Source organism: Sinohyriopsis cumingii, chromosome 17, assembly GCF_028554795.1.
Source record: "Sinohyriopsis cumingii isolate HCF-2022 chromosome 17, ASM2855479v2, whole genome shotgun sequence".
Taxonomy (NCBI): Eukaryota; Metazoa; Mollusca; class Bivalvia; order Unionida; family Unionidae; genus Sinohyriopsis; species Sinohyriopsis cumingii.
This window is the reverse complement of record NC_142977.1, coordinates 93,284,147-93,335,243: the sequence shown is the minus strand read 5'-3', so window position 1 is coordinate 93,335,243 and position 51,097 is coordinate 93,284,147. Positions and strand designations below refer to the sequence as shown.

Below are 51,097 nucleotides of genomic sequence, written 5' to 3'. Positions count from 1 at the left end.
ATAATAAAAAACTACTGTAATACATACCATTTTTAGTTTTAAGAAATAAGCTACATAATGTGTCACCTAGTTTTTGTTATTTAATTTCTGAAAAATGTATATAAAAATAACATTAATATTGTGTTAGCCACCTTTGGTGGATCAATCAGGTTTTATATCCATTGTCTATACTCTTGTTTCAGTTAGGGAATGTGCGCTTGTCTATACGTGCAGAAGCATTGTTAGTCTTTCCATTGGATGTATATCTTAAATATTACATGCTATGCTGTCCAATAAATTTTAATATTATTTCACATATTTATACAACTATAGTGAAAGAAAATGAAAGAGACTCTATTATATTTTGTTGTGAACGTGTGCACAAGGCTCTCTCTCTCTCTCTCATATATATATATATATATATATATATATATATATATATATATATATATATATATATATATATATATATATATATATATATATATATATATACAGAAAGAAGAGAGAGATTACCTATTAAATTAATTAATAATTACAATACTGAAGTAATTAATAGATCCGACTCTAGATAGCCATGAGTATCAATACTTTATGAACTTACACTCCATCGCAAGATTTCTTTTCGTGTTATGGGGCTGTAAACACCAGTCTTAGCATCATAATTTTCTACCACGTGAATTGTTGCATGACTGCAACGGTAGTAGAGCATGCAGAAGAATCGGCACAATTCCTTTTTAGCTTGATATTTATTGTGTGTCTGTGTGTGTGTGTGTGTGTGTGTGTGTGTGTGTGTGTGGTGGAGGTGGTTACAAAGGGTGTGTTTATGTGTGCATGTTCGCAAGAATTTTTAAAAATATTTAAAAAAAGTTGGATGGTTAAAAGTCTATAAATTCACAATTAGCAAAACAGTTCGATCGTGTTTTATATTTAATGAAATTCATTTTTCTCTCCACTTGACGCTTTCTTTGGATTAACACCAATATGCGTATTTGTGAGTGCAATGCTATTTTTATATTATGTTAATACTTGAGCGATAAGAGGATTGCCACATGAATACAGTTTTATTTAGGTTCATAAAGATCTATCATAGTTTTCCTATTAGGTTAATCCATTATGTGTATGTGTGTGCGTGCGTGCATGTGTGTGTGTACTCGAACGTAATTCATGACACTTTAATGTGGTTTACTGTGTTTTCCAATCTCATAAATGGAATATTACATTTGTGTTCATAGGGTCGCGGGTGGCCAAGTGGTCTGAAGCGTTCGCTTTACCATTCACTGCCATCTTACCTGTCTGCGTGGGTTAGAGTCTCGGGCTGGGCCAATGTGGTTATGTGAGAACGTTGCCAGTAGCTTCACGTAGGTCGGTGGTTTTGCCAGTCCTCTTCCACCAATTGAGAAATGGCGATAACTCCCAAAACAACAACAGTTGTGCTCATTTCAAACACAATTGTTGAAGCTCCTCAAATAATTTATGTCGCTCTCATAGATATCATTTACAATGAGTACAAATGTAAGATCATCGCTATTGACTTGCTCACCTGTTCCCAAGAACTGGAAGCTTTTCGTGCATGCGCTACACCCGGTCTTAATTTTTCCGTTGGCGAGAAGAGTAGCATGGTTTACTTTCTCCCCACAACCATCGTCTACGAAACTAAAGCAGGAATAACAGCTGATAGCGAAGGCTGTGATAATAATAATAATAATAACAATTTAGGGACGATAATTATGATTTAATAAAATTATGGGCTGTTATGGTGTTACGAACATAACAATAAGCAAGATCGAGAACTAAAAATAGCTAATAACACGTATTCTCTGTATATTCAAATCTTCATGGTGTTAGTTCTAGGCATAGCGTACGGTAATAACAGATATTTCATAATGCCATCTGAGGAAACAATACAGTTGAAACGGCTCTATTAACGTGCATTCGTTTAAATATTTTCTCTCTGTTATAAATGACATTTTTTGTTGTAGCTCTGGTTGCTGCTATTTTTATGATAGTGTAAATGCTATCGGCGGTTTACATGTTGGTGCAGACAATACGGGAGAACCCAGAAGAAATCGGAGACCTGATACTTAGCTGAGCAGATGCATAACACTTCAGGTGTCTAAGCCATGCAAGGGTTTCGTTGAGTTTCCTCTGATATGTCACAACCTGTTTTTGATAATTGTCCAAATATACAAAATGGGGTGGGACATGTCCGAGGAAACTCGGATTATGCAAGGTTATGTTGTAAACTATCCATGGTCTATGGTTTCCTCCGTTTTAAACCGCTCCGGTGGCCTAGTGGTTAGAGCGTCCCCCTCGGATGCGGGAGGTCGTGGGTTCAATCCCCGGCCGAGTCATAACAAAGACTTACAAAAATGGTACTAACAGCTGCCTCGCTTGGCGCTCAGCATTAAGAGGTTAGTGTTAGGACTGGTCGGCCTTGTGTCAGGATAATGTGACTGGGTGGGACATCATGCTACATGTCTGCGGCATGATGCCCCAGTTCTAGACATCACTATAAACTGTCACAATGCAGACATCGTAGCGATATGACTGAAAAATTGTTAAAGCTACGTTAAAAATCCAAATCACACACACACACACTCCTCCGTTTTATTCTGTTTCATTCATTGATTATATTTACCCGTTAATAGAAATGTAAAAAGACGCAAAAGTTTAATGGAAATATATACTCAAGAAATATAAATACACAAAGAATCTTATGTGACTCACCTGTATTTATCCATATCACAATAAAAAGCGTTGCAGTCAATAGTCTAGACATTGGATTCATATTTGAGTGTCTTCGTCCGCGGCTAATGTCGACAGTCTTATGCTGTACTAAAAATGAAACTTTTAACTTTACGTTGGCACAATTCGAAATAATAGCCTCTTTCCAATCCTGCTTTAATTGTAAGTGTGACATGTTGCCATGGCGCATGTTTATAATACACAGTTGATTTTCTTCAATATCTTTGTCCTTACATATATGCATGCAGTTTCTTTGGACTAGAAAATATACGTTTTTTTGTGTGCAAGAACTCAGTCACCGGCTGAGAATGTAAACTACAGTTTTTATTTCTTTTCTTTTTCTCAAAATAGTATCCTCCTAGTTTCTATTTCAACTTAGTGAAATACTGCTTTAATAATATGCTGTGATCATTTTATCAAATCCAGTGTGAGCATTGACAAGTATGTTCTTGTTGTTGTTGTTGACAGTTGTTATTGTTATGAGTTTAACTCTATTTTTCAGCATATGATTAATGACTGCCACATTAAAAGGTGGAGGAAGAACCCGGGAAAACACCGCGAAGAAGCACCGACCTATGGAAGCAAAATGGAAGCTTTCTTACGTACCTACATAGGCCATAATCGAGACTCTACCCAGGGCAGGATTAAGGCCTTTGGGAGACCTGGGCACAGCCAACATAAGGGCCCATAGCTTTCCTCTCTTATCCATATATATGCAGGGCCGGCGCCAGACCCGGCCAGACTATCTGGCGCCCTAGGCAAGGTTAGATTCTGGCGCCCCCCCCCCCCCATATCAATTTCAAAATTTATAAACAATACAATTTTTTTTAAAATTCGCCCCCTTGAAATCAGCGCCCTAGGCGGCTGCCTAGTTTGCCTATATGGTAGCGCCGGCCCTGTATATATGGTTACAATACTATTAACAACACTGCATGTGAAATCATACGATAATAAGGGCAGGTAATATCAATAGCGCAGCTACTGGGCATGGAACGGAGAGAATACAACACAGTCAACATAATATCTTAAATTATAATGCAAAGATTTTTTGCATCAAACGCAACAGTTGTTAGAGAGGTGGTTGAAATATTTCACGAGTTTAACATAAAAGTGACAATGTTGGTATCTGTCGGAAGGTGATGATGTGAGATCCTCACTCCTTTTTTGTGTGTGTGACGGTTACCGCTATCTAGGAGATGATCGACCGCGGTGTTCTTGCTCGGATTGAGTAAACAATACAATAAAATATGAAATTAATTGACGGAATAACAAAGATCTGAGCAGAGATGAGTCATATAACATATTAGACGAAAGCATGCAAACCCTTAGCTTCAGAACTGAGTGAAAAATTGATGCATGAATTTAAAACAAAAAATTCAACAAATACTTACAAACTTACTTCAGTGAACATATTGTATGCAAATGAGACAATGCATGAGTGTTTTCCCTACCCCCCGCTCGCTTCTCAGAGAATTCCCTCTGTCTCTTCTCTGGTTTCGGGCGGATTTCTCAAATTTCCAGACCTCCTTGGACGGTTTATTTAACGAGGGAAATTGCTTATTAATTTTCCTGGGAGTTAAATTCTGGCTTCTCTCAGAACTTAGACTGACTCCTTTCGCGAGGGGGAATTTCTTTAAACCTTAAATTTCGCATGGGAACACATCCCCCTCCTTTAGCTTAGCCAATCCCTTCGAAGTTAGAATAATTCTCTCTAGACCGCCTTTATTGATAACTATTCTGGAAAATATCATTCTGTGACACCTGTTTCAAATGGCTCAAGAAAAAAGTTTGCCTCTGGCTGGTCTCAACTCTGTCATGTTCCGGTATCTGACTTTACGTTAACACTGACCTCTTCCATCTGCCTGACCGTTATCAAACATACTCTAATTAAAATTAAATTCATGCCGCAATCATTGCATACCTCATCTCTCGCAGTCATCAATTTATTGCGATCCCAGCCCATACCTCAAACCCAATGTGTAGTTATCTACAAAACTTTGCACCCTTAAAGATAATAATTAAATGTTTACAAATTTGGATGAAAAATAAGATTAAAGGTAACAAAAGTCTCATTTTTTAAAACTGCAAACATAAAACAAGGATTCGATTTTTTTCACAATGGATGCCGAATTATGGGCTATTTTCAATGATGGCAATATGGAAATAATTAGTCAATGCTGAAAACATCATGATAACAACTGTGCAACATTAATTACATGTGTGAGGTGGCTAAAAACACAAACTTGTCTTCTGCTAAATTTACTGTAAAACTTGGAGATCTCAACTTTAGAAGGTCAATTTATAAAGATTTAATAAAAACATATATAATTTATGAGGTCAAAGTTTGATTTAAACGAAAGTATCTTATTTCAGTACAGGAAGTAACTGAAGCAGAGTCAATCATAGGAATGGCAATAATATAAGGCAAAACTTTTCATCATGCATCGGTTTGAAAGGATTTAAAAGATGTTATGAACTGTCGAAAATAAAAGCTTCTCTTATAGATGTACTGGGCTTTTAATAACACCACAGACAATTGAGTTTTTAATGAATGATAAACCACAGTATTCAAGACATCTTTACTGTGATATTGAAAACCAAGCTGCTTACACAAATAACAATTAAATATGGCAACAGATATCAAAAGAAACTAAATATAGAGAATTGAAAGAAATGATGAACAGAACATTCAACTTCACTTCACAAAAGTATATAATAAAGAAAGCAATGGTGACAGCCACACTAATTTTACTTTGTTATGAAAACTCAAGACAAACATAGGAGATGACGTCATGATGTATTTGGAGAAATTTTTAAAAAGCGACAAAGTGAAGAAAGAAAATAGTCGGATGAAGGAAAATGTTTCGTAACAAACAAGAAAGCTAATGATTTGTTGTAAAAAAGTTTTATAACAAGAAAGATAATGATTTGATGGAAAAAAGTTTTATAACAAGAAAGATAATGATTTGATGGGAAATAAAAGAAAACAGTTAATACTTCTCAACTTATAAAGATACAAATATCTCTTGTGGAAGATTTAACAGAACGGACTGTATTAAGAAAGTATTTTACACAACATAAAAGCAGAAAATGGGTTTATGTTTGGCATATGCTAATCGATGCTTAAAATTACACTAATTATATAGTAACCCCTGTTGATACCCCACTACAATACTATCCATTCATCTACCTGGTTTTGTCAAAGTTTTAATACAAACGAGACAAACACAATGGATGTATAGGAATGGTAATTAAAGGAAATGGACATTGAAATGTGTAGATGCAAAACGACATTTAACTATGGTATATTGCTAAAAGATACACATACAAAAACCTCTTTTAAAAACAGTGATAAGTAGATGACAAAAAGGGAGCAAACACGTGCAGTACCATATGCAATAAGCCTTTTCTCGCCAACATAACGAATTTTATTAGTTTTAGAAAAGACTAATGTGACACCAAAGGACAACAGATAAGAGTTTCTAAAGAATCTTGTGGAGCAAATGCCTCTGTTAACAGTGCCGATTGTTGTAGACGCACTGTATAAAAGTTACAAACTCACGAGTTTTCAGCAGGTCAGTATGGGGAAAATACTTGTCCAATCATTTATAATTCCATGAATACAAAACTAAAAACCTCCTGAGTGAAGAACTCCTTTACGGCAAAACACGAGTTACTGTAAACACAAGTTACTGCACACACAAATTTGCTGGGAAAGATGATTGCCTAAAAAATTGGAGCAACATAAAAAAATCCATTGCAATACATAATATTTCGTTTCTTTAACAAAGGTAAATAACGAATCACCTATTGTTTGCTATTTAGTTGTTTATTATGTAATAATTTCTATTTTTAGGATTAAGTTTACGTCAGCCTAGGTGGCTGCTAGGTGCAGGTTTTATTTCCATGGTCTCTCTTCTTGTTTTAAGACTTACAAAAATAGTACTAACAGCTGCCTCGCTATGCGCTCAGCATTAAGAGGTTAGTGTCAGGACTGGTCGGCCTGGTGTCAGGATAATGTGACTGGGTGGGACATCATACTACATGTCTGCAGCATGATGCTCCAGTGCTAGACATCACCATAAACTGCCACACTGCAGACATCATAGCGATATGAACGAAAAATTGTTAAAGCTACGTTAAAAATCAAAATCACACACACACTCCTCTTGTTACAGTTAGGCAATGTGTATGCATGCAAATGTGCAATAGCATTGTTTCTCTTACTACTGGCTGTACTCTCCAATACATTTTTTAACACAAGACCGTGCAGAAAATAGAAATGTCAACGGAAGGCTGTGTTTATACTGTAGAAGCAATAAAAACGATTATGTATAAACAATTATTCCGGTAAGTTGGTGCATTTATCTTCAGCTATTTTTAGAAGATGAAAAATAGATACACAGTCACAAAGTTAAATTTAGCTTGAAAGTAAATTTAGGTAAAGCAACACCAACAATGGCAATGCAAAAAAATGTGTGCCTATCTAGCAACAATTGACAATTAAGAAGTAATCAATTCTAGCATTCCGCCGATCGTTTCCTCATAGTATGTAGACGTAGTAGTGACTGCACATCTTGTACAGATACAGTCACTACTTTTGTACAATATATTGACAAATGTTGCAGTCCACAATTGTAAATTTAGTAAATGTAGAAAATCCTTTAACTCCATAATTTTAAATTTATTATATATTTCATTTTAAGCACCAAGAAAATATTGAAGTAAATTTAAACGTTGACTGAGGGTAATACAGTAATGCTTTGGAAAAAATAACTGGCTATTGAAGTAAGGAAGAATTTAACTGCCTATCATTACTTGTTGCTGAAATTCAATAACTGCCTGTCATTACTTCTTGCTGAACTTCAATAACTGACTATCATTACTTGTTGCTGAACTTCATAAACTGATTATCATTACTTGTTGCTGAACTTCAATAACTATCATTACTTGTTGCTGAACTTCAATTATCTTTACTTGTTGTTGAACTTCATTAACTGACCATCATTACTTGTTGCTGAACTTCAATAACTGATTATCACTACTTGTTGCTGAACTTCAATTATCTTTACTTGTTGCTGAACTTCATTAACTGATTATCATTACTTGTTGCTGAACTTCAATTATCTTTCCTTGTTGCTGAACTTCATTAACTGACTATCATTACTTGTTACTGAACTTCAATAACTGATTATCATTACTTGTTGCTGAACTTCAATTATCTTTACTTGTTGCTGAACTTCATTAACTGACTATCATTACTTGTTGCTCAACTTCAATAACTGATTATCATTACTTGTTGCTGAACTTCAATTATCTTTACTTGTTGCTGAACTTCATTAACTGATTATCATTACTTGTTGCTGAACTTCAATTATCTTTCCTTGTTGCTGAACTTCATTAACTGACTATCATTACTTGTTACTGAACTTCAATAACTGATTATCATTACTTGTTGCTGAACTTCAATAACTGACTATCATTACTTGTTGCTGAATTTCAATAATTCACTATCATTACTTCTTCCTGAACTTCAATAACTGACTATCATTACTTGTTGATGAATTTCAATAACTGACTATCATTACTTGTTGCTGAACTTCAATTATCTTTACTTGTTGCTGAACTTCAATAACTATCATTACTTGTTACTGAATTTCAATAACTGACTATCATTACTTGTTGCTGAACTTCAATTATCTTTACTTGTTACTGAACTTTATTAACTGATTATCATTACTTGTTGCTGAACTTCAATTATCTTTACTTGTTGCTGAACTTCAATGATCTTTACTTGTTGCTGAACTTCAATAACTGACTATCATTACTTGTTGCTGAATTTCAATAACTGACTATCATTACTTGTTGCTGAACTTCAATTATCTTTACTTGTTGCTGAACTTCATTAACTGATTATCATTACTTGTTGCTGAACTTCAATTATCTTTACTTGTTGCTGAACTTCATTAACTGATTATCATTACTTCTTGCTGAACTTCAGTAACTGACTATCATTACTTGTTGCTGAACTTCAATAACTGACTATCATTACTTGTTGCTGAACTTCAATTATCTTTACTTGCTGCTGAACGTCAATAACTGACTATCATTACTTGTTGATGAACTTCAATAACTGACAATCTTTACTTGTTGCTGAACTTCAATAACTGACTATCATTACTTTGTTACTGAATTTCAATAACTGACTATCTTTACTTGTTGCTGAACTTCAATAACTGACTATCATTACTTTGTTACTGAATTTCAATAACTGACTATCATTACTTGTTGCTGAACTTCAATAACTGATTATCATTACTTGTTGCTGAACTTCAATAACTGACTACCATTACTTGTTGCTGAACTTCAATAACTGACTATCATTAATTGTTGCTGAACTTCAATAACTGACTACCATTACTTGTTGCTGAACTTCAATAACTGACTACCATTACTTCTTGCTGAACTTCAATAACTGACTACCATTACTTGTTGCTGAACTTCAATAACTGACTATCATTACTTGTTGCTGAACTTCCGTAACTGACTACCATTACTTCTTGCTGAACTACAATAACTGATTATCATTACTTGTTGATGAACTTCAATTATCTTTACTTGTTGCTGAACTTCATTAACTGATTATCATTACTTGTTGCTGAACTTCAATAACTGACTATCATTACTTGTTGCTGAACTTCAATAACTGACTACCATTACTTCTTGCTGAACTTCAATAACTGATTATCATTACTTGTTGATGAACTTCAATTATCTTTACTTGTTGCTGAACTTCATTAACTGATTATCATTACTTGTTGCTGAACTTCAATAACTGACTATCATTACTTGTTGCTGAACTTCAATAACTGACTATCATTACTTGTTGCTGAACTTCAATTATCTTTACTTGTTGCTGAACTTCAATTATCTTTACTTGTTGCTGAACTTCAATAACTGACTATCATTACTTGTTGCTGAATTTCAATAACTGACTATCATTACTTGTTGCTGAACTTCAATTATCTTTACTTGTTGCTGAACTTCATTAACTGATTATCATTACTTGTTGCTGAACTTCAGTAACTGACTATCATTACTTGTTGCTGAACTTCAATAACTGACTATCATTACTTGTTGCTGAACTTCAATTATCTTTACTTGCTGCTGAACGTCAATAACTGACTATCATTACTTGTTGCTGAACTTCAATAACTGACTATCTTTACTTGTTGCTGAACTTCAATAACTGACTATCATTACTTTGTTACTGAATTTCAATAACTGACTATCTTTACTTGTTGCTGAACTTCAATAACTGACTATCATTACTTTGTTACTGAATTTCAATAACTGACTATCATTACTTGTTGCTGAACTTCAATAACTGATTATCATTACTTGTTGCTGAACTTCAATAACTGACTACCATTACTTGTTGCTGAACTTCAATAACTGCCTACCATTACTTGTTGCTGAACTTCAATAACTGACTACCATTACTTGTTGCTGAACTTCAATAACTGACTATCATTACTTGTTGCTGAACTTCAGTAACTGACTACCATTACTTCTTGCTGAACTTCAATAACTGATTATCATTACTTGTTGATGAACTTCAATTATCTTTACTTGTTGCTGAACTTCATTAACTGATTATCATTACTTGTTGCTGAACTTCAATAACTGACTATCATTACTTGTTGCTGAACTTCAATAACTGACTACCATTACTTCTTGCTGAACTTCAATAACTGATTATCATTACTTGTTGATGAACTTCAATTATCTTTACTTGTTGCTGAACTTCATTAACTGATTATCATTACTTGTTGCTGAACTTCAATAACTGACTATCATTACTTGTTGCTGAACTTCAATAACTGACTATCATTACTTGTTGCTGAACTTCAATAACTGACTATCATTACTTTGTTACTGAATTTCAATAACTGACTATCATTACTTGTTGCTGAACTTCAATAACTGATTATCATTACTTGTTGCTGAACTTCAATAACTGACTACCATTACTTGTTGCTGAACTTCAATAACTGCCTACCATTACTTGTTGCTGAACTTCAATAACTGACTACCATTACTTGTTGCTGAACTTCAATAACTGACTATCATTACTTGTTGCTGAACTTCAGTAACTGACTACCATTACTTCTTGCTGAACTTCAATAACTGATTATCATTACTTGTTGATGAACTTCAATTATCTTTACTTGTTGCTGAACTTCATTAACTGATTATCATTACTTGTTGCTGAACTTCAATAACTGACTATCATTACTTGTTGCTGAACTTCAATAACTGACTACCATTACTTCTTGCTGAACTTCAATAACTGATTATCATTACTTGTTGATGAACTTCAATTATCTTTACTTGTTGCTGAACTTCATTAACTGATTATCATTACTTGTTGCTGAACTTCAATAACTGACTATCATTACTTGTTGCTGAACTTCAATAACTGACTATCATTACTTGTTGCTGAACTTCAATAACTGACTATCATTACTTGTTGCTGAACTTCAATAACTGATTATCATTACTTGTTGATGAACTTCAATTATCTTTACTTGTTGCTGAACTTCATTAACTGATTATCATTACTTGTTGCTGAACTTCAATTATCTTTACTTGTTGCTGAACTTCAATAACTGACTACCATTACTTCTTGCTGAACTTCAATAACTGACTATCATTACTTGTTGCTGAACTTCCGTAACTGACTACCATTACTTCTTGCTGAACTACAATAACTGATTATCATTACTTGTTGATGAACTTCAATTATCTTTACTTGATGCTGAACTTCAATAACTGACTATCATTACTTGTTGCTGAACTTCATTAACTGATTATCATTACTTGTTACTGAACTTCAATTATCTTTACTTGATGCTGAACTTCAATAACTGACTATCATTACTTGTTACTGAACTTCAATAACTGATTATCATTACTTGTTACTGAACTTCAATAACTGACTACCATTACTTCTTGCTGAACTTCAATAACTGACTATCATTACTTGTTGCTGACCTTGAATAACTGACTATCATTACTTCTTGCTGAACTTCAATAACTGACTATCATTACTTCTTGCTGAACTTCAATAACTGACTACCATTACTTCTTGCTGAACTTCAATGACTGACTATCATTACTTGTTGCTGAACTTCAATAACTGATTATCATTACTTGTGGCTGAACTTCAATAACTGACTACCATTACTTGTTGCTGAACTTCAATAACTGACTATCATTAATTGTTGCTGAACTTCAATAACTGACTACCATTACTTGTTGCTGAACTTCAATAACTGACTACCATTACTTGTTGCTGAACTTCAATAACTGACTATCATTACTTGTTGCTGAACTTCAATAACTGACTACCATTACTTGTTGCTGAACTTCAATAACTGATTATCATTACTTGTTGCTGAACTTCAATAACTGATTATCATTACTTCTTGCTGAACTTCAATAACTGACTATCATTACTTGTTGCTGAACTTCAATAACTGACTCTCATTACTTGTTGCTGAACTTCAATAACTGATTATCATTACTTGTTGCTGAACTTCAATAACTGACTATCATTACTTCTTGCTGAACTTCAATAACTGACTACCATTACTTGTTGCTGAACTTCAATAACTGACTATCATTACTTCTTTGTTGAACTTCAATAACTGACTATCATTACTTCTTGCTGAACTTCAATAACTGACTATCATTACTTGTTGCTGAACTTCAATAACTGACTACCATTACTTTTTGCTGAACTTCAATAACTGACTATCATTACTTGTTGCTGAACTTCATTAACTGATTATCATTACTTGTTGCTGAACTTCAATTATCTTTACTTGATGCTGAACTTCAATAACTGACTATCATTACTTGTTACTGAACTTCAATAACTGACTACCATTACTTCTTGCTGAACTTCAATAACTGACTACCATTACTTGTTGCTGAACTTCAATAACACTGGTCAACAGTGAAATCATTACTGACTTGAAAAGGCCCTAATCTGTAGTATTTTGGTGTGCCGAACACGAATATAACCGTGAAAAATTTTGTATTGGCTCTCGTTTTGAAGATATTCATATACCTCATTTTCTATGTTTCACTGTGTAAATTTCTCCAGTAGGACTGCAGCAACATCCGGAATAATGATGTAACATTGCATAATACCATCATGCTCACATCATCCACAGTTGATTGCATCATTTTCTGATGCAATGCAATACTAATGCCATGCGGCTGCTTAAGTAAGTTGACGTCAGCAGTGTACTATACATGTGTAGGCCTATTATACTAATGCCAGGCGGCTGCTGAAGCTGACGTAAGCAGTGTACTATATAAAGCCCAATCAGATAGGTTCAGCATTTAAAATATTTTAGACGTTGTGCGAGACAGTTCAAGCTACTGTTACATAAAACTTATTATTTTATCCATTTACGTACAATAAAGAACAGTAATGCCTCGAAAGTGTGTTAATACCGCGGACAATTTTTGCTATATTTGTGGGGAAGTGACATTTGCCAACCAGAAGAAAAGTATCAATTCTCAAGTGAAGAAGGCATATCATCTTTACTTCGGATGCAAGGTTGGTGACCAAGACAAGCCTTGGGCTCCGCATATATGCTGTGCTACATGTACAACACAGCTTTCACAGTGGTTGAATTGCAAAAGGTCATCAATGCCGTTTGCAGTCCCAATGGTGTGGAGAGAGCCAAGCAACCACCTAAATGACTGTTACTTCTGCTTGGTTCCTCCTCTTTCCGGCGGAATAACGAAGCGAAAGAAGTCGAGAATAGTCTACCCAAACATTCCGTCTGCATTGAGACCAGTTCCACATGGTGAGGGACTTCCTATTCCAGAACCTCCAGCAGAATATTCTCTTGATTCATCTGACGAAGACAAAGGTGAGTCGACCTGTTCTTCTCCTGGTCCATCAGCATGCAGTGATCCAGATTTTCACTGTGGTGCATCATCAACCCCACACAGAATAACACAGGAAGAACTAAATGACCTGATTCGTGATTTGGACTTATCAAAGAACAAGGCAGAATTGCTAGGATCAAGACTCCAACAATGGAATCTTCTAGAAGAAGATGTCACAATTACTGCATATCGAAAGCGCCACCAGCAATTGGAGCCTTTCTTCAGAAAGGAAAGTAATCTGATATTCTGTTCCGATATTGAGGGCCTCATGAATGCTTTAAAAATCACTCATGACCCACAAGAATGGAGACTATTTGTGGACTCTTCGAAACTGAGTCTCAAGGCTGTGCTTTTGCACAATGGAAACATTCTTCCATCTATTCCAGTAGCGTATGCTGTCCACATGAAAGAGACATACGATAACTTAAGGCAGCTACTGAATTCCGTTGAGTATAACAAGTACAGCTGGCACCTCTGTGGTGATTTGAAGGTAGTTGCTCTTTTAATGGGACTGCAGCAAGGATATACAAAATACATGTGTTTCTTATGCGAGTGGGATAGCCGAGCAAGGGAAATGCACTACATGAGGAAGGAATGGACTCACAGGCAGAATGTAGCCATTGGAGAGAAGAATATCCAACACCCAGCTCTGGTTGAGGCTCAGAAAATCTTGCTACCACCCCTTCACATCAAACTAGGTTTGATGAAGAACTTCGTGAAAGCCATTGACCGGACTTTGCCAGCATTCCGATACCTGCATGAAAAATTCCCTCGACTCAGCGAAGCAAAGATTAAAGAGGGAGTTTTTGTGGGTCCTCAGATTCGAGAGCTTTTCAAAGATGACCGGTTCAACAACTTGCTGGAAGGTGACGCGAAACAAGCATGGAATGCTTTTCGCCTAGTTTCTACAAACTTCCTCGGAAATGTTAGGGCAGAAAACTATAAGGAACTAGTAGAAGACATGTTGATGAAGTATAAGAAACTTGGCTGCAATATGTCTCTAAAGATTCACTTCCTTCATTCCCATTTGGATTTCTTTCCTAGCAACTGTGGTATTGTTAGTGATGAACACGGCGAACGTTTTCATCAAGATATCGCAACAATGGAACAAAGATACCAGGGAAAATGGTCCACTACAATGCTGGCTGACTACTGCTGGACACTCCTCAGAGATGCTCCCGAACAGCTGTACAAGAGACAGGCGAAGAAACCTAAGATGTAGTCAATGACTAGATTTTTTATAGGTAGGCTATTACAGTTGACCTTTTACTATTGGAATGCATTTCGTTATGTAAACATTAATTTCTTGCAGATTACAAAAAAACTAGAGCCAATTTTGCAATTTGACTGTCATATTCGTGTTCAGCACATAAAAATTGATAAGAATTGACTAATTTTATTTCAGTAACATGACTTTTGTAAAAATTTGTTGTCCAGTGTAACTGATTATCAATACTTGTTGCTGAACTTCAATAACTGACTATCATTACTTGTTGCTGAACTTCAATAACTGACTATCATTACTTCTTGCTCAACTTCAATAACTGACTATCATTACTTGTTGCTGAACTTCAATAACTGACTATCATTACTTGTTGCTGAACTTCAATAACTGACTATCATTACTTGTTGCTGAACTTCAATAACTGACTACCATTACTTCTTGCTGAACTTCAATAACTGACTATCATTACTTCTTGCTGAACTTCAATAACTGACTATCATTACTTCTTGCTGAACTTCAATAACTGATTATCATTACTTGTTGCTGAACTTCAATAACTGACTATCATTACTTGTTGCTGAACTTCAATAACTGACTACCAATACTTCTTGCTGAACTTCAATAACTGACTACCATTACTTGTTGCTGAACTTCAATAACTGACTATCATTACTTCTTGCTGAACTTCAATAACTGACTATCATTACTTGTTGCTGAACTTCATTAACTGATTATCATTACTTGTTGCTGAACTTCAATTATCTTTACTTGATGCTGAACTTCAATAACTGACTATCATTACTTGTTACTGAACTTCAATAACTGACTACCATTACTTCTTGCTGAACTTCAATAACTGACTACCATTACTTGTTGCTGAACTTCAATAACTGATTATCATTACTTGTTGCTGAACTTCAATAACTGACTATCATTACTTGTTGCTGAACTTCAATAACTGACTATCATTACTTCTTGCTGAACTTCAATAACTGACTAGCATTACTTGTTGCTGAACTTCAATAACTGATTATCATTACTTGTTGCTGAACTTCAATAACTGACTATCATTACTTCTTGCTGAACTTCAATAACTGACTACCATTACTTCTGGCTGAACTTCAATAACTGACTATCGTTACTTCTTGCTGAACTTCAATAACTGACTATCATTACTTCTTGCTGAACTTCAATAACTGATTATCATTACTTGTTGCTGAACTTCAATAACTGACTATCATTACTTCTTGCTGAACTTCAATAACTGACTATCATTACTTCTTGCTGAACTTCAATAACTGACTACCATTACTTCTTGCTGAACTTCAATAACTGACTATCATTACTTCTTGCTGAACTTCAATAACTGACTATCATTACTTCTTGCTGAACTTCAATAACTGACTATCATTACTTCTTGCTGAACTTCAATAACTGACTATCATTACTTCTTGCTGAACTTCAATAACTGATTATCATTACTTGTTGCTGAACTTCAATAACTGACTATCATTACTTGTTACTGAACTTCAATAACTGACTACCATTACTTCTTGCTGAACTTCAATAACTGACTATCATTACTTCTTGCTGAACTTCAATAACTGATTATCATTACTTGTTGCTGAACTTCAATAACTGACTACCATTACTTGTTGCTGAACTTCAATAACTGACTATCATTACTTGTTGCTGAACTTCAATAACTGATTATCATTACTTGTTGCTGAACTTCAATAACTGATTATCATTACTTGTTGCTGAACTTCAATAACTGACTATCATTACTTCTTGCTGAACTTCAATAACTGACTACCATTACTTCTTGCTGAACTTCAATAACTGACTATCATTACTTGTTGCTGAACTTCAGTAACTGACTATCATTACTTCTTGCTGAACTTCAATAACTGACTATCATTACTTCTTGCTGAACTTCAATAACTGATTATCATTACTTGTTGCTGAACTTCAATAACTGACTATCATTACTTGTTGCTGAACTTCAATAACTGACTATCATTACTTGTTGCTGAACTTCAATAACTGACTACCATTACTTCTTGCTGAACTTCAATAACTGACTATCATTACTTGTTGCTGAACTTCAATAACTGATTATCACTACTTGTTGCTGAACTTCAATAACTGACTATCTTTACTTGTTGCTGAACTTCAATAACTGACTATCATTACTTGTTGCTGAACTTCAATCATCTTTACTTGTTGCTGAACTTCAATAACTGATTATCATTACTTGTTGCTGAACTTCAATAACTGACTATCATTACTTGTTACTGAACTTCAATCATTTTTACTTGTTGCTGAACTTCAATAACTGACTATCATTACTTCTTGCTGAACTTCAATAACTGATTATCATTACTTGATGCTGAACTTCAATAACTGACTATCATAACTTGTTACTGAACTTCAATAACTGACTATCATTACTTGTTGCTGAACTTCAATAACTGATTATCATTACTTGTTGCTGAACTTCAATAACTGACTATCATTACTTCTTGCTGAACTTCAATAACTGATTATCATTACTTGTTGCTGAACTTCAATAACTGACTATCATTACTTGTTACTGAACTTCAATAACTGACTATCATTACTTGTTGCTGAACTTCAATTATCTTTACTTGATGCTGAACTTCAATAACTGACTATCATTACTTGTTACTGAACTTCAATAACTGATTATCATTACTTGTTGCTGAACTTCAATAACTGACTACCATTACTTCTTGCTGAACTTCAATAACTGACTATCATTACTTGTTGCTGAACTTCAATCATCTTTACTTGTTGCTGAACTTCAATAACTGACTATCATTACTTGTTGCTGAACTTCAATCATCTTTACTTGTTGCTGAACTTCAATAACTGACTATCATTACTTGTTGCTGAACTTCAATAACTGACTATCATTACTTGTTGCTGAACTTCAATAACTGACTAACATTACTTGTTGCTGAACTTCAATCATCTTTACTTGTTGCTGAACTTGAATAACTGATTATCATTACTTGTTGCTGAACTTCAATAACTGACTATCATTACTTGTTGCTGAACTTCAATAACTGACTATCATTACTTGTTGCTGAACTTCAATAACTGACTATCATTACTTGTTGCTGAACTTCAATTATCTTTACTTGTTGCTGAACTTCAATAACTGATTATCATTACTTGTTGCTGAACTTCAATAACTGACTATCATTACTTGTTGCTGAACTTCAATAACTGACTATCATTACTTGTTGCTGAACTTCAATAACTGACTATCATTACTTGTTGGTGAACTTCAATTATCTTTACTTGATGCTGAACTTCAATAACTGACTACCATTACTTGTTGCTGAACTTCAATAACTGACTATCATTACTTGTTGCTGAACTTCAATAACTGACTATCATTACTTGTTGCTGAACTTCAATAACTGACTACCATTACTTCTTGCTGAACTTCAATAACTGACTACCATTACTTGTTGCTGAACTTTAATAACTGACTATCATTACTTGTTGCTGAACTTCAATTATCTTTACTTGATGCTGAACTTCAATAACTGACTATCATTACTTGTTGCTGAACTTCAATTATCTTTACTTGATGCTGAACTTCAATAACTGACTACCATTACTTGTTGCTGAACTTCAATAACTGACTATCATTACTTGTTGCTGAACTTCAATAACTGACTACCATTACTTGTTGCTGAACTTCAATAACTGACTATCATTACTTGTTGCTGAACTTCAATAACTGACTACCATTACTTGTTGCTGAACTTCAATAACTGACTATCATTACTTGTTGCTGAACTTCAATAACTGACTACCATTACTTGTTGCTGAACTTCAATAACTGACTATCATTACTTGTTACTACCATTACTTGTTGCTGAACTTCAATAACTGACTATCATTACTTGTTGCTGAACTTCAATAACTGACTACCATTACTTGTTGCTGAACTTCAATAACTGACTATCATTACTTGTTGCTGAACTTCAATAACTGACTACCATTACTTCTTGCTGAACTTCAATAACTGACTATCATTACTTGTTGCTGAACTTCAATAACTGATTATCATTACTTGTTGCTGAACTTCAATAACTGACTATCATTACTTGTTGCTGAACTTCAATCATCTTTACTTGTTGCTGAACTTCAATAACTGACTATCATTACTTGTTGCTGAACTTCAATTATCTTTACTTGTTGCTGAACTTCAATAACTGACTATCATTACTTGTTGCTGAACTTCAATCATCTTTACTTGTTGCTGAACTTCAATAACTGACTACCATTACTTGTTGCTGAACTTCAATCATCTTTACTTGTTGCTGAACTTCAATAACTGACTATCATTACTTGTTGCTGAACTTCAATTATCTTTACTTGTTGCTGAACTTCAATAACTGACTATCATTACTTGTTGCTGAACTTCAGTTATCTTTACTTGTTGCTGAATTTCAATAACTGACTATCATTACTTGTTGCTGAACTTCAATAACTGACTATCATTACTTCTTGCTGAACTTCATTAACTGACTATCATTACTTGTTGCTGAACTTCAATAACTGATTATCATTACTTGTTGCTGAACTTCAATAACTAATTATCATTACTTGTTGCTGAACTTCAATAACTGACTGTCATTACTTGTTACTGAACTTCAATAACTGACTATCATTACTTGTTGCTGAACTTCAATAGCTGACTATCATTACTTGTTGCTGAACTTCAATTATCTTTACTTCTTGCTGAACTTCAATAACTGACTATCATTACTTGTTGCTGAACTTCAATTATCTTTACTTGTTGCTGAATTTCAATAACTGACTATCATTACTTGTTTCTGAACTTCAATAACTGACTATCATTACTTCTTGCTGAACTTCATTAACTGACTATCATTACTTGTTGCTGAACTTCATTAACTGACTATCATTACTTGTTGCTGAACTTCAATAACTGACTGTCATTACTTGTTACTGAACTTCAATAACTGACTATCATTACTTGTTGCTGAACTTCAATAACTGACTATCATTACTTCTTGCTGAACTTCAATAACTGATTATCATTACTTGTTGCTGAACTTCAATAACTGATTATCATTACTTGTTGCTGAACTTCAATAACTGACTATCATTACTTGTTGCTGAACTTCAGTCATCTTTACTTGTTGCTGAACTTCAATAACTGACTATCATTACTTGTTGCTGAACTTCAATTATCTTTACTTGTTGCTGAACTTCAATAACTGACTACCATTACTTGTTGCTGAACTTCAATATCTGACTATCATTACTTCTTGCTGAACTTCAATAACTGATTATCATTACTTGTTGCTGAACTTCAATAACTGACTATCATTACTTGTTGCTGAACTTCAATCATCTTTACTTGTTGCTGAACTTCAATAACTGACTATCATTACTTGTTGCTGAACTTCAATTATCTTAACTTGTTACTGAATTTCAATAAATGATTATCATTACTTGTTGCTGAACTTCAATAACTGACTATCATTACTTGTTGCTGAACTTCAATAACTGATTATCATTACTTCTTGCTGAATTTCAATGTTTGAGTATCTTTACTTCTTGCTGAACTTCAATAACAGACTATCATTAATTGTTGCTGAACTTCAATAACTGACTATCATTACTTGTTGCTGAACTTCAGTAACTGATTACCTTTACTTATTACTGAACTTCAGTAACTGACTATCATTACTTCTTGCTGAACTTCAATAACTAACTATCATTACTTGTTGCTGAACTTCAATAACTGACTATCATTACTTGTTGCTGAACTTCAATAACTTACTATCATTACTTGTTGCTGTACTTCAATAACTGATTACCATTGCTTGTTGCTGAACTTCAGTAACTGACTGTCACAGATGTTACTAATGTTACCAAAAACTGCAAAAGCATCATTAAAGAGAAGTAGAGAATTGTCACATGGTAGCAAAGCAACTGTAAAACTATATACAACTATTAAATGCCCAAAATGTTACATTGGCCATGTCTTTTACATGGTTGAGACAAAATGCATAGCAAACGTTATTGATGATGCATCATTAGACAGCTTTCACTACTATTCACTGCACATTCCCGCAACAAAGTAGTCGGTAGGGCCTGCAGCTAAATTCTGTCCAAGAGTTGTGTCCCTTGTTGTTTCAGTGTTATCAAGTGATCCCTAATTGTCCACTTATAAAATAGTTCCGTTAATTCAATATATCCAAATTCATTCTATTCAATGCTGATTTGCTTGTTTAACCTGTTTTGCAATATGTACAACGTTGATTTATCTTGCAAACATTTTGTAATGTATTACTTTAATTTTTGCATTCTACCTCTGTATGACTCGATATTATGCAGCCTTAAATATAATACTGTTACGACTCGAGGTCTTAAACTATTAAACAGAAAAACGCGAAGAAAAACAATCAGTTTAGTAAAATCAACAAATAATTTATTTCTCTAATTTACAAAGTGAAAATGTAAGAGACACTTACAGTATTGTGAATTAAATCCCCCAAAATCCTAAATGTCCTATCACAAGTCAAAAAGTATAGAATATTCCGCATGAATTCCAATAGTCTTGAACGTATTCGTGTACCACAATGATACAATCCAGAATGTCTTTGAATGAGTTCTCAGTAATCACAAAATAGTGTTTAGTACAAAAGCAAATGAGCATTTTGTAGTGGCCGAGTGGTCTAAAGCACTCACCATTCCGGATCACTGCCATCTCACCTCTGTCTGCGTGGGTTCGAGTCCAAGGATCGGCTAGCGTGGGTACGTGGGAAAGCCTGCTAGTAACTTCTCGTGGGTCGGTGGTTCTTCCCTGGGTTTTCCAGGGTTCTTCCTCCACCAGTTATACGGGCCCCAATGTATAGCCTGTCTTGTGCTGAAAAATGGCGTCAAACCCTAGAACAACAACAACAACAACACATCAAGTATAATAATGCCCTAGTCTTACTATGCCAGTAAATACAATTTTTTTTATATATTCTTGTATGCCTCTTCTGGTATGGTGGACTGTTTGCGTTAGTGTTCTCGAGTAGTAATTAAATTGAGAGCACAGGAATTTTATTTTCTAAAAATGTATCTATGTATCAATTTATTTACGTCACAAATGATCGTAGATCTTTCATTTCCACTGTGTACGTTAATTTTACCTACCAGTCTCTGCTTTTTTCCCTTAATGAAACGATGAGAAGATGAATTGACACGAACAGTATTATAATTAGCCAGTTTAATTTGTTTCATAATTTTGTAATTTTTTTGTTACAACATTTTATATTAATATTCACATGCAATATGTATTTTTTAAATATAGGTTTTAATGATCTTAATGTAGCACGTACAAATCAAACGTGCTATGTCGAATGATCAAAATTGGATACAAGACAGACTGTGAAGGGTGTTGTAAGCAATGGAAATAACACATCTAGCCAAGTAATGTAAGCTTACATTTATGAATGGTTGTCTATAGAAGTAACATAACAAGAAGAGCATTCACAACGCTGCATCCATGCGAGTTCATGTGGAAAACCCTTGCATGAGCTTGACATATAATCTATTTGCTCTTTCTATATCGAACTAGAAATATGGATGGGAATACTCTTTAATTTTCGCAGCAGTACATGCTTTATAAAGTTCAAGTTCTTTATTAGCACAAAACACATAGTTAGTTTCATGTCACAACGTGATATGCTTACAGTATGAGTTCAACGAAAAGAGCAAAGGAGAAAAATTACAATATTTCGACTCCATGGTCTTAAACTTAGTAACAGAAAAGGACGAAAACTAACAAATGTTCTATAATTTAACAAATAATTATTTTCTCAAGAAGACAACTTGAAAATTTAAAAACATCTTACAGTATTGTGGAATAAATTCCAAGTAGTCCTAAAAGTTGTATCGCAAGTCCAAAAGTATATATTATTCTGAATCAATTCCAGTGGTGTTCCGAATGAATTTCAATCATGAATCTGCTGATATACCAATAGTCTGGAATAGTGATGATGTGGTAACAGTCTTGATGTATCACAATGATATAATCCAAAATTTCTCTAAATGAATTCACAATAATCCCAAAATAGTGATTTAGTCCGAAAGTATTAATGAACACTATGTAATTCCAATGAATAATTTAAATAAATAAATCCTCTCAGATTAAAGCTGAACGTAACTAAAAGACTGATTATACTACTGCTGTTAAGATAGGAACTAGTAACTCTGGTGTTAACAACATTAATAAATAAAAAACTAAGACATAATATGATGACCAGGATGATAGTCCAAAGTAAATTTCAAGAGCATTGTAATTTGTAAATAAGGCCTGTACTTTTACTAAATTTTAGTAATTAGCATAACAAAGATCAGGTAGACCAAGAATTTCCGAGGGAAAAACGAGTGTCCTAAACTTTGATCTAAGTTCACCTACAAGTAATAATTTTCTTAAAATATAATATACATTCATAGACCACAATTAGCTATATAATATGTTGTTTACTGAATGATTCTTACAATATATATTCATGGACAAAAGCCAGCACTTCATTCAGTTGTGTTGGAGTTCATGCTTAATTACGGTGAATATAAAATGTATGCATGTATTCATCCATTTCCTTTTTCTACAGTTTATTATACGGTGTGTCGAATAGCACACAAATAGAAAAGGGTTTGCATTTCTATCTAGAATTGGTTATTTACATATCAGCGGTGATTTAGTGACATTTTTCTGTATTTGTGAAGAATAGCTATCTTGTTTTGTGCATGACATTTGAAAACTGGGTAAATCAGTGTATTGTTGTACAGTGTATTCATTTGCAACGACATGGGTGATTTAGAAATCAGGATACAAGGAGGCAACTTAATGTGACTGGTGGTCTACATGGGCCACCATAGGCAGCTTAATGTGGCCTGTGATCTACATAGGACACCATAGGCAGCTTAATGTGGCTGGTGGTCTACATACGCCACCATAGGCAGCTTAATGTGGCCTGTGATCTACATAATAGAGAAATATTAGACCAAAGTCTTACAATTTGTACATTTTGCCGTGAACCTTTTACTAGGATACCAAGAAAGTAGCTAGAGATTTGCACTCAAGATTCATTAATTCATAAATATAGAAAACTGAATTACCAGTGGTGGTAGAATAGATAGATGCACAGCGTGTACAGAAAGACGTATATTCCGGGGTGTTCGCTTTGGTTGTCATCATAATGTTTAGGACTAAAAATGGTGTCATTTTTATTATTACCAAAATACAAAGAGTCGTGTGTTATTGTCTTCATTATAAAATTGCTGATTATGGCCTTTACATGCCCTCATACCTGTTTATAGGAAATACTTTCAACGTTGTTTGGTTCTCACTGAAATCCATTTTATTTGAAACAGTACATGCACAGAAAAAGCTTATGCCCAGTTTCTCCAAGTTTTATACAAAATCCACTTCTCCTTGCCACAAAATGGATTATTCATACGTGTCAGTGGAGTTTAATTTGAACTACATAAAGACTCCATTTTGCTGTACACTGCACAAAATTTGTGGACAAGAAAACGGTGTTTATGTTTTATTTTAAGTTATTGTTTCACAAACTCACTGCTAAATGTTGCAGGATACTTAACTGAAAGAAATGGGATATCACTATTATCACGTAAAGGTTTCAACGGAGTATAACGGTGTCTTTTAGTTCTGTTGCACGTATGCGTGTTTGTGCATGACTTGTTGCCATGGCTCGCGTATTGAACACAAGTCACGTCACTTTGAATGTAAAGGAGTAATCGTGCCAAGTTAAATCGTCTCTTCATTTTCTTTCATACAAGTTATTTGTGCAGATTTTCAATCACTTGTTTAATGTGCAATTCGATTTATTATTGACAAAAGCCTCCCTAGGATTTTTCTTTCAGCCTTGAAAAACTCATTCATTCTACGCAACGAAGCGCTACTAATATATCTTGATTGCTGACTTAAAGTTGAAAATCGCATGTAGTAAATGTAAAACGAAGTCTCTCTCTCTCTCTCTCTCTCTCTCTCTCTCACACACACACACACACACACACACACACACACACCTGCGATCACGTGGTCAAGCACACAGAGTTGACCGGGATACCAACACTAAGATGTATTTCTGACAAGGATTGCTAATTCTACTAACGGACATAAGTCCAACGGATTGGTCTGATCCTAAATATATCATCGATCAGTCAGTCATTTCAGGTGCTGCGATTGATGAACAGTATTTCTTCCTTTCTTAAATTATTTTTTGTCTAGTTTTCAGACTATTTTTAGTTTGAAAACGACTGTCAACCCTATTTCATGCAAGCAGCGGCCCAACAATGTTGTGGATATTACCTGGCAATTTAACACTCTTTGCATGTTGGAAGAAATACAATTACATCATTTGTCTTCAAAGAAATGTTAATTATTATGCTTTGTAAATTTCCAATGCATTTCCATCCACTCATGGACAAAATAACAGAGAAGACAATAAATAGGCGCAACGGTGGCCAAGTGGTTAACGTGCTTGATTCAAGAGTGAAGAATGTGGGTTCGAATCCTACCATCGGATTTTCTTGAGTTGGCTACTCTGATGTGTCATTGTACAGAGTATTTTACTCAAAGTGCTATGGCAGTAAATGACCTGTAATGTGTTGTCATGTCTAAATATTCAGCAAATAACCTACATGTGGTGTCATGTATAAATGTACAGAAACGTTCAAGTTTGGTTGTGAAAGGAGGTGAGGTAGAAAGAGCACAAAGTTCAACATTGCGATTTGTCAAAATCAATCAATATGGTACTTAATTGATGACTTATTCATGAAATACATTTCATCATGCAAGCATGTTTTGTAAACAAAAGACCACTAATGACACCAGCAATACAGTCAATAATGTTGCATGGATTTGATCATGTCCGTTGCAAAATGTCGTGGAGCAAACACACTGGCCATGGCCAAAGACCCATGAGCAAGAGTCTCCGTTTCCACCACAGCTCCGCTGAATCTTTGCCCATACTGCAAAAGAAAACAGTCGATTGATGTTATTTGTAAAGACCTATGATGACTCAGAGAGAGAGAGAGAGAGAGAGAGAGAGAGATGAAAATGTACCACAAATAGTTATACGGATAGTCATTCCCCATCCATGCCACCCACACAGAAAAGATATGTGTTTCTTCCCAAAGAAACATGATATATATGTTAAAGAGTGGCCAAGTAAGTAATTTTTTTCCTAATAAAAATTATGATGCCATTGATTATATCTTACCGCCCTTCTAAATGTGGACTATTTGTTGTAGCTGTATATCGTCTTTTTGTAAAGCAAACTTGCATTTATATATTAAGAAAATTAGAAACATAATCGTCATTGTTGGTAAGTAAAGATTATCTGCTTAACCGAACCGCGGTGGCTCAGTAATTAGCGTGCCGGACTCGAAACCGTAAAGGTGCGGGTTCGAATCCTACCTTGAGACCATCCAGTATCGGATACCGTAATCTTTCTTTGGGCGAGGCACTTTACTCCAATTGTCTGGGTACTAAATGACCTACTTGTCATGCTGTGCCGTAAAGCACCAAACCCAAACTAGCACTTAATTAATCACTTATAATTTAGAACGTTTGTATTTCTAGTGGCAAAATCATTCGAGGGGTGTGACATGGTGAGGGTTTATATATGCTTATGGTACCAAGCGTCAGTACAATGTAAAACCAAATTTCCGTAACGTTAATGCATTCAAAAGAGATATGGCAACATCTAGTGGAGCAGCAGAAAAATCCTTACCAAATATTTACCTAAACTTAGGAAATGGCAAAGAGGGACAAAGAGTACGTGGGGACGAGAAATTCGTATTTAAAATAAAGTTATTTCGTTTCAGTCATTCATAACCCCTAATTTTAGTAAGTAAAGGGGAAAGTTTAGACGCAGATAAAAAAAAATGAATTGACTTAAAACATTGCAATAATTAAAGGCAAACAAATCATAAACGCATTTGTCATCGATAGCTAAACGCGTAGGGAAGGACCAATTTCAAAAGAACGCCACTTACAAGTAATATAACATTTAGTCCATCAAGTTGATGGCGAACTCGACTACCTCTCAATCTCGGTATGCAGTGTGTGTGTGTTTTTTTTTTCTCTGTTTGTATATTGCTTATTGTGTTTACAAGTGAGAACACTTCATCTAGAGTTATTTCCTTTAAAAACCCAATTAATTTTGGTTTGAATTATATGTTCAGTCCGCGATACGTTCCCTGCTATGACACCGGAAACAGTTTTATTTTCTTTCATTTTGACAGTAGCAAATACTTTTTAAAACAGGGTAAATATACAAGCTTTTTTAAAAATAAAAAAAAAATCTTAGTTACCATGTAGCGTTCAGTGCTTTTCAACGGCAGTCAATAGGCTAGTCTTTGTTGGCTCGTGTGTTAGTCCTACATGTAAGACCTCGACGCTGATATTTATGTTTTGGGCGTCAGGGTCTTACAGCTGTGTAGCGTGTTTGATGTCGACTAACATCGTATTGAAAGTCAAATTTTCATGAATATCTCACACAACTGGTAACTAAAATAAAACGCTTTTCTACAACGTAAAGTCATAATGTTTTAGTCAGTCTTTACTTACTGTGATGTCTTTTTTCCTACAAATTAAAATTCTCACAAAAGAAATGGGCTTGTTTTCAAGCTTCGTAGGGCTACATTTCGGTTGGCTGGAAAGCATGAAAGCCGGAACGATAACATCGGGTTAAGTTGAATAATATTATTTAACGAAACGAATAAAAAAATATATTGTGCCTATTGGAACTGTAAGCAACATTTCGTTTCGTTCAAGAAACATATCCCCACATCAATCTACTTGAACATACTTCGGTATACATCGACTACCGTCGCATTTTAACAAATCAAATGTATGTCAATGGAACATGAAAATGCGTCCATTTGCTAGTGTCAGATTTTGATTCCACCAGGATAAAAACAGCACAGTAAGTATATTAATTACATATTAATTTGTGGAAGAGTATTGATATGGGCTGTCAAATGTGTGAGATATTACTGAAACTTTGATTATTCGTTCCGATGTCAACCGACTCGGAACACGCTTTACAAGCCCGTATTTTGGGTGGCAAGACATAGCACTAAAACAAAAATAACGTGCTATGTCTTACATTGTAGGGCTAGCTTGTGTGTGTGATTTGGATTTTTCACGTAGCTTTAACATTTTTTTCAGTCATATCTCTACGATGTCTGCAGTGTGGCAGTTTATAGTGATGTCTAGCACTGTGGCATCATGCAGCAGACATGTAACATCATGTCGTACCCAGTCACATTATCCTAACACCAGGCCAACCAGTCCTAACGCTAACCTCTTAATGCTGAGCGCCTTGCGAGGCACTGCTAGTACCATTAATATGTCTTTAGTATGACTCAGCCGGGGATCGAACCCGCGACCCCCTGCATCCGACTTGTTGTTGGCAGTAAAAAGACTAGTAAAAAGACCAGTCCTTGTTGCTAGCAGTAAAAAGACAAAAGTAGACAAGTCCTTGTTGTTAGCAGTAAATAGACTAGTCCTTACTTGTTGTTAGCAATAAATAGACTAGTCGTTTTTTTGCAGTATTAAATTATTGTGACAATTTCATTTTCTTTCTTAGATGGAAGACTAAGACTGGTATACCAGATGAAAGAATGGAAATTCAAATTTAAAATCATTGCAAGGGGGAATGAAGACAGGAAACCTCTACTAAATGCGTAAGAAACCGGCAAAGCACACACACACACACACACACACACACACACACACACGCACGCACACATACAACAAAAATAAACAAACAAACAAAAAAACAAAAACAAGAGCATATTTTATAGATACAAACAAATGCCTTTTTACTGGGAGAAAAACGTATTGCTTTTTTTTAATGCGTTTACTTACTGGTGTCCAGAAATGTAAACGTTTTGGTACAGGCAGTACAGCCTGACTGAACCTTCTGGTTTAGAAGGAGTGTGTTATGATTTACTTCAGTCCCACATCCTGTATCGTCACTTGTGCAAACATAGCAGTCTATGGCACCCACTATAATAATAATAATAATAATAATAATAATAATAATAAATCAAAGGAACAAAGATATATATATATATATATATATATATATATATATATATATATATATATATATATATATATATATATATATATAATCATTTTTGAATGGGTGGTTGTCTCTTCGATTTTCTTTGTCCTTAAGACCGGGATTTAAACTTTACTTCTTTTGTTCTTCTTTTGAATATATTTGGTATTTTTCGAGCCTACACTTTTGCTGTAGTTACATCTGATCACAGAGAAGGTAAAGAAATGACAAAGAGAATACGTACTCACTGAGAGAGAGAGAGAGAGAGAGAGAGAGAGAGAGAGAGAGAGAGATCTTTTTCCAACATGATATGAGGAGTACATTCATTCAGTCATTTCTACAAACCAATAAAGAATGAACAGTCGATAGCTTCGCGGTAATTTGAGAAAATGTAAAATATCAAACACAAAATACCCTTGTTAACAAAGCTGAATGACCGAATGAACGCTTCACTTCCTCATAGAAATGTATACCGTTAGGTAAATATGGCACGTCAATAATGTACACTAAAATGCTTGAAGTCAATATTACACAAGCTAACGAAAGTACACATATATTTTTAAGAAATAAAACGAATTACAAAATACATTAGATATTAGTACGATCAAGCGTCTCTTATATACCTTTTTGCATGGAAGCAACCGATGTGATGCACAGAAGATGGTAACACATAATTAGAACATTGCAAGTAAGAACTTTTAGGAGACCGATTATTTAATTATTTAAAAACTCCACTCTCTTATATCCATCATATATGTTGAAAAAATAACCATGAAATATTTTTTTTTTAAATTCTGGAGTGAAAGTAAAAACTCAAGCTCCCCCCCCCCCCATTAAATGATTGGTCCCTAGATAAAAACTAGTAAAACAGGCATCAAAATCCTATAAGAGTACTGACAAGATAGATATGTCTGCTGTTGTTGAACTTAAAATCAAAGTGCGCGCGCGCACACACACACGCACACACACACATACATACATACATACATACATACATACATACATACATACATACATGCGTATATACATACATATGATTTGTTCATAATACTGACCTGAAGCAACATAAAATCCGGAACATATAATTACGAATAGACACCACGGTTTAGCTTTCTTCTCCATCGTGTACCCTCTAAAAACTAATCTAGCTTTTCTGTTTCGGTATTATATACAAATCTGTTTAAAAATTACTTTATACCTCACATTTTACAATAGGCTACGATTAATGGAAGCGCTTACATTTTCCTTCCAAACTTATAAATTATCACGACACTGTTGTAACGAATAATCATGTAATTTTGCATACAAACACAAAATGTATAGCTGATCTATTTCTCTAAGAAGTCATAAGACAGCATTGACGGCAACAGCTTTGTTTGCTAGTGTTTATATCTCTAGCTTCAACACCTTACAGAATGCACCATTAGCAACCATTTGTGTCTATTGAGGTACCAATTGTTAAATTCAGATAGGAATGGTTGAATGCACACTATTGTTGTGCCTTGACCGGACAAAAACATTGTTCATTGATAGGACTTCAAGTAAAATATCGATTTAAAGTTTTCACTTGAAATTCAATTGATTTCTAATAATGAAAGATTATGTTTGGAAAGGCATACATTCCCCTCCCACATGCACAGCTCACAAAGAGGAAACATCATTATTCTGAACTTTTAATGTCACAAACGTCAGCTTTCTTTTTTCTCTTGTATTTCCTATGTTACGTCATTATTCCAATGATATATCATAAAATATTTTAATCGTACATTTTAAACACGTTTATAGTTCTTACATTTTTTATTCGTTAATACTGTCATGGGTTTCTTTTAGTTCGAACAAAATTGAATGCAGATATTGTGGACCATGTACTGTAATTTAGCATCGCTATCACTAATTCCTAAAAAGAAATCATTTTTCTGTTGTTTAATAAGGGGTGGATTTTATTTGTATATGCAACATAACGGACATTTGTGTGAAGATCGTATTTATAGGTTACTGTATTTGTATGGGAAAATATGAACGAGTTTTTCGGATGTAAATACTGCACGACCTTGGTAGTGCAGTATATCCCATCCGACAAAACGAGTTCATATTTTCCCATACAAATGCAGTAACCATTTTATTATATTCTCATTTTCTTATTCTACCTAATGCTTAATTATATTAACAAATACACTACAAGAAACAAAGTAACTGAATGTATGCCATATTCCAAACTAAATACACAAGCGCCGATTCATCATTACACAACATCATTACTGCGCACATAACTCCGCCCAGATAAATTTGAACTTTGTCGCGCGCTAGACATAACTTTCGAAAAAAAATGACGTGTCTAGTTAAAATTGAAATTTGGAGTCATATTGTGAATGACTGCGCATTGCAGCAATTTTTTTCCATTTGTTCTGGAATGAGTAGATTTTGGCATTTTTTTATTCTACGAAATTTCGTGGTTATGGATTGGATTTATATGTGACAATTCCACATGATATACATTGGATTGAAGAAGCGAGGGAGAAGAGTGTTGACATCTGCAAATGTGTTTCTGTTTCTGTCACTGAATGTTTTAAATCATAATGTGGGAAAATTACGAAGTCTTTCAATTGCAGTTATCAAAAAGACGCTGTGGAATGTAATGCTCATTTCATTTTGAATGCAGTAAGGAGGCTGTAGTTGCACTTATCTTCGAAATTACAGTACAGTTTCGAAATGTGTAATCAAGATTGAGAACCTATGACATGGCTCATGTAAGTCGTATTTGCAGAACTAAGAAAGTACATTTTGAGGAAATTCAGGATGTAAAACTGTAAGTATATTTTTTGCCATTCTAATTACCAGCTAAAGAAGACAGTGCATGCCTTGTCACTTGTATGTTAATTGTAAGGACCCTTTCTTACGTCTACTGTATCGCTAGCCTAAATCCGAAACATTGTATCAAAAAAGTTAGCGCGGATTGTGCCAAAGCAGCTGGTATGTGGCAGTCCAAGAAACATCTGCTTTAGTTCATAAAGAAATAAATTTAATCAACCAAAACGTAAAGCGCCTACTACGCGAGTGTACATGATTTGTTTACAAATCAAAACTGCTGGCGTCTGCCTCCATTGTATTTTTTACAATAGAAAGTAGTTCCTTTACGCACGTGAATGCAATATGAAGGTGTGCAATATCGTAAAATACTGAACAATTCTGACAATGTAAATTTAACGGAGAAAAAAATGAGCATATAATAAAATATTATTAAATGATCGCGTTTTGGGATGAATAATACGTGTGAACTTTATGATGAGACGACGATCAAACATCTGAAAAACTCGAGGTTCAGTTACTCATGACACAATAAATTTAATTCGTCAAATTAAAGAAATGAAAACACTTTTGTAATGAAATATCCTGTCACTCTTCCATATTTTAATATTTCGAGATGAACATAAAAAGAAAAAAAAAATATTGTAAAGGTACGATCGAGAATTCAATAAAACCCGATGGACGAAAAGCATCGAAATCATGGCAGACTGATCAGACGGAAATAACTCGATATAGAGCCTTATGTTTATTGAGATTATATTTCTCATTATAACTGACATGATCGTACAACGAGTTTGGATAAAGACACACACAGAATGTGCTACATGGCCCTAGTATGAACTCTACGATTATCAAATGCTCATGTAGCCCCGAGAGTGCTGTGCCGTAGGTGCCACTGATATATGAAGGCGGAAGTGTCCCTAGAAATAGGTGGTCAACGTACATGAATTATTGATATGAAGTTTGATGTTTAGAGTCCGTACACTCCTTCACATGCATCGTCAATTTGATCTGTTAGAAAAAGGAATAACTGTCTGTGCTTTCTTCAAGCGATACATAAGAACCTGTTAAAATATGGTATTTCTTTTAAATTATTATTATTGTTGTTGTTGTTGTTGCTGTTAATGTTGTTGTTGCTGTTATTATTATTATTATTATTATTATTATTATTATTGTTATTGCCTTTGTTATTGTTATTATTATTATTATTGCTCTTCTTCTTCTTCTTCTTCTTATTATTATTATTGTTATTGCCTTTGTTATTGTTATTATTATTATTGCTCTTCTTCTTCTTCTTCTTCTTATTATTATTATTGCATTTGTTATTGTTATTATTATTATTAATCTTCTTCTTCTTCTTCTTCTTCTTCTTCTTCTTCTTCTTATTATTATTATTATTATTATTATTATTATTTTAGCTTTTTCCAGTGAACGCAATGGTGTTAGATGGTATTATCGGCAACTTTCAAGATGGAGGATGGAAGTCGGTCAAGAGGGTTCTAATTGTCCTGATGATCCCTGCGTCTTTTGTTTTGATCTTTCTTCTGTACTATGGTTCCAGGTAAATATTCTCTTTTCTTCATAGACACAACTTGCTGTGATGGTGTGCATGGTTTACTTAGTAACTTTATCATATATAGTCTGTGCTCTGCTAAATCACATTGCCACATGTACCACTATCACTATAATCAACGCCGTTGTCACATGTACTATTACCACTATAATCAACACCAACAACCTCGTTCATTCGTCCAAATCGTGTGTCTGCATAACTATTTAATGTTGTATATTACAACTGACTAACATCGCCTTAAACTGTTAAATGACTCTAAAGATTATTGAACCTAAATAACTTAGTGGTAACGCAATCGCTTAATACCTCCACGGTATAAGTTTCATCCCAATGCTAACACATGTGGGTCTTAATGGTTTCCCGTCTCTGGTCGATGGTTTCATTCGACATTTCCGGTTTCTTCTGCCTTGAAGGCCCCCAAATGCAAATGATCTGGGAACGTAAAATGTGTTTGATATAGATTCTTGGAACTTGGTGACGAATCAAAGTAAAATTAAGAACAAAAAGTCCTATTTGGATACTGTAAACCTACGTTTATTTGAGTACTATATTATTTCGCAGCGAGAGGTAATCCATGCGTATTACGTGATATTCCAATACGGTGTTGATGTCGCCCAGTACTCGGTACTATATTTTTACATATATATGTATTGTACACATTTACTATGCATATCGTTTATTTCCGCAAGTATTTACGTGAGTTACAAAATAATATTTGGATCAATGTGTACTTCAAAGTTTTATTATTGTTTTAATTCTAGCGTTTTCTCGCATAATTTATTTCATTAGTTCGGTTTTCAACCGAGACAGTAATTCATGAATGATCTTTCTTTTCTTTTCCCCAGTTTTTCATATCATAATTCTGAAGTTTGAATGAATTAATTTCATAAAATGTCCCACAGAAAGAAATATTTGATTAAAGAGTTTCGTTTTATCAATCAGGTCAGCTAGAATAAGTATAGAATGAGTCTGGGGCCAATTCTCAGATATTTGTCTTCTCCGTGGGAATTTCGTAAGGAACATTGGGAAGATATATTATCTTGAACCTAGGACCACTGGGTATTCAAGTTATGATGTTGCCATTTTTTCTCTCTCATTAAGTTCAAGGTTACATAAGTAATATATATATATATATATATATATATATATATATATATATATATATATATATATATATATATATATATATATATATATATATATATAATGATCTATTAATAACACGCATATAATCATGACATTGCTTCTTCAATACGGTAATATGTTCATATGATCTGCAGATTTGCAGATTATACATACAGTGGAAGATTATACATACAGTGGTAGATTATACATTGGTAGATTATACATACAGTGGTAGATTATACATACAGTGGTAGATTATACATACAGTGGAAGATTATACATACAGTGGAAGATTATGCATACAGTGGAAGATTATACATACAGTGGAAGATTATACATACAGTGGTAGATTATACATACAGTGGTGGAAGATTATGCATACAGTGGTAGATTATACATACAGTGGTAGATTATGCATACAGTGGTAGATTATACATACACTGGAAGATTATGCATACAGTGGTAGATTATACATACAGTGGAAGATTATACATACAGTGGTAGATTATACATACAGTGGAAGATTATGCATACAGTGGTAGATTATACATACAGTGGAAGATTATGCATACAGTGGTAGATTATACATACAGTGGAAGATTATACATACAGTGGTAGATTATACATACAGTGGAAGATTATGCATACAGTGGTAGATTATACATACACTGGAAGATTATGCATACAGTGGTAGATTATACATACAGTGGAAGATTATACATACAGTGGTAGATTATACATACAGTGGAAGATTATACATACAGTGGTAGATTATACATACAGTGGAAGATTATACATACAGTGGAAGATTATGCATACAGTGGTAGATTATACATACAGTGGTAGATTATACATACAGTGGTAGATTATACATACAGTGGAAGATTATGCATACAGTGGTAGATTATACATACAGTGGAAGATTATGCATACAGTGGTAGATTATACATACAGTGGTAGATTATACATACAGTGGTAGATTATACATACAGTGGTAGATTATGCATACAGTGGTAGATTATACATACAGTGGTAGATTATGCATACAGTGGTAGATTATGCATACAGTGGTAGATTATGCATACAGTGGTAGATTATACATACAGTGGTAGATTATGCATACAGTGGTAGATTATGCATACAGTGGAAGATTATACATACAGTGGAAGATTATACATACAGTGGTAGATTATACATACAGTGGAAGATTATGCATACAGTGGTAGATTATACATACAGTGGTAGATTATACATACAGTGGAAGATTATGCATACAGTGGTAGATTATACATACAGTGGAAGATTATGCATACAGTGGTAGATTATACATACAGTGGAAGATTATGCATACAGTGGTAGATTATACATACAGTGGAAGATTATACATACAGTGGTAGATTATACATACAGTGGAAGATTATACATACAGTGGAAGATTATACATACAGTGGAACAGTGGAAGATTATACAAACAGTGGCAGATTATACATACAGTGGAAGATTATAGTTTATCCAAATGAAATGGACCAGCTTTTCGTACGGCGCCTTGTAGTGAGGACGTACATGACTAAAGAAATTAATTGATATCTCCAAACAAATTTCTCGTTGGGATCTCGCAGCAACCAACAATCGCTGTAACAGAACGTGGTTTCTGTTTAAACTCGCACCTTATGATGTTTTAATATTCTTCCTTTTTGAAGCATTTTTCCAAACTTTCATATTTACTTTCGCAATCGGAGACCAGAGACATATTTAACACATGTATCTGGAGACACTGGAGACACGTGACCCGAGATAATCCAAAACAAAAGACTAGGATTTATTCCGTCATAATTTATCCTTGTTCATAATAATGCTAACAACGAACTCAACCATGAATAGTTTTGCCAATTTTTTTTTATTGTATACAAAACATCGTCCGTTATTCAAGTCGCCAGTTTACTTACATTGATATTTAGCTTTAGAAGTGCTGTTTGTCATAACAATTAGGCTAGTAGGTACTCATTTTAATAAAGACTAGGCTAGTAGGTACTTATTGTAATAAAGACTAGGCTAGTAGGTACTCATTGTAATAAAGACATGGCTAGTAGGTACTCATTGTAATAAAGACTAGGCTAGTAGGTGATCATTGTAATAAAGACAATGCTAGTAGGTAGTCATTGTAATAAAGATTAGGCTAGTAGGTACTCGTTGTAATAAAGATTAGGCTAGTAGGTACTCATTGTAATAAAGACGGCTAGTAGGTACTCATTGTAATAACGATTAGGCTAGTAGGTGATCATTGTAATAAAGACAATGCTAGTAGGTAGTCATTGTAATAAAGATTAGGCTAGTAGGTACTCGTTGTAATAAAGATTAGGCTAGTAGGTACTCATTGTAATAAAGATTAGGCTAGTAGGTGATCATTGTAATAAAGACAATGCTAGTAGGTACTCGTTGTAATAAAGATTAGGCTAGTAGGTACTCATTGTAATCAAAACTATGCTAGTATGTATTCATTGCAATCAAGACCAGGCAAGTGGGTACTCAGTTAAAATAACCTAACTCCACAAATAAGCGACACTAGTGAATGAAATGTAATGCCCAGTAATATATCTTATTATATTTAACTTAACTATTTCATCTTTTCGAATGACAAGTCTCTCATCAAAATCGTCCTGCACGTTGTGACACTTTTTCATCTATGTGTATAATGTGCTTACAGTTTCCCTGAGAGTTCAATGACGATCGTATTAGTAATAATAGTTTGCACTTTAAGCATGAATAAATTTAATCGTGGATCATTATTTACCGTAGACAATATAATGACCTTGACGTTTACTCAACATTCCCATGATGTAAAATCTCGGTCATTAGGGCACGTCAAGTTATATGGTCAAACTGACAAACTATGTAGATCTCTTTGGAAATTAATAAAACAGTGACATATATGAAGAGTCTACAATATTTAGGGTTCTTTCATTAACCCTTGAAAAGTGAACTTTACCTTTAAAATTAAAAAGACAACTGTACCAACTTTACAAAACTTCCTACGGAGGTTCACCTGACCCAAGACTAAATTATTACTAGGTTTGTTTTTCTTTTTATAAAGACGAAGCTAAAACTAATAATAAAAGCAGTTGAAGGTTCGTGAAATATAATAACTGAGAGTGAGGTTGATGTCAGGAAAATACGGAGTTAAGTTTTCTCGAATAAAGTAGATCGATATTATTTTAGTCACCAAAAGTTCATAATTTTCTTTATGTTATCTTTTTCAAAAAATTGCCAGAGAATGCTGAATTCATAACCGAACATTTGCAAAGAAACAAATTCCACGGTTGTCCATGGAACCTAACTCCAAATGCTTCGTAGATTCTTGTTCTCTTCGTATTCAACAGGGGCTACCGGTGGCCGAGTCATAAAAGACTCTCTCTTTTACAGATCACCACTATACGCGTGGGTTTGTGTCTCTCCTAGCCAATGTGGGTTTGTGAGAAAGCCAGTGAGAAAATTTGCCAGTAGCTTCATGTTGGGTCGGTAGTATTTCCAGGGGGGTCTATATAATGGCCAATAAACAGCAAGCAAATATATAAATACAAATGTACCGGCTTCTCGATTATAAGTCGAGTCCAAACACAAGCAGCACGGACACAGATCTGGCGTCGCATAATTCGCTGTCATTTCTGGTTATATGCAATTTGCTCGTAAAATAAAGTAAAATTAACAACATAAATCCTGGGTCTTTGTTGTTGCCAGTTGGACTCGACTTACGAGCGAGTATATAATAATAATAATAATAATAATAATAATAATCTTAACCGGACTAATGCAATATGCAAAAGTTTGCCTGGTCAAGAGATACTAATACATTGTGAAGCTTCGAAGTTAGTACTGATACTTTATGTTTAAAAATGCTTCATTGGTTTTTTGTGTGGAAACATTGTCATTTTTTTCGCAGAATTTATTTTCGTGGTAACAATCAGTAGGTCCTGTATTTTAGGACTTGAGGTGTTATTTTACCGTATCGATGTCAAGGGTTTTCGATTTACCGAATAGGTGAATTATTTTATAATATTTTATTTCAATGAGCAATATTCTTGAAATGACATGTGCAATTGTATGCCATATGTTTTCCTATTTGTGTTGTACTGTTATTCGCTTTTATTTTAGATATGGATTCGCCTCGCTGCTTGATAGAAGTTTACCTGCATATTTCAAGGAATATAAAGAAGAAACAATGCAGGGTCCAATAGGGTCAGGAATATACAAATCACTTACGTCGGAGAAAATAAAACTCGAAGGGCTTCTTGATTCGGAGATAGACTGCTTTCCATCTATAGATCCTTCCAGCATGAAGGCTCCTTTTAAAATTTATGTCTATGATATGACATCATTATTCAATAGAGACCAAGTCGAATGTTTGTATAAATACCCAAGACAGTATCAAGGTTGCTATAAGTTCTCATATTGTGGCATGGGTCCAGAAATGCACCGAATAAATGGAGTGAAAATGGATTTAAATCAGGACCAACTATGCGATTTTTCAGTTAGAGAGACACACATGTTTAGTCTGGAAGTAACCATTCATTACAAACTATTATCAAGTCCTTACAGAACACTTAAACCAGAAGAGGCAGATGCGTTCTACGTGCCAGTTTACTTTGGTTTGCATTACATGTGTGACTACTATCCCCAAGGAAGCGGAACTTGGATGCTCCAGCACCTGTTCAGCTTCCTGACCCACCAGCCATACTTTAACAAGGGCCTTCTACATTTCACAACATTCGGACGGACCCTACACGATTTGCACTCAGACGTCATTCCAATGATACAAAATTACAATGCGAAAAGTCTCGTTTTCATGTCGATCGAAGATGAATTCGAACCAAACTGGGTAGATTTTATTAAAAGTCGTGATATTCGAAGTTTCACATTGCCTTATCCGTCATACGTTCATCTAATAAATTGTTATTCTGCAATTTCAAATCAGACATCTTTTAACCAAAGGAATGATACCACTATCAGTATTAACCGAGGGACAGAACGGAACGTATTCTTGCTATTGGCCATGGGACAAAGGGAGCTAACGCCACTGAGGGAGAGACTGGAATCTCAATTCAGAATCCAAACAGAGGAAAGTCATGAAGAATATTTCAGCAAAAAACCGTTTGGTGCCGAAGAGGACATGGTGCTTGTGCATACCAATCCGTGTGTTGAGTCAGCGATTCATATAACAACCAGATGGTTAATGAACTCCGTATTTTGCCTTCAGCCCGGTGGTCTCACACCATCAAGAAAGTCAGTTTACGATTCTATTCAAAGTGGGTGTATACCTGTTCTTTTCAAAGACTCCCGCCCAATTATTCTAGCCTTCCCAGATAAAATTCCATACAAGGACTTCACGGTAACAATGCCGCAGGAGCATGTCGTCGCCAATACGACAAGTGTGTTAAGTTACCTCAAAGCAATTTCGCCATCGATGATTTTTCAGATGCAGCTGAATATGAGAAGGGTGCAGAAGCTTCTTCAGTATTCAGTGATGGATGGTGTCATGAGGACAGAACATGACGATGCGGTGAAATTGATTCTGGAAGAGATAGGAGATATTCTTAATATAAAAAATGTCACGAGAAACAAAAAATGAAGAGAAAACTTATTGTGCTGAGCAGATGCTAATGCTCGTAATTTCATCTAGAACCATATAGCTCACGGTATATATATACATGTAATAAGTAACACAACAAGTCCAATCCATATTGCATGCAAACACGGAAAAAGTTGATTATAAATAAGTCAATAAAATCAATTTCAGATAATTACTGCGAACACCTATCCTCGCTGTTGAGCGTAATGTCCGAAATAGTTTACTAAAGTCCCTCGAATCTCGCATCTACAATAAATAACAAATGTTTGTTTTGTTATTACTTAGAATAAATTACTACAATATGAAATTACTACAAGATGAATGATAATATAATGTTTAAACAGTATTTACATAAAAGTACTGCAGGTTTATGTTATTCGACTTGCAGTAATGGTTGAAACTACCTAATGTTGTCTGAGCTTAATGCGAGAGAAAACAAATGCATAGCCGCCAACGATATTCTAAAACAGGACCCTGCGCCCCCCTCCTCAACCCACCCAAATAAACAAAAGAAACAAACAAAAAAGACCCCAGAACCATCTCCCCATCCCCTTACAGATGCACCCTATGGTCTTGAATATTGATTATTTCCCTTTGTGGATTATAAAACTAATTCATACAAATTTGACCATGAAGGGACATTTGTGACAGAAACTTTGGCAGGACTTGGCAATATCCATAAACGAATACTGAAGTTTCCATAACTTAATGAACTGGAGCTTTTCACTCCGATATGTTTATGGGGATATATATATTGAAAATGTAGCGCGTCCTTCGAAACAAAAAAAAAATTCAGCTATCTTCACTGTATGGAATCAATATATTTTTTTGGGGGGTGGTGGTGGTCCTTGTAACAGGCATACCTACAGTGGCGTCGCTAGGGGGGTGCAGGGGGTGCGGACCGCTCCGGGTGACACCATCTCAGAGGGGTGACACCAAAATGAAAAATTGCAAATTTCACAGAGCACACACTGCTCGGTCTAGTCGGATTTCATAAGCGGATAACCAATCATAGTTAAATACATGACTAGCAGGCACAGCAGTGGCGTCGCTAGGGGGATGCGGGGGGTGGGTGGGGGTGCGGACTGCACCGGGTGACACCATCAGAGGGGGTGACACCAAAATGACATTACTAAGGATTCTGTATGGTCTGTTACGGAAGGAGGACCATGGGGGTGACACCATGAGCTACCGAGCTACACCAACCCGAGTGACGCCACTGCATATCTACATTTTCTTGCAGTATAAATTCTGTTCTTGCATACGTCATTTCCTTACGATAAGATCTGTCAGCTCTACAAATATCTAAAATAATTGTATAAAAAAGGTTTGTCTGTTTTCTTCACATTCATCGTTATATTCAATGATGTCATATCTGGTGTCTTTAAAATCAGACTTCCTACAATATGGTCTTGAAAATAACAGCTCCAGTCACGATGTTCACAAATTCTTTTGAAGTGGATGAATATTTTTTTAGCACATGTATTAAGTCTATTTTTCTATTCGAAAATACATGTTACAACATTCTAGCTCATTGCCTTTAAATTCGTTGTTTTTCTGTCTCTAATTCATTTAACCGTATCGACTCGAAAATCAGTGCTATTGAGATATAATGTGTCTTCATTTTTCTCCACCATATGTTCTTTTGTACTTACCAATGGTGATATATAACACAAATATAAAAGAAATATTGTTCAAAATCAAATAAAGTTTAATAAAATCTGAATCAGATTATGTCGTCTTTATCAGTTTCAAATGTTAGTATGCATATGTATGAATAGAACTGATGATAACATCCCTTTTTAAATTTTTTAAAAAGCAAACAAATATAATTCTTTAACATTTTGTTTATAAAAGTTAGTTCACTTTAAGTCTGAGTAAATCAGATATCTACAGTTCTACGTGGAGATCTCACACCGATAAAGTTATTGTTTTGGTGACCTTTGATATTCACGGTCGATTTTTGTTTATTAGCCAATAAAAAAAAAAGCGTTGAATTGTTGAATTTAATGTTAGCGAGAGTTATCGTTTGTATCTATCTGTTCCGAATGGGATGTAACGTTTTCAGAAGTGAGAAAGCTGTCAATTGACATATGAATCACAAGGTCAGCAGGAAAAAAAAAAACTCTCGGTGTTATCCCTCAGATCTCCAAGTTGGACTGTAAAATCAGATTGGTTCACTTTAAAAAGCTACAAGACAACAAATGGTATAGATATTTAGTAACAGCTCAACAATGAAAAGAGAAATACTCATTTACAGTATTGAAAGATTTGTTCCTGGATCAGGCCATACACTTAAGTGTAGAGATTGGAAACAGAGTGTCATATCATTTACTTAATTCTTTTATATTCACTGTATCTCACTTTTGATTGCACTGATGTTTACACAAGCAATCACCCAGTGTTGTTGTTGTAATGGGGTTTAACGCCATTTTTCAGCACATTATAGACTATACATGCCGGCCAGTATTAATGGTAGAAGAAGAACCCGGGAAAATCCTGGAAAGAACCACTGACCCACGAGAAGCTACTGGCAAGCTTTCTCTCATACCCACATTAGCCGAGCCCCAGACTCGAACCCACGCAGACAGAGGCGAGATGGCAGTGATCCGTAACGGTGAGCGCGTTAGAAAACTGGGCCACTCGGGGCCGCTCACCCAGTGTGTATCAAAAGCATGGTCCTAACAGCAAGATCAAAAAAGTCATGTGTGAAGCGTACTAGCTTTTTATATTGGTTCTGTATCTATAAAGTTATTGAAGGTTGTTTAATTAAATTTGTATTTAAATCATACCCTCAGGAAGTATCAACTCTATTCGTAGCATTTCCATCAAGATTAAGCCATTGATAACATTTATATTTTTATGTCAAGCATGTAGCTCACAAATTCTTGAGGATAGTGAGATATAAAAAAATGTATTCGTGCAAGATATCTTAACGCATTGTCATATAACACACTTTTATGATTCAGTTTTGAAAGATCAATGCTATTTTTCATGGTTGGGCTGTAGATCAGAAGCTGCCGAAGTAATGAAAATAAAATATTTTGGATGGTGTGTTTTGTATTATCAAGATCCTTTCTGCAAAGGTCATCTCAAGGTTACTTTCATGTGATGTCTTGACTGTAACTTAAAGATAATAATTATCCAACACTACAGTTTTGAATATTGACTGTTTGTGACTTACATAATTTTAGCCACGAAGCTATGGTTTGTTTATTGTGGATTTCACAAAGCACACAGTTATAGTTACATTCCAATACTATATATTTCTTGACAAGCCTGGAACTATAAACCAATATTTAGATACATTAAACTGAATAGGCTTATATCCATAACAATCACATAGTATACCAAGTTCATTGTCCTTTCTTAAATGTTAACATATTCCATTTGTTTTATCCAGGCCATGGCGCTGAAGCCATTTAAGATATTAGGAAAAATGTATGTATTATGTTTGTCGCATACCACGTTCTGTGTCGTGTGTCAAGGTCAAGGCAAGAACACTTGTGGCGTAATGTTAAATTATGATATAACTCGTAATACATTTAATACAACCGTCTTAAATTAGGCATAATATGTTAACACACTGTCATTCTATCATGTTCTTAACATTTGCTCGGCTAGACCATAACTTTGTGGCAGATAGAGAGATTTAATCAAACCCTGCCCATATATATATATATATATATATATATATATATATATATATATATATATATATATATATATATATATATATATATATATATATCATAAGTAGACAGTGTATCACGTAACTTCAAGATAAGGCAAGGCAAGACAAATTTTAAGTATATTGTGATTTTTTGGAAGCATATATTTTAAACTACTTAAGATATTTTAATAAAACTTGAACTATACCATAATTAGTGATATCATTGCATGACTTCAATGTCAAGCTTAAAGTCATGGCTAGGATAATTATTAATCATCACCTCTGTCCGTGTACACGTGTAATATTCTAACCAATGAATGTATTGGCATGCAACTTTAGCCTGTTGTATAACTAGACTTCGTAGTGTCTCATGTATTCATATAGGATATCTGTCTTAATAGTTAAGGTAAAAAAAATAAGGGAGGTCAGTGGTCTGCTTTCTTATCTAGGCTGTCACTTATTTTTACAACTTCATATATATTGTTGAAATTTTATCCAGTTCCACACTTTGTGATGCAGCTGTAAATTTGTAGCTCGAAGATCAAGGTTATTTATAAGGAAAATTACACACGATGGGCAGATAATGTGCTGTGTGCTATTATTGTTACTTAAAGTCTGGAGGATGAGTCACATCTATTGTTTTGGTTTCACCTTCATGGTCAAATTTGTCGGCTTTCTGCCATACAAACTTTGGTCCTCAATCCATGTGACACTAATGTGAACAGTGGGTGTTTTGAGGATGTGAAACTTATTCACCTTTCTCATGGAATTTTCATCAATTGTATGTGCATGGAGCCATTCCAATATACGGCCAATTATTCATAAAAGAGAAGTTAGTGCAGACATGCTGGTTTTAAAAAAAAAGACATCTTTCTCAAAACAACTTACTATTAAGTTCAATGTGACACAGTCTTTGGTACCAAAACCCCCTGGACATGAATATATTTGTGAAATAAGCTTAGAATATTAGGAGTGTACCAGTTACTGGAGCTTCATAGAGAATGAGACGTTACACATACAATATCATAAATTATTCATTTATCAACTATCCTGCATTAACTTATGAAGTGATATTTTAATTACCATCATCAGATAAAAAATACATTTTACAGAAATAACTATATTTGGTTAGACATTATTATATTATTTTAGGCACGTTTCTATTTTTGACAGCTTCCACAACAACCATTAAAACTAAAAAGCAACCAGGTGGAAAATATGTGCTTTCTGTCCCCCCCCCAACAATACACTGGTAACCCGCCCCCCCCCCCCCAATATACTGGTAACGTTTTTATCAAAGTATTGGAGGAAATGTTCATGATGTAATAAGCTACAAAACAAACATCCTTTTATTTTTTATTTTATGTGAGAGAGAGAGAGAGAGAGAGAGAGAGAGAGAGAGAAAGAGAGCTGTGATAATGCAAACTTTCAATTGGAAACACTTTGAGATGAATCCTTGTGATCGCATTACAAAACACATTACTTGCTTTATCCACTACTTAGAAAAACGGATTTAGTCCAAGGAGAGAGTACATTACTATGTATTAAAACTATTTTTATTATCACAAATTAATCTGAAAGCATCAGCACCCGCTCTCACGCCATTTAAAAAGATTACTATTTTGATTTGGATCGTAGTCGAACTTCATTTTGAGACGAGGAAAGCCCTATGGACATCGACGTTTTGCTGTCATTAGATACGATTTTCAGCCTGATTAGATTAAACACGAGCGTATTTTCAGGAGTTTTCGACATTTTGAATCCGAGAAAATGAAATCAAATAAATTGTTTTTAAACAAAATTATGCAGTAGAGTCACTGTAATGACGAAATAAATAATTATATGTTTCTATTACCAAGAAAAGAAACACCTTTTCCAAAAACCATTGTCACTTTACGTCGGTTAATATATTACTTGCATAAACTGACCAAATTTGTCATTAAAGGTAACGTTAGTTATACTCATGCACTTTGAAATGTACAAATATGGTTATACACTCAAGTAATTTTTATATCATGGAATAAATATTGCTATCTGCTACAGTCATTGATAATTAATGAAATAAGAATAGATACTTTTCTTTATCAAGCACAGTAATGACTCTTTACTTTTGACCTTATCGCAATGCCTTCGTCAGAAAAATGAAGTTTAGACTGGAGTCACATGATCGCCAATATGTTGATCAAGTGACAAAATCCTTCTGTACACGGGTTTAATTTTCAATCCAGAATCACGGTTCAACACTGGCACCCCATCCATAATTGCAGTAGCTTCCCTTATTTTTCTCCTTAGGATATTATTCTCTCTACCGAGTACTCGGATGTTATCCCAAGAAATAGTGTCCCGATATTTTGAAATATTCACCAACTGCTCACAGGGAGTCTTTGTGGATGTATAGCTGTTCCTTAAGTCTTGTTTAGAGGCTTTTAGTGGTTTCCCTGATGTAGTTATTTTCACAGTTATCATTGTGTACCATTTAGGGGTGGACGGGCTTATCCGTTTGGCCTAGGATTGATTATATTGGCCAAAGATGGCAGCCGACATTGAACAGTACTTGACACTATAGTGGTGTTTGCATCAAGTCTAAGCGAAAAATACAGCACTTTAAAACTCCTCTTCAATTCGTTACTTCATCCTGTCCATTTGAATTGGTGTCTATTGACTTTCTGCACCTTGAAAAATCGAAAGGAGGATTACGAATATATTATTGACATCATGGATTACTGCACACGTTATGCCCAAGTATATGCCTCAAAGAACAAGTCTTTACTGGCAAATGATTCAACGATATTGTTCTCTTGTTTGCTTTTTCCGACAGGTTTCATGATGATCAGGTTCGAAAACGAGTTGTTCCATCAGCTTCAGAAGTATTACGGAATTGCCAGGTCAATAACTACCCTATACCATCTAGAAGGCAATGGTCAGGATGAGTATTTAATCGTACGCTGTTGGATGTGCTTTAGAAACTACCCAAGGTACGTAAAGGGGATTGGAAGAATCACTTATACTAAGTAATCCATGCCTACAACTGTACTAAAATGATGATTAGGGTATTCTCACTTTTACGTTCTCTTTGGAACGTATCCTCGCTTACCAGTTTACTTGACTTGTGGAGATCAACTGGAGAGTACTGAAACAGTTTTTCAACAAGATTGTATACAGGACTGGTCATTTCTCACCCATGCGACAGAAAAATCTAGCTGTTTTGTTAACCTTCCTTTTCTTATCTCAGTCTAGTCATATCAGACCAGTTGCCTCAGTCAAGGTGTCCAAGCGTTCAGAACTACTTTTTAAAAAAGAAAACTTGTTGTCTTCTGCTGTTCATTTACCCAGGAGCCTGATGTTTTATCAATAAAGTACGACGAAAATTCCGATAACATGAAATCACTTGATCGATACTATTTGATTTCATGTTGTCAGAGATTTCGGTGTACTTTATTGATTAAACGTCAGACGCATGTGGCCTGACGTGGTTGTTTTAATAACAAACAACAAATATGTAGCAAAAAACATAGTAAATTAAGGTCAATCCATCTTTGAGAACACACCATACAAAACATTTCTCGAGAGACACACACACGCACAAGATGTCGAGCTATTTGGTATTTTGCTAGTTTCAAACAGCATGGTCAATTTTATCCTGTATGCAGGCGTAACTCAGTACATTTTCAGGTCAGCATCATTAAATGTAGCTAAAGCAACCTAACTAGTTTTAAATACTTCGTATGAAACAAATTAGCTATATTTAATGACGTTGACCTGAAATTTGACTGTGCTACAGATAGGATAAACTTCTCAATGCTGTGTGGAATGAACTATGACAGAAAACACTGATCCAAGCACATAGACTATACACTTCATAGCCTCGTGGAGAGACCCCTTGACTGGAATTTTCTTGTCTTGGTCCAAAATCCCAACAAAGATTCTATTAATCAAGGGACACTCAGTCTATACACATTACCGGGCACAAAAATCCAACTCACTCAACAACTACAGAAAACTTAGTAACAGATATAAATGTGTTATGTCAAACATGCTTTCTTCTAATTTTGTTAAGCATCTCCATGGTGCCCTAGTTGAATAAAAAAATACCTATAATATTTCATGATAAATAATGCACTTGCCAGACTAAAAGAATCATTTATCCGTCCACATATTAATCCGTACGCAAATTTCACTGTAGCACTTGCCATATTTCCAAGACAGAAAAATAAATTTTTAAAGAATACGTGAACTTGAAAGTTCAGCACATGGTTATCCGATAGGGTCCGTATTTGGAGGGTCTTTCATACACAGGGGTGATTTTACAATCAATATTAATTACAGCACAAGTATGTCACAAACAGTTTCACCTCCTCCAAAGAAAAGGAGGGTTGTATACGATAGTGACACAGATCTCTAATTACCCATGAATAATATCATGCAACATGTTACTCTTCGTTACATCTTGTACTAAGTGTAACTACAGCAGAGATGTGTACCCATTATCATTTCATTATTTATAATATAACTTTTCAAAATTGGAACTAATGAAAATGAAACATTTTCTTGTAATAAATATTAATTATTTATTGTTAATTTCATATAGCATCCATATATTAAATGTGATAATACCTCATTACTATGAGACGTTTTATGTTGTTATTTTTCTTTGCTCACTGTGTACTTCAGATGCAACGGTCACACCACAGCCCTCGTGAACATATTTGTATTAATGAGCCGCATGTAAACATTTGGACGTGAACTATATTGCACTAATGAAGAGTTGTTTTTACTTTAAAGGAAAATATTGGGTGAGAAAAATAATATAATATTGTGTAAACCCGCGACTGGGATTTCCTTGTCTTGGTCCAAACCCCAACATAGATTATATATATGACATGCAAGAGGCTTACCAGATAGCATCCAAGAGCTTCTGCAGAGAAAGAGAAAACAAGTCATGACTCAAGGTATACAAGTGCCGTTTTACAGCCTGGAGACCGGGTTCTTGTCAAGAATGTCATGCAAAACGGATACCCCAGAGGATGAAGTGAAGAGGAAACATGGTAGAGGAGGATTAGATCATCATCTAATATTACAGTGCAACAGTTTACCTGTTGTGCAGAAAAAGGATCCTGTCCCTAACCGATGCACACGGAATGTTAAGTATAATCAGCGTATCCCATATTTCAAGAAACCCACTTGGTTGGGATCTGGAGGTTCTACCAAGCCATTCAAATTTTGATGTTCTGCCAGTTGCTGAAAATGAGTTTAATCCACAGGCAGAACCGTTCGTTACGCAAGGAGCAATATGGAAATCAGAAGGACTTTCTTCTTTGGAGTATTAATTACACCTGATAGAAGTTAGTGAACTGTCTAATGCTTTTGAAAGTTGCCTTACAGAACATAAAAACAACGATGCCTGAAAGCCATTGTAGTGTTGAATCTGGGAACTCTAAAGACGTATCTTAAGAAAGCCGTATTGTAGTTTTTGATAGCCAGAGCAAGATCGCTGTGAGTTCAAGTGATAACAATCAAACTAGTGAAATGGGTGAGACGGATATGTCTTTATATGACTGGCAGACATCCATAGAATCAAAAAGTTTCAGACTAGTCACAGGGAGGTTGCGTTATTCTGCAATGCATTTTACTTACAATACTCTGATAACACAGTTATGTACGGGAAAACAAATCAGTGATACCTTTCACACGGGTTGGGCAACCTCTGTTTGTCTTAATTTGCTTCGGTGAAATTAAACATATCTAGAGGTCATTTAATTCGTTGAATATCCATTCATGTAACCATTGTGATATAGAACCATATGATTTTATTGAAAACATGCACATTTCGCTTCTCTTCATCTAACAAATTTTCCCTTGTACTCAAGTTTATACATTTTATTTTGACAGAAGTCCCTTATATTTACATGTACATGTTTTAGTGATGTTTAAGGATATGATTCATGGACTGTGAAGACAGCAGTTAAAAAGTGTGTCTTGTCAGGTGTTGTGATTTATGTTAACTGATTACAGTGGATTCTAAGAGTAGAATCATCATAATAGCAATGTAGCAATTGTGACAGTAATCGTAAATGTCATAAGAAAGAGAAAAAAGGACAAAGAAGAAAGGAAGAAAAATAAGCAAACCAACAACAAAGAACATGAATAAAAATAGACACGGAAAGAGCGCATCCTCGTGGTGTGTCCTGGATACATATATATCAATGAGAAAAAACAGTATTCAATTTCTTTGCAATGCGTTAGTATGCATATATCGATATTATACAGAACGCTCTTATTCAAGAACTTAGAATCAGATGCACGAACGACAACTCTTTCGTCACTGTGCGTGACTAACTAGTCAGCTTAAAAGTTTTCTTGGATTTTTTGTATAAAATTATAAGGTATTTAAAATTAAATTTAATGATTTATATTCAATTGAAAACATACTTTCAACTATAAAACATAATCTGAGGTGTCTTGGGGTGTTCCAAGAGTTTGGGGCCGTTTAGTCTGTCCCTATATGTACACTGTATATCATGAAAATTGGTATCGCGGCCTCACCAACAAAAAATGTTTGTAGTATAATACCAAACTTGGTTTTCCGTTTAGTTGAGAAGGTTGTTGATAAAACTAGATATCATTGGTATGTGTAATGTTTTTAATATTTAGGGGTTTATTCTTTAGAATCAGACGTTGTACTGATAATGACTCTAAAGATATTGGGTGTTATTGAGCATTTTCTTTGTTAACTGAATGTGCGCATATGCAATATTTTGTATGAATTCATTCTGTATTCTAAAAGTGAGCAGTTTAATTGAAGTTTAGGTCTTTCAGTGGCTTATCACGCTATTATTGTATTATTCCATATTGTACTGTAATTCAATTTAGTCAAGATTTACAAGATTGTATTAGTTTATTTTTGTGTACGTGTAACAAGCCATGGTTTAAAGTCAATCCAGGATTACAGTGTTTATATAACGAGTCAGATTCTAAAGCATGGTTAATAAACACGCTTTGTGCTGCCAGCTAAAGAGAATAAATAATACTTCATGGTAACGTGTTCCTATGTCCGTGTGTACAATGGTACTCAATGTGACCGCTAGACGAGTTAGCAGTTCTGACTTTTCTCTTTTTGCCTACAAGTCCAACTGATAGAACCCGCTAACATTTATATTACACGAAGCCATCTCACTTGGATTGTTGTATTTATTAA

General features: G+C 34.6%; 3 protein-coding genes across 4 annotated transcripts in view; 1 reads left to right on the top strand and 2 right to left on the bottom strand.

The window, feature by feature from the left end:
• Positions 1-2,913, bottom strand: part of LOC149779437 (uncharacterized) — an 11,591-nt gene extending 8,678 nt beyond the window's left edge. The window contains exons 1-2 of one of the 2 annotated variants that reach the window (XM_089938624.1): positions 2,710-2,913; positions 1,523-1,635 (exon numbers count right to left, since the gene is read on the bottom strand). In XM_089938624.1, coding sequence (XP_089794750.1) covers positions 1,523-1,635; positions 2,710-2,723 — 127 coding nt within the window. In that variant the 5' untranslated portion in view covers positions 2,724-2,913. Of the gene's footprint in view, positions 1-1,522; positions 1,667-2,709 lie in introns of both variants that reach the window. The other variant, XM_089938623.1, reaches the window with a different exon arrangement.
• Positions 2,914-24,538: 21,625 nt separating this feature from the next.
• On the bottom strand, positions 24,539-30,448 carry LOC149779436 (uncharacterized). Its single transcript, XM_089938622.1, has 3 exons — positions 30,159-30,448; positions 28,905-29,045; positions 24,539-25,996 (listed from the first exon to the last, which is right to left on the bottom strand). The coding sequence occupies exons 1-3, from the start codon at positions 30,223-30,225 to the stop codon at positions 25,815-25,817; spliced, it is 390 nt and encodes a 129-aa protein (XP_089794748.1). The 5' UTR covers positions 30,226-30,448; the 3' UTR covers positions 24,539-25,814.
• A 2,888-nt stretch (positions 30,449-33,336) lies between these two features.
• LOC149779435 (uncharacterized) lies at positions 33,337-41,955 on the top strand. Its single transcript, XM_089938621.1, has 2 exons — positions 33,337-33,469; positions 38,756-41,955. The coding sequence occupies exons 1-2, from the start codon at positions 33,345-33,347 to the stop codon at positions 40,227-40,229; spliced, it is 1,599 nt and encodes a 532-aa protein (XP_089794747.1). The 5' UTR covers positions 33,337-33,344; the 3' UTR covers positions 40,230-41,955.
• Positions 41,956-51,097: the final 9,142 nt, after the last annotated feature.

Excerpts from the sequence above, each read along its gene's own strand:
- LOC149779436 (XM_089938622.1), bottom strand. The coding sequence starts at position 30,225 with ATGGAGAAGAAAGCTAAACCGTGGTGTCTATTCGTAATTATATGTTCC. Across the intron at positions 29,046-30,158 it reads CGGATTTTATGTTGCTTCAG|TGGGTGCCATAGACTGCTAT; the intron begins GTCAGTATTATG and ends TTATTATTATAG. Across the intron at positions 25,997-28,904 it reads GTTTACATTTCTGGACACCA|TATGGGCAAAGATTCAGCGG; the intron begins GTAAGTAAACGC and ends TTTCTTTTGCAG.
- LOC149779435 (XM_089938621.1), top strand. The coding sequence starts at position 33,345 with ATGGTGTTAGATGGTATTATCGGCAACTTTCAAGATGGAGGATGGAAG. Across the intron at positions 33,470-38,755 it reads CTTCTGTACTATGGTTCCAG|ATATGGATTCGCCTCGCTGC; the intron begins GTAAATATTCTC and ends CTTTTATTTTAG.